The 70,570-nt window shown below is 41.7% G+C and overlaps 1 protein-coding gene across 1 annotated transcript; it reads right to left on the bottom strand.

Moving 5' to 3' along the window:
- Positions 1–10,923: 10,923 nt before the first annotated feature.
- bcl11bb (BCL11 transcription factor B b) lies at positions 10,924–40,762 on the bottom strand. The gene is made up of 3 exons (XM_057353927.1): positions 39,858–40,762; positions 31,396–31,755; positions 10,924–15,153 (listed from the first exon to the last, which is right to left on the bottom strand). Exons 1-3 carry the CDS (start codon positions 39,919–39,921, stop codon positions 13,205–13,207), a joined length of 2,373 nt encoding a protein of 790 aa, XP_057209910.1. The 5' UTR covers positions 39,922–40,762; the 3' UTR covers positions 10,924–13,204.
- Between the last annotated feature and the right edge of the window lie 29,808 nt (positions 40,763–70,570).

The following is a 70,570-nucleotide window of genomic DNA, read 5'->3' as shown; positions in this document are numbered from 1 at the left end:
GTAACGACGGATGCCTCCCTTCAGGGCTGGGGTGCTGTGTGCAACGGGCACGCAGTAGCGGGGCGGTGGACGGGCCCCCGCCTGCGATGGCACATCAACTGCCTAGAGTTGTGGGCTGTGCTACTTGCGCTGAAGAGGTTCCAACCCTTCGTGCAGGGCAGACACGTGCTGGTCCGGGTGGACAGCACAGCTGCCGTGGCGTATATCAACCACCAGGGTGGTATTCGATCACGGCAGCTAACACGACTCGCCCGACGCCTCCTCCTGTGGAGTCAGCAGGTGATCAGTTCCCTGCGAGCCATACACATCCCGGGTGTCCTGAACCAGACAGCAGACAGGCTCTCTCGTCAGTGGTCACCTCGCGGAGAGTGGCGACTCCACCCTCACGCGGTTCAGCTCATATGGGAGCAGTTCGGTCGGGCGCAGGTGGACCTGTTTGCCTCCCCGGACTCCACCCATTGTCCGCTTTGGTACTCCCTATCCGACGGTCCCCTCGGTACGGATGCCCTTGCGCACAGCTGGCCGCGGGACAAGAGGAAGTACGCCTTCCCCCCAGTGAGCCTCATTGCACAGACCCTGTGCAAGGTCAGGGAAGAGGAGCATCAAGTGCTACTAGTTGCGCCCTATTGGCCCAACCGGACTTGGTTCTCAGAGCTGGTGAGCCTGACAACAACTCCCCCCTGGCCGATTCCCTTGAGGAAGGACCTCCTTTCTCAGGGGAAGGGCACGTTTTGGCATCCCAGGCCAGACCTCTGGAGCCTCCATGTCTGGCCCCTGGACGGGACGAGGAGATCCTGAGCGACCTACCCCCGGCGGTGGTAGAGACCCTCATACAGGCTAGGGCTCCGGCCACTAGGAGACTGTATGCCTTCAAGTGGCGCATCTTCTCGTCTTGGTGCTCTTCTCACGGAGAAGACCCGCAGAGATGCTCGATCAGGTACGTACTGTCCTTTCTCCAGGAGAGACTTGAGAAGAACCTCTCCCCTTCCACACTGAAAGTGTATGTTGCCGCTATAGCCGCACATCACGACCCAGTTGCTGGTAAGTCTCTAGGGCAGCACGACCTGGTCACCAGGTTCCTGAGGGGCGCGAGACGGTTGAATCCGCCTCGCCCGCGCCCCGTACCCTCTTGGGACCTCGAAGTGGTCCTGCAGGGCCTCCAGAGGCCCCCCTTCGAGCCCCTAGGAGAGGCCGATCTTTCTCGCCTGTCGATAAAGACGGCCCTCCTGGTAGCGCTCGCCTCCTTCAAGAGGGTAGGGGACCTACAAGCATTCTCTGTGTCCTCGGGTTGCCTAGAATTCGGGCCTGGAGACTCTCACGTTATCCTGAGACCACGGCCCGGCTACGTGCCCAAGGTTCCCACCACTCCCTTCCGGGACCAGGTGGTGAACTTGCAGGCGCTCCCCACCGGGGAGGAAGACCCAACCCCTTCCGTGTTGTGTCCAGTACGCGCTCTGCGCCTCTACTTGGACCGCACGCAGGGCTTCAGAAGCTCTGAGCAGCTCTTTGTCTGTTTTGGAGGTCAGCAGAAGGGGAGAGCTGTCTCCAAACAGAGACTGGCGCACTGGATCGTGGATGCCATATCCTTGGCATACCGGTCGCAAGATCGCCCCTGCCCCTTAGGAGTTAAGGCACACTCCACTCGGGGTGTCGCCTCCTCGTGGGCACTGGCTCAGGGCGCCTCTCTGGCAGACATCTGCAGAGCTGCGGGTTGGGCTACGCCCAATACCTTCGCGAGGTTCTACAACCTCCGCGTTGAACCGGTGTCAGCCCGCGTCCTGCAGGGCAACAGGTAGGACCGGCAGCCGTTGGGCGTACGCCTGCGGAAGCCCTTCCCCCTTCGGGGGGAGCAGTGGCGATCCAGCCTCACTTCTTTCCCCTCGGGTAAAGAATAGGCATTCCATCCATCACTAAGCACCCTTCCAGGGGACAGGCTGGGCAGAGCAGCCCTGCCCCCTTAGGCCGGGGAACAGTTGAGTTATCTCCCACATAGCTCTAACCGGACCTAGTGCTCCAGACGTGGTAACCCCCCCTCCGTGGGCTGTTCCGTCTGATGTATCCTCATGAATGGTTCCCACCTTGGCAACCCATGACCTCCCCAGGTGGACTCCCACCTTGCGGTTAACTCCTGCAGTCCGCACATTCCTCCCATGAGTTCTCCCCTGATGGTGAGACCATGTGGTGTCTCCACTAATTCCTCCCTACGGTAGGTAGTGGCCTCTGCAGCGTTTTTCCCCCCCAGGGGGGAATAATGCTTACCCAGTGGCCCGTACGGTGCCGGGCGGCTTCTCGCCATTTAGAGAATCAGGCCTCCGCCCGTGACGGCCGGCGTTAGGGGGCTTCCCAACTTTTTGTGGAAAGCTCTGGGTCCCCCTTCCTCTCCACTGGAAGGTCATAATTTCGCGCTAGCGTGTTCGTCTGACTCGCCCAGGCCAGTCAACGTCGCTCCGCAGAGATTGTGACGCGGCTCAGTGCTGTGGCGTTTTCCATAGGAACCCCATTCTGTCGGTTCGAACAACGTCGAGAGACCGACAGAAAGGGAACGTCTCGGTTACGGATGTAACCTCGGTTCCCTGATGGAGGGAACGAGACGTTGTGTCCCTCATGCCACAACACTTGGCCGCCCACCCCAGCGGTCGGGGGAGGATGCTTAGGCTCCTCAGACCAAAGGTGAATGAATGAGCACGCCGGCTTCCCTCTTATACCCGGACATCCGGGGAGGAGCCCGGCATGCAAATTTCATTCGCCAATTTTCATTGGCCTTTTCAATATACTCAGAAGATGATAGGTTCTCAAGACAACCCCATTCTGTCGGTTCGACACAACGTCTCGTTCCCTCCATCAGGGAACCGAGGTTACATCCGTAACCGAGACGTTTTATGTTAGGGAAGCCTGACTGTAAAGACTTGCTAAAGACAACTGTTCTTCGGTGGCAAGCAAACGTATTTCCAATACCTGGAAATTAAAAATAAGGGAGGAAAAATTATTGCGTATAGCTTTGAAAATGTACATTTATGTAAACTTATACTGGCATACCAAAGTGACTAACAAGTTTTCTTTTGATACATCACATTCAGCAGGGTGCCATTATGTCTAAGGTTTATGAGAACATAAATTCAATATTTCAGACAAAAATAATTCAAAGTTTTTTCTTGATTTGAAGGAAAAAGAAAAATGGCTATGTTCACAGTTATACCTCCTGAAAAAAGGTGTTTTCCTAAGAATCAAATCAATATATATATCATTAGTATATATTGTGTAAATTGTGCATGTAAATTGGATATTGATTGAATTAAAAACTTAAAGTTATTCTTCTCTCTGCCTTACCATTGAAGCAACTTAAACAAGTAGAAAACAAGAAACAAAAAGGGGTAAATATTAGGTCTTTGGTCAAATATAAATGAGTTCTGTGTTGTACACTGTAAAATAATCCGTAAAAATGGAAATTTTCTGTCAGCTGGAGCTTTTCCTGTAAAATTACAGGATATAAGGATACAATAAATAGTTTGCCCTGTTTTCCTTGTTTCCTTGTTTTGCAGTCTTTAAAAAATAAACTGTAAAATAACGGGTTTTCCCTGTAAAATTACATGTGTATCCTTGTAAACGTCTTGTAAATTTGTAGTCTTTTTCTGTAATTTTACATTTTTTGACCATATTTTAAAAATACATAAAAATTGACCTTGATCTTATCGCAACACTGTTGCCACAAATCTTTGATAAATATTTTCTTGGTCCTAAGAAATCACATTTAGACAAATTGTCAAACATAACACATAAGTACAAATAAACAGCCAAATTATGAATACACTTAAATTATTGCTTGTAATATTATTTTAATCCATTCAAGATAACCACCATTCCCACACCATCACTAACATGACTGACTCGTCACATTAAAGTCCACAAACTTTAAAACAGGAGTACATTTTTCAAGCTTCACATGAATTCAAGTTGACTATTGTAGCAACGCCAGCGGAAGTCAACCAAAATCAAACGTAGTCGCTTAATTCAGTCATATAGACAAGCAAACAGATCTCTCTCCTGTTTGGCTCCTTTGTGTATAGAGTTATGCCCTTGTGAATTATATTGTTTCAAAGTAAATAAAACACGACACCGACCACAGTGAAATTGGCAAATAATTATCACCGAGCAATCTGGAGGTTATATATAATGTGAAAACCGGTTCCATGTAATTAAATAAAAACCTTTCTTCTCCTCGCACCTCATCTTCACCCTCTAGCGCCTGTCTCACTCCACAGAAAAGTCTATTTTGCCTTAACCTCTTAAAAGCCCTTTAATGAGGCAGAGTCTTTTAAGTTGCGTGACAAAGAGGACCCTCATCCGGAGAGATGTGAGCTCTTCTCCAGCCACCTGCCCAAACACAGGTGATCGCATCATAAAGAACTCTCCTTAGCGCTTACAATGGGAACACATCCCACAGACACACTCACAATGACCTCTGGGCCCTCCAGACCCTCCCATTCATTCCCACATCATGCACTTGAGACAGAGAAGGTCAAACTCCAGACAGCCTAAACTCACCACCATCTCCTGTCATAGTTCTGTTCTAACCCAGTGATCTTCTCACGTTTGGTACTCAACTCCACATGAAGTCTTCTGTCTTGCTGTCTTGAAATATGGTCAGTTTGAGGACTTTTACGGTGTGTTTAAAAGTATGTGATGGCTATATGCCATTAATTTATTAAAAAGTAGTTTTATAAAAAGGGGGTTGGTAGCTTCAGACATTCTGTGGATGATGTTAACCATTAAAATGTTTCAAAAGCTTTTTTTGGTTTCGTTTATAGCCTAAGATTAAGTGCAAACAGAAATCAGAAGGACCCTGAAATACAAATAAAGCTTTTTAAAAAAAAATATTACAAAACTCTATGTACTGTATTTATACAGTACACAACTGTTCAAAGATTTAGATTCACTTGTCTAAAATGTCTTTCACGATCTTCTGATATTAAAGCATACGGTCTGATAATTGTGGAGAAAAATATAAAACACAAATTGTATTTAAAATGTCTGACTTGATGATTTCAAAAGCATCTCTGGGTGATAAAATGTCAACAGTACATAACAAATTTTGGACAAAAGAAGGCTACATTGAAGATGGTAAATTATAACATAATCTAACAGATGCTTTTATCCAAAGCCATTTACAGTGGTACCAGTCATTTTTTATGCCCTATAAATACTAAAATCCTGTAATAAATAGTTACGGCAGCTGGCGCAACAAAAAAACGTGAGAATGTTTTTGTAAAGTAAACTTACATGTTTGTCATGTTATTTTACACCAAACTTGTAAATACACAGTTCATTTCTGTAATTTAACAATACCGCATTTCAAAAATACATGAAAACAAAACGGTAAAATTCTGTAAAATGACCATATTTTTACAGTGTCACTCCTGAAGAGGCTGAGAGACAGTATGACAATCTCTGGCTTCAGAAAGATTGACAGCTTCTGGTCCAGAAGGTTAAAGGTGAACAGAAACACAGTCCAGCTAGAAGTGCAAGCAGAGAGGTATCTGTCTTCACTTACCCATGTAACTGCTGAGCACACACTTCTCAAGATGTCTCGCCATAAAACAGACAGATATAAAAGTCACATAAATATGAGGCTCAAATTATCTGCTAGTAAAAGAGATGCACATATTTATTTGTTCAGGCATTAAAGGCTTCAACCGGTCCTGTCACATCAACTCAATTGTACAATGCAAATAATATATGACATGTCAGTAGCTCTGACTTTTTTCTTGATTCCTTTCAGTGGAGATGTTGACAGTGACGCAATGACACTGTTCTTTGATGTTTGTCATTGAATTGTGTGTTAAGGACATTTCAGACTACCCCCCTCCCCAGGTTATTTTAGTTTACTAAACAACATTTTTTGAAAACGTTTCTGTTTGAAATCAAATAAAATATTGACCTAAATTTTTGGTGGAAAACTTAAACTAAATTAAAATTTGAAATGTCGCCTCAAAAATAAACTGATATAAGTTAAAAGCACTAAAATTAATAAACAAACACTAAAATAAAATAAAAATTAATTAATCTTATATAGCAAAAAAATAATAAGCACACATCAAAATTGTTAAAACTTTAACTAAAATTAACACACAAACTAAAAATCTAAAAGTAAAAGGTAATTTAAAATATGAATAAAACTAAAATCAAAACTATAATAATGCCCCCCATGTAAAGAGATATTAAAAAACTAAATTTAACTAGGTTAAACTTAAACTAAGGTTTTGCAAATACTAATAATATGTGCAAGCTTTGAAAAAAAACATTTATTTATCATCCTTTAAATGACAAATTTATTTTACAGGCACAATTGTGTAACACAATATGAATATTTTATATGAACTTATTTCAATAAAAAAAATGTCCTATTGTGTTTCTTTTCAAATCAAGTTCAAAAGATCTTTGCATTTTTACTGGACAAAGAACTGCTGCTTTTGTGCAGCGTTAATGTAATATGAATAATATTAACATATTATGTCAGACCCACAATATCAAACTCATCCAGCGGTAAAAGTTGCACAATAGATCACACAGTGCCAAAATTCCTCTGGCAAACAGCACAATCACAGCAGAATGATACAAGCGTGAAAGTAAAACAACAGCAGAGGCTTGCGCGCTGAATGATGGTTGATCTTGTACTCTGTAATCAAGCCCATCTGCACTTGATGAAAGCAAATTCAACTGTTTCACAGCCAGTTTGCTTTTACAACATAATACAGTCCAAATCAAATCAGAAGATTTCATATTTCGCCGGGACAAGTGTGGACTCCGGTTTCAACAATTACAGTGACCCTAACCCCAAGGTAGAGGGGGGAAGTCTAAGTAGCGTAGTAATTCACCTCTGTTTGGGTGCTCCGGGGAGGTCTGGCTGCAGGAATGCAAATGACTGCAACTTGGAAAGCGTGATGGCAATTATTCCGACCATAGGTGTGGTTTTTCATTATATACAGGCTGCGCTTCACTGTTTCACCCATTCCAATGTGTCATCAAGTATCTGCAGAGCTTGTATCAGCACGACCTGTGCTCATATTTCATTTGTACAAATGGAATTGTTCTGCGGGGGAAAATTAATATCGGACTGCGCAGAATGGGTGTCAGCATGCCATTTAATACAATAGCGATGGAAACAACATAGTTTCGCACTCTCACCCTCCTCTTTTCGGGGTAAAATCTCACAAGCCCTGCCAATGGTCGCTGACCATTTTCAAACAATGCATGCATTGTGTGTTACACTGTATCTGGATTAGTTTTTACACATTTTCTGCACTGATTGTAGGGAGAAATTAGTGGTATTCTGTAGAATGCTTGAAAATGAATGTTAAATGAAGCTGAAAGTTCTAAACTTTTATTGGTGGCATAAAGAATTGACATGCTGTATTAGTCACAGTATGCAGTATTGGGGTGTATCAAACTGTTGAATTGACAGGCATATACATTTCAATTTATGATATCAAATGAATAGTTCACCTTCGGAATTAAAATATCTGTCATCATTCACTCACCCTGTTGTCATTTTAAACTTTTAAACTGTGATTATTCTTTCTTCTGCAGAACACCATAAAAGATATTTTAAAAATTTAAAAAACGTTGGTCCCCATTGACTTCTATGGACACAAAACAAATGAAAGTCAATGGGGACTGTCGGTTTTCTGTTACCGACATTTTTCAAAATATCTTCTTTTGTGTTCTGCAAAAGGTTTGAAATGACAAGGGGGCGTGTAAATAATGACAGAATGGTCATTTTGAAGGTGAACTATTCCTTTAAGATTTGTTCTTTTATTTAAGGATGAACCATAAATTAAAATGTATAATAAAGGATAAAAATATAATGCATAGTTATAAAAATTATTATACCACTATCTGTAGTATTTTGCAATGCACAGACATCTTGAAGTGGGAACACCACTCAAGCATTACTGTATACTGTAAAAATTAACCTAGAATTAAATAACTTTAGTTCAAAAGCTGACTTAATTTGTTTTATTAAATCAAGTAGGCTAACTTGCCATTAAAATGACAAATAAAATGTTGTTGCATTGGTATAACTTAAAAAATGTGTGTAAAAGTAAATTCGATTGAACTTAAAAATCGAACTAAAGTTTTTAATTTAACTAGGTGAATTATTTCACAGTGTACATGCCTTCAAATATTTATTTAAGGAGTTTTCATAACAAATATTTTAAAAATGTGCATCAAAAACTCCTGAATACCCAGAATTAATTATTAATCCAGAGTAAAGTATGAACACTGTGAGACAAAACCTGAATAAAAGAAAATATAAAAGATTTCCTATTTAAATAAGAGAAGTATTAAAAAAAGATTATACACTGTGAAAACGTTTTTTTTTTCAAGTCTTTTTCTGTAATTTGACTGTATTTCAAACATAATTGTACAGTTTTGCACAGTGTATCTACAGTATAACATGCAACAAGCAGTAGACATCACAAAACAATCTGAACACTAATTTGATTATAATAATAATTGTGAACTTTGCCATCGCACCGCCCACCAGAATGTATGGTCTAGTATGCCGATGGTCATTGTGAAAAATGCTGATGAATATCTATGCATTCTCATCAAAGGCTCAGATCTGACATATGTGGTACAGACCAGCAATGAACCAGATTAAAATAAAAACAGTCTGTGGGAAGAATCTTATTTATTTAAGTTTAAATGTGTGTGCGTGTGTGTGTGTGTGTGTGTGCGTGTGTGTGTGTGCGTGTGTGTGTGCGTGTGTGTGTGTGCGTGCGTGCGTGTGTGTGCGTGCGGTCACCTGTCCAGGGTGTCTGCTTCAGCTTGAAATAGCTGTGATAGGCTCCAATCTCAGTACACTTTTTGATCTCTTGACATAAATATAGCATAGAAGTCATTCATTTACTTTTTAGAAATTCATAAGAGTCAATAGAAGTTATCTTAAACAAGAAAAGGAAGTGTGTATGCATGGTCATCAAAGTCTTTATCCCTCTGTGGACAGATCTTCAAAACCCACAGCTGCTGAATAGCCACAGTGCGACCACACTTCATAGCAAAAATCCTCTCCATACCCTCTCATTCCGTCAACCCAGCTGGAGCAGATTTTCCCTGGTTGGCGTTTTCTGTGCCTCGCGGGCCCGTCCTGCTCAGGACGCAGTGTGATTGGGCAGTGGTCAGGGAAGCGGAGATTAGTAACTGAATATATAAAGTAAGGAACTGCTGGGAAGATTTCCTATCATCTTTTGAAGACCCAGGACAGTGCGGTCGCTCGGCACGGTCAAGGCACAAACCGCAACCCCTGCTGACACCCGTGTGTTGCGACCGCATTTCGCTCAGACCCCTTATTTTCCTGCCATGTCTCTGTGTGCGACCCATTTGGATCCTGACAAATAAGGGGCTATCTGACCACCATAGAGAGATCTGACTCTTTCCATGGCAGGCCCAATGGGACCTGCCATTATGAGTTGCTAAATGGGACTCTTTAAATGGCATGCCATATCTGAACTATGACATGGCCTCATGTGGGGGACGTGGTCGCAGTGCATTGGTGTGGCCGGTCATAATTAGAGTGTGAAAAAAAAGGGATTTCTAAGGGAAACCAGTGTCATGAATGTGTCTCTGGGAATCTGACTTCTAAAGCAGTTTAGGGATGTGCCGGGACCAGGATGTTTGCGGGCAGAAGATGTCTCCCAGATGTCCAACTCCATTGTAACCGTACTCGAGCATCTCCCTTTAAAGGGACATTCACTGCTTGTTGCTTAAACACGCAAGACAGCCAAAACAACACAGAACGAATAAATATGGAGAAAAAAATCGTTTGTTTACCAAATCTCTAGGTCAGCACGCAGGCTGCTGTTAGGCTGTGGGTCTCCACGCGAGTGGATCGTTCAAAGGAAAGAGCCCAAGCTATGACTGGCCATTTGTAAACGCTCGATGAGTTTTTTTAAGTGCTTCCCCTCCCAACATGAAACATTGTTGGAGCTACAAAAGACCCACCTGGCTCACAAAAGACAAGAGGGAAAGAGGCAAGATGGGAGAGGTCAAAAGAGGTCAGACAAGATTTTGTGCGCTCTGCACTTAGACTAAAGACCAGGAAGGGCAGGTGCAGCGCAGACCAGGGTTCTTACAAATTAGTGAAGTCTTCGGGTCAAAGGTCACGCACAGATCAGCCCTGTCTGAGCTCGGCTTGCAAGTTTAAATAGAATATAATGGAACAAACAGAGAAACACACTATAATAATAAAAATGTGTGTGCCTGTACATGTCTTTTTTTTGGTTATAATTGTTGTAAATAACAAATACAGCAAAACTGTAAATGCTAAATAAATATATATAAATAAATACATTTTTTAAAGAAAAATATTAACCTTACTATAGGAATTATGTAATTTAATTTTTTAAAATCAAAACTACAAATTTTGGTTGTTGGTGAAGAAATTATACTAGGGCACAATCAATATTTTTCTAGAAAAATCATTTCAAGCATTTAAAGGCACAGTTTGCCCAAAAATGAAAATTCTGTAATTTGTTTTAAAAAAAATTGTTTTAAACCTGTATAAATTCTGCTGTTCTGCTGAACACAAAAAAAAGATATTTGGAAAAATGTTTGTAATCAAACAGTTCTGCGTCAATATAGTATGAAAAAAAAAATCTATGGTAGTCAATGGTGTCCCAGAATTGTGTACTTTCCCACATTCTTTAAAATATCTTCCTTTGTGTTCAACAAAACAAAGACATTTATACAGGTTTGGAACAACTTGAGGGTGAGTAAATGAGTTTTCATTTTGGGGTGAACTATCCCTTTTAGCATAATATTTAGATTTAGCATTGAAAACTCCTTTGTAAACAAAAGTTTGCAAAATAAATACATCAGAACGATTGAAAATTATCTTTAAAAACTGCGACTGAAACACTGAATTGAATTGATTTCTTTGTTTTAATCATTTTTATTTCATTTTTTGACATCCTCCTGTGGATGGAATTAGCAAAATTATGAACAGATATAGTGACAAAACATTTGAATAGACTCACAATTTCATAATGGACTGCAAAATATAAGGATATTTTTTGCATCATTTCATAAAATGCCACTAAAATTACAAATACACTGAGTATTTAACAATGACCAAAACATACACGCGCATATATCCATAGAAATTTATGGAAATACCGGCACCGAAAAAGAAACCAAAGAAGAAAACCCTGCTATGATATTCAAAATTGTAGAAAAACAGAGGACAAAACATTTCGGTCTCATTTAAAACACATATACAGAAGAGCTCAGTATCGTTATACTTCAACACTGTAAACATCATTTAAAGACAGTGTCATAGTTTTTTTCCTTTACTCGCAATTCTATTGTTTCACCCGCACTGTCAATAACTGTCTTGTAGACTGAACAGGTCAGTAAAGTAATGGCTTAGTCTTTTTTCAAAAGAATCTCTGTGTTAAGACTTTTCCTTACAAACACTTTGCATTTCCCAAATCCTTTACGGCTCGATTTGATTCCTCTTAATGAAAAAAAAAATGGTACTGTTGGTAACAGTTGCTTTAGGGTTGCTTTCATCCACTATATAGCAAGAATCTAAAGGCTGAACATTAGTTTGAGGCACGTCCGTGTTGTCTAGTTCGATGTGTCTCAGAGAGCCATTGGTGGCACTTAAATCCGACACACTTTCTTGACTACAATACATTTCCTTTTTCGCTCACGTTATGGCCACTTCCTCTCATTTGCGCTAGGTTTCCACTTTGCAAAGTATCTGAGAAATAGGTGATAAAATACGACAAATCCATATTTTCAAAAATATTCTTGTGCTGTACATCTATCATTTGCTCTGCTAATTGTTTCTAAGTGGGCAACACGTGCAGCCTTGAATGTTTGAATGTTTTATTCAACGAGATTTGCTTTCAGAAAAAATAAATAAATATGAACCATAGGCTGGTATAAACAGCATGTAGGCAAAGAGTGAACTGCGGTGTGCGTGTGAGGAGCAGGCGAGGGCTGCCGTGTAAATTTGAGCTGATGGTGTATGAAAGGAGGCAGGTGGAGGCGACTCTGTGTGTAGGAACAGAGGCCGTAATGAGGAAATCATTTAATCCCAGGATCCTTTAGAGAAGAGGCAGGGCCCCCAGAGAGCCCTGACACAATTCGGTGATTGCGGTTTCAACAACGCACAGGATGGTGCAGAGAAAGTCACAAATTAATGGGATGTGTGTGTTTACTAAAATGACAAGTTCTACAGGTGAGCACCTGTGCTTAAAATACGTGTGCATGCCTGTGAATTCATCTTAAAATATAGAAAAGAATAATAATCGAATGGCAATGTCAAGAATGCATAAAAAAACATATTGTAATACCATTAGCATATGAAGGAATTTAGCCTCCTCCTAGGTCTGGAAAGCACTTGGGAATGAAAAAGAAGACGGATGAGGGTTACTGGGAGGAAATGTAAACGTTTAAAAGTCAAATCTGGGGTAAAATCAGCGTTTTGAAAAAAAATACACTTGTGCCACAACACTGTTTATACACAGGAACTTTTGTTGTTGACATTTGTACTGTGATTCTCGACAGAAAAATCATTCAAATGCAGTCAAACTGCCTGTCAGCTGCCTTAAAACATCCCTGGGTTTTTGCCCCTTAAATTTCTTTAATATTTTATTGTCAAAGTGACATTCAGTGCTTTACATCTGTCTATCGTACATCACCCATTGACAGCAACGACAACATGAAAACGTTCTCCGATTTTTAGAGGTCGACCTCTTGTTAAGAAATTACCCATTTTATCCTTTGAGGAAACAGTTAAAAACACAAAACTGACTGAATGCCGACATCTCAGTACTCGTCATCACATCATAAGACGGGGCATAGAAATATAATTTCAGGAACTGAACGCATTAGAAACCCATCGATAATGTACCTGCACATGCCATGTATCATTACAAATAATCCAATAAATACAGAAATTATTGCACAGTAGAAAGGCTCCATGAATTATTAATGGACTACTCCTCGGTTAGTTGCTAGGAATTGCAAGAAGCGTTATTAGAACCACAGATGAACGCTTCACTGTCTTCTTGCTTCTCAGGTGGCAGTTTGTTTTTCCTCAAAAACAAAACATCAGGACACTCCAAAAACAAAAAATCAAGTCAAGAAAAAGACTATCCAGCTAACCCCATAATGCAGTGCGTTGGTAGTGGTCTCAAGCTCTGTCAGCCTGCTCAAGTTTGACCTCACTGGTCAGCAAATGCTCACCATGCCACTTCTTCATGTGTTTTTCCAGGGTGCTGTACACGCTGAAGGGCATGTGGCAAATATCGCAGCGATACACCTCTTTGCCAAACTGCCCATGAGTCTTCATGTGTCGGGTGAGCTTGCTGCTCTGGGCACAAGCGTAGCTGCACAAGTCACACTTGTAAGGCCTCTCGCCCGTGTGGCTGCGCCGGTGCACGGTCAGATTGCTGCAGTTCTTGAACACCTTGCCGCAGTACTCACAGGTGTCACTCCTGCGGCTCTCTTTGGAGCTGGGTGGTCTCCCTGGCCCCGGACCCCGAAGCTGGAGGTGGGGTGTGCTGCAGCCACTTCTTCCAGACATCCCGCCACCCTCCAGAATTTCCCCTGGTGGGGTGGAAAAGCGCAGGCTGCCCGTCTCAGATGAGGAATGCTCGGAAGAAGTTCCAAACGGCGACTGCCTAGAGTCGTTAAATCCTAGGATGGGTTCCCTTATAAAGTGGCGGGACGCAGCATAGCCGGCCAGCAACTGAGAGTACACGTTTTCAGGGGAGATGATGGGCACCTGAGGCAGCTCCATGTCCTTCTCCACCTTGATTCTCTTGGCGGAGGATCCAGAAAGGTTGGGGCTGGAAATAGGCATGGGCTTTCGATGGAAAAATGCTGAGAAGGAATCCTCTGGGCCGCAGCCTCTGCCATTCACCATCGGCCGCCCATCTCTGTCGATCCGCATGGCTGACGATTCTCTGTCTCTCTCCTCATGTGCCCTGTTAGCTGGTGGAAGTCTCAAGTGATTGTCGAGGTTGTTGTATTTTCTTTCTGTCACTTTGTCGGTGGCTAGAGGTTTTTCCACAGGGGACGGTCTTTGGCCATTCTCTCTGTTCCTGCTAATCACTGAATCCACGCTCAGGTTGGACTCAGGCCTGCTCCCATTGTGTTGTTCCTCCTCTTCTTCCTCCTCCTCCTCTTCCTCCTCCTCCTCTTCCTCCTCCTCCTCCTCATTATCTAATCCCTCCCTTGTTCCATTGTTCTCATTGTTTTTTCGCCCTTCCTGTGCTCCCTGCTCAGGTGAACTCCCCATGGAGCCGGATTTGTGCATGTGCGTTTTCATGTGGCGCTTTAGCTTGCTGGCTTGCGAACACGCATGGTCGCAGAGATGACACTTGTAGGGCCTTTCGCCAGTGTGGCTCCGTCTGTGCACGATCAAGTTGCTTTGGAACTTGAAAGTCTTGCCACAGAACTCACAGGACTTGCCTTTGCCAACCTGATTTAATGGCGGTGAGGAATTGCCTCTGGACGGAACCAATGGCGGCTGTGGGGGTGTGGTGAGGAAATGTGGAGGTTTGGACCCAGGCTGGAAGAGGGTGGGGCTAAGAAGCCGATGCATGGGGGGTACACGGTTAGGTGAAAGAGGGGGGGTTGGGCCACCGTTGCTGTTGTTGCCTGCCAATTCACGAAGGCGTTGAGAGAATCCCATCGATGGCTCCATGCCCATAGGGGTCATACGCATCACCCGCTCAAAAGCACTGGGATGCTGGGACAGGATACCCATCTCGTCTGGGCCGAGGCGTTCTAGAGGATAGCGGGGCGGTGGAGGACTCAAAAAGGGTGGGGTAGTTGGCAAGCGAGCTTCCATGTATCCGGGTGGAGGGGGCTCTCGTAACAGCGGCGCAGCCATACGTAACAGTTGGAAAGGGTTGCTGCTGTCACCCAGAAAGCTGGCAAGAGGCGAACGGGGCAGGGTGTCAGCTCCCAGCGGTGGAGGAAGTGCCATGCGTGGGGTAAGAGAACAGCTAGAAGGGTGGGTGTCCAAGTAGATCCGTATCCTGTGAATGTTCTGTGCATGTTGCAGCAGGAACCATGCGCTGGTGAAGGGCTGCTTACACGTGGTGCATATGTAACTGGAGGGCTCATCTTTTCCTGAAAGACAAAAGAACGTGGACGGAATTAATATATACATATTAGCTATTAACTCAGATTTGCTGAAAGGGGTGGTCGAGATAGCACGCCTTAATAGCTTTCCATGTCATTCGCGCATCTGTTTGTTCTCTGTGATGGCTCTGAATGTAATCAAAGCCAAGAGTCCTCCACAGTGAGGTTCATGGATCATTTCTGTTTAAAAATTAAACAGGCAACATGTGAGAGACATCTCATCGTGCTGCGGCGACAGCCATTTTATGAGACTGAATGAAAATTACATCAACTTAAGAGAGAAGACAAGAGCTCGCTGATAGCCTATCAGGTTATCTACCCTGCTGCTCTAAAGCTGTGTCTGAGAGGATCTGCCCGTACGTGACTCACCCAGGAACTAAGTAACATGAGGGGTTAGCGAGAGCAGAGAAGCTCCCCGAGGGCTGAAGCCTAATGCAGATGGCAGGTATCTCCAACAGTCCACAACACATTGTGCTAATGTCAGCCACCCTTCATTACTTCCATATGGTGAAAACTCTGTGGCATTAGAGGGAAAACGAGAGGATTATGAACGAAAGAAAATGATGACAGGTCCATATTCTGACACAGTCAGGTTAGCACAGTTAGCTACTGACACAGTCACCCATATATTTCTGAGATATGACGTGTTTTGTGAAATGTGTGGAAAAAATATTGTTTCTTTGCAATATAAATGATGTCTGGAAGGAATTGTTATGAGACACCCTCAGTCTTGGGTAAATCACGTGTGGTCACTGTTTAACTTAAGATGCGCAAGTTTCATTCTGTGCAAGTTTCAGTCTGAAACACTTCTTTTTAATACCATGGCTGACCTACAGTAGTAGGTGAGTAGGTGACTGTTACCCTACAAATACAACATGCAAATAAAAAACCTCTGAATGTGCTCTGTTTGTATTACTTTGCAGTTGACTTGTGGTCAATGCCGTAAAAGAGCGATGGATATTTAAAAGGTTGTGCATGACAAGTCCACAGCTTGTGTTTAGTTTGGCTAGCCTTTAAACGGACACCTGGAAAGAGGGATTTTGGACGCTGAAAGACACTGAGATGTGGCAGAGATCAGATACTAAAACACACACAGTCTGTTCATTTTCTCTTACAGCTCACAAACAAGGTGCCTGATTCGTTATAAATAATCATAATGCACGTTCTGTTCTTTTGGTGGCAGTACACGATTCAACACAACCTGGAATGGACAAAATGGAAGTGTGGTTCACGCACGCATAAATATCTGCATATGTGCGCACAAGTGCGATCTTACCCTGGCGTAACCGCGTGTCTTAGCTATCGCAATTTGCATCCTATCACATTATACAAAAAACACCATATGTTACTAAGGGACCGTGTCAGCTAACAGACAGGCAGGCTTAATGACGACCAAAGACAAATTTCATCAACTTTCCAAACAAGCCAGAACGAGATAGAGAAGCCCACGGTGAATAAGTTAGGATATGCTAATGACCCATCAGAGATCCATGTCTTGTGACAGCAGCTTGTGCGGCATGATGGTGTGAAATTACCCATCAGGCACCTCAGGAACACAAATCTCCGCAAGATCATGGTCCATTGAGTCGTACCATGCGTGTGTGCCACGCTGCCGAGGCCTGGGAGGGCCGCGTCTCGGAGAAGGGCTCTAGCCAATAAAGGCGCTCATTACAGAATCATCGCTGTTCGCTCCGTGATTCAATTTGCAGTAATTACCGCGTGGTCCGTGTCCATGAAACTCTTCGCTGCGGGCCGCAGAGGTCAACTGCCAGTTAGCAGAGTGTCTTTTCTTCTCTCTGTGTATTCAATTGCGAGAGCTTAATAGCCTAATTTTCTTGCCTCTCGCACTTCAATAAATATTGCCGGGATTACAGGTTAAACAGCTAAATTGAGTTGCGGCTGTTATATCACAGAGCGGGCTGTTGGCATGCACGCTGCTAACAACTCTACAGTAGCACCCTCGCTGTGTTAAACTGTGCCGAGATGTCTACACGCATGTTTTTTGTGTGTGCGTGGGATATGTGATTAATGACACGCGTGCGTCTGTGCTTAGAAGGGGTCTTACGCTAAAGTTATAGATCCTCTTGGGTTTAGTAATACAAAACCTCAAGACCAATTAGTCCATCCTCAGGGACCCCCAACCTGAGTTTAGATATGTTGATTTCAACATTTTGTGGCAATTAATTTCCTTTTAAGAGCGTGAATGCGGTGACAGAGAAGTCAGGGGGAGGGGCTGGAGGGTGTTTTTTAATGATCTGCGAATAAATCCGTCAGACTTGCTGTTGCACGAGTGAAATAACATTAGCGTTGGCTGCTTGTAGTCTACCTGAGCATGGTGTCGCAATAATGCAAAGTCATTTAATAATATCAAATCACATCAAAGCAAAGACATGGATGTGTGTATGTCATCTATGATATCACTTACATGTGTGCATTTGCGAACGCGTGCAGCTCGTTTTTAGGATGTCACTTTGCTAAAATAGCAATGCCATGTATTTGCGCATTTGCAAAATTCAAGCCCGGCACCCTCGCAGCTCTGCCCCTCAAACCCGCTACGTTCCTAGCTGTCGAAAGCCACGGCGGTGAATTTGCATAGAGAACAAAGAAAAAGATGATGCCACGGGGACCTCGGCACGCCTTCGCTCTCCTCCGGACCCTCCCCCCCGACGTCCTCTCTGTGCACCTGTCACAAGCCCGGCTGACACCTCACACCGCCGTGTCGTGGGCCCTCATTAGCATGCCTGTGATCTGGGGCTCCCAGGGGCTCGTAGGGCCTCACCTCGCATCACTGATGTCTTGTTTGTGATGATCGTGGCTAATCAGGGGGCCAGGCCACTATGCTAATGAGAAACACAACATTCTGCGTAGCGAGACGCTGCTGTCTGTGCTACCGACACACACGGGGGGATTGGTGATGTGCATGCAAACGTTTGTGTGTAAGAGAGAGAGAGAGAGAGAGAGAGAGAGAGAGAGAGAGAGAAACAATGTTTACTCGTGAATATACATGTAGAATATGTTGCTTTGTCTTTTTAAAACATTTCCAAAGTAAATGCAATACACAAAACAATAGGTTGTTCTGTGATGGATTTCTCTTAGCCATCATCATTGTAGATGTATACCTAAATTGACTGAGCTGTGAGCCTTAAAGACAATCTAATTGGCAATGATTCTGACAATGATTTTGGCAGGAAGGTGACCGGACCACAAGCTTGGTGTTTGTGGAAAGACCAGTACTTTTATGCTAAATTCCAAAGCTTCATTCTCTTTGACGTGGAAAGACTTTCATTTAAAAAACGTAACTTGCTATATTAAAATAACTAGGCATTTAAAGTCATGATAAAAACGGGGGTGAAAAAGTGTGGACTGTGCAGGGCCGGGTCTAGGGCCCTCCAAAAATGTTCAGCTGACAATTAATTAAAATAATATTTTTTGTATTATCTATTAAATTATGATCTGTCAATTTAATTAGAGAAAAATGCAAACATTGTACATGGAATGAACTATGAGTATACTATATATATCTGCCCAACCAGGATACTGTATATGATTGGTCCCCCGCCCCCCGTCGAGCCAGCCTAGTACCGGTCCTGGGACTACGGTAAAATTTCATTATTATTTAAATCCAAACTATTTGTATTTCATTATAATGTAAAAAAATTCATAAAATTGTATTTTATTATAATAAAAAACAATTCATAAAATGTTATTTAATTACAATGTTTAAACTTATAATAATATTATATAAAACAATGTAGAATTTTGTAGGAACAACAAAAAACAAAATGACATTTAAAAAGTGTAATGTTAACAATATAATTTCTAATGAAAAGCCATAATTAATAAGAAACAAACCTTGCCGTCCTTCTGAAATCTTGTATGTCCAAATTCACACTTTTTCAGGAAATGGAAAACCACTGTACTTTTTAAATGATTAAATACTGTGTTGTCAAAGCTGACAAGCACTTTTTAATACTTTTTATTGGTTCAATATTTGCAAAACCCTGTGACAAACATAAAGGGTGACTAATAATGATGATTTATGACGAAAAATAGAAATCATAAAATATGGAGATACAAGGTTTCAGAAGGACATTTCACTGAGATCTCAAACATAATGGACCCCAATGTACAGTGTGTCACTTTCACAAACTGACTGTAGTAGGTTTTTAGGGTAGACTGGTTTTACCAGTTGTGATGTAAATAAATGAATGCCCACCCAGAAACCAGTCTAGATAACCACAAGCGCTTTGTGTAAAAAAGTGTCCAGTGAAATCAGCTATTATAGACTTTTATCAATTTGTGTTTTTTTACTCATCATCCATATGGTAGTGCTCTACTATCAGTTATCAGAGATTCATGGTCGTAATGACAGCAGACAACTGCGTTTGAAAAGACCGTAGCTTGCATTCTACAGTGGAAAAACTGTGTGTGTGGAGAGAAGCCGCAGTGTATAGTGTCAGTAATAGTGGTTATGGCAGGCACACACACGCATGGCTGTCTCCTGTCTAAGTGAAAGCAGGCCTGTTGCAGTAACCATTCCAATCTGTCTCCATCTACAGGAACAGAGAGGAGCAGCCGCTGTTTCAGAGCACACGCAAGCCCACTGACCGCACACAAGGCACCTCTAGGTACCCACAGTCACACCTACACTACACAGACATCTGAAACACCTTGACCCCATTATAAACTCATCCTGACCCACTAACACACAAATCCACTTAGAACTCTGGCAGAAGGCCATTTCTGGACAGGTGGGGCCTGTACCTGATCTGCCCCGAGCCTCTATACCCACATCGACTCTCTACTTCCTTCTGCCTGCTAACCGCCGGTCTCACGAAGAACCAGGACAGCCCGGAGTAGCGCGAGCGTCTAAATGAAAACACATGCCATCCTAGAGTGCTCCGACATCATCTGAAGCAGCCAGAGAGAGAGGCGTCCTACGGCGCTGACGGGAAAAGACACCGAAAACAACTGGAAAGACTTTTCTGTCGGTAAGAGCTATGACTCTTGGCCCAGTGAGATCGCAAAGAAAGTACGTTTTGTGGCATCGCAACAAGTCTGAATCACGGCTTGGAGCGCGCGTCACCTCGCTGAGATCAGTCTGGCGTGAAAAACGTGTTCAAGAAGAGCTGCAGGAAGATGATGGATGAGACCGGTGTTTGCGGCTGAAGGGGTGACAAACGCACGGGGCGGAGAGAGAAAAGTCAAGACAGGGAAGAGAGAGAAGGGGCGGCTCAAAGCGAACACATATCATCATATTCTACGTTGGATCCACTATGGTGTTAGCTAAGCTATACCAACTTTAAAAAAAAAAAAAAAAGCATAATTGCTCGACTGGCATCTGAGCCCCCGAAAGTGCACCATTTGAATGGCCGTGAATTAAAAAAGATGCTAGGCTACCTGGACCACATTAACCAAACAAACCACTTGACCACTTGGTTTCACGACATAGGAAATAACTTCCATCATGCACGTGTGTGAGCAAGAGCAAAAAAAGAATGGAAAGCTCTCCCGTATGCGAAATAATTGCCCTGGCATTTTTTCGATAACGTGTACCATAATGGTCCCCAGCTGGGCCCAGGCATCTATACCCGTTTAATACTCACTGTAAAAAATCCCCAGGCCTTCAGGACGCCTTCCAAAACAATCAGAGCCCCGTAAAACAGCTCTTTAGATGCCTCAAAGCCCTTATGAGCGCGGGCTCTGCGACACATGCCAGTCATGGGAATGGGTTCCACTGCTGGTACTCTCGACAGTGTGACTGATGCAGGATCAGACAGGATTCATAATCCTTGGCACAGACACGCATGACCACCCAGATGAACTCTCAACAGAACACTGACTATGTGTATAAATTTCAATTTCATTTCAAATGTCTGTCTCAGCTCACATTTTTTGTTGTTATTTGTAAATACGGTAAAGACCAATTCACACCAAGAGTGATACCCATTAAGATAACTACATTAGCATCCATGCTAGCAGACGATAACGTTATGTTTTTAGTTGTCATTATTCCTTAAAGTGGTCATATGGCGTGAACACGTGTTTTTCTGTGTCTTTGGTGTGTTATAAGTTGCCCATGCATGTATTAGACACGTAAAATTGCAAAAATTAAAGTGTCGTAACAAGAGATGCATTCTATCTAAAAGCGAATGCTCACCCAGACCTGCCTGAAACGCCTCGTGTAACCACACCCCCACAAATCTACGTCAGTTGGTGGTATGATTTGACTAAGACCGCCCAAATGTATACGCAAGTAAGGTGGGCGTACCTGTCAGTACAATTGAAGAGGAACCTGATGTTCCAAATATGGTAAGAGGCGTTACATTTCCGTAACACGCTTGCAGTATTCGACCAATCACTACGCACTGGTTAACTGGCCAATCATCCACGCGTTTCAGAGAGGCGGGGCAAAGAGGAGATACAAACATGCACGGTATGTGGAAAATACAGCGTTTTTGAACCTTAAATCGTGTATACACATTGCATTACATCTAAAACAAAGAATACAATAATATTCGTTTTAACTGTGTCATATGACCCCTTTAACAGAGATAAATGTAGCAACTTCCTAGATCGTAGATACAAAACCCTTCCCATGTAAGAGAAAAGAAATAAAATCGAAGCACGGTATGATGAACGTGTTTTGTATCTACAGCTTTCCACAGTGTGACAATATTCACAGTTAGCTTCTCCACCCCAGTCAGTATCTCCATAAAAAGAAATAATGACAGTTTTTTTCCACACAGTCTGTAGCCTGATCCATCGTGTGTCGTCTCGCCCTCAGCCCTCCGCAGAAGCCCTCTTCATCCTCTGCGGGAACAAACAGGGGGAGATCAACTTCTCCCAGGGCTGTTTTCACAACGATGCGTTTTCAGCTTTTGGCACGACTCCCTGCATAGCTTATGGTTTAGACGAGTCTTTCATCTAGCCAATGCCTTTAGCAAACATACCGGCAGGACCACATCTGCCGCGCGCTGCGTGTGAGAACAGGCCCTTACTGACATGAATAAAAACTGATAAGATCGAGGGTTTTTTCGTTCACTGGGCTGCAGGAGAGGATATAATGCCGAATTATCATGGCGGCTCTTAGTCTTTAGACCGTCTTGTCACTGATGACCACAGACAGCATGATGGAGAAGCCCCATCTACTGAATCCCCTAAAATAGCCTAAAATTAAAGTGTGATCTCACATAAACAGGTAACGGGCAATTTTCAGGCCCACATGGATTCAATGCAGGCAGAATTACTTCAGATTTCCAAAAAAATGCAACGCCCATCATTCGCAAAGTTCTACATGCGCTTGAATTTAGCTGTATTAGGGCAATTCCATGCAAATGTCAACCTTAAGATAAAAAAGTCTAGTTTTTACCAAAGGTTTTTACCATACTGATTGTTCAGATGTCAATAATTGGTGGTTTATATACCCATGTGAAGTCTGTCTAATAGTTTTTAAAGCATTTGTTTTTGCTTTTAAAGCATCGTTTTCCATGGTCAGGTAAGTGAATTGTCACATCCATAACCGTCCATAACTCTCATAAATGAGCACTTGAAAATTAAAATATAGTAACTATTTTATGTTCTATAAGGGGCCATCCCTTTTTATTTGTTGGGTATTATTGCACACATTTTAATTCACAGAAATCCTACAAAGTATGTCGTCTCTCAAAAACGTGCGTCCTTTTTTGTCACATAACCCATCAATTTTTTGCTCCTTTAAAACAGAAAACTAGTGCATAGTCTGATATTTTTCTGATGACTGGACTTTATCATCAGGGGTTTAGTAAAATGGTTCAATATATTGGTAATAAATACATTCTATGAGAATTTATATGTGAAATTTTGACAGAAAATGTCACATCCATACGCTGGAATTGCCCACTTTGTTTTCTTCGACCAACAAATATGTAACGCCGTCAACTTGATTTACCATTTAAATCTATCACGCTCAGTTCCACAGATTTTCCACAAAAACCCTGTGCAAAAACAAATTATCCACAGATTATATCTGGGCCTGGTCATAATCAACACTGTTGGGAATAAAACGCTTTTTAATACAGTGAAAGGCAATCTAAAAATGGACAAATCAGAGACACTTTGTGTAAAATTGAAAACTTTGTCCAGCTTTATCGTGAAATACTTCAATTTTCGAATTCACTAACCACCCAAAATCTATTTTAAAGGGATAGTTCATAATTCTGTCATTATTTACCCACCCTCTTGTCATTTCAAACCTGTATGACTTTTTTCTGCAGAACACACAAAAAAAGATATTTTAAGAACGTTGGTAAACGAACAACAGTGGTATCCATTCACTTTAACCGTAAAGACACAAAACCAATGCAAGTGAATGGGTACCGCAGTTGTTTGGTTACCAACATTCTTTAGAATATATTTTGTGTTTTGCAGAAGAAAGAAAGTCATACAGGTTTGAGATGAAAAGAGGGTAAATAAGTAGATAATGACAGACTTTTCATTTTTGCGTGAACTATCACTTTTAGGAAAATTTCACTCTCGTTATATTTCAGTGTGTAACACTGCACTATTTGTGCTATTCTGCAACACCTTACATACTGTAACCTGCCGATCAGAACTGGCCTGTACGGTTGGAAACAATCAGCAAATGTAGCATTGAGCACAAATCTTTGGGAGTGTCTGTGGCATTACCTAATTCAGATAAATACTTTTAACAAATCAGGTGCTAAAACAAAGCAGACAGTGTGAGAAAATAAACGATGCTACCAGCAGGCATGATTCCTTTTCAAAAGCGTCATGTGGCGCGAACACGTGTTTTTCTGTGTCTTTGGTGTGTTATAAGTTGCTCATGCATGTATTAGACACATCAAATTTCAAAAATGAAAGTGTGGGAACAAAAGATGCATTCTATGTAAAAGCGAATGCTCACCCAGACCTGTCTGAAACGCCTCGTGTAGCCACACCCCCACAAATCCACGTCAGTTGGTGGTATGATTTGACTAAGACCGCCCAAATGTATACTCAAGTAAGGTGGGCGTACCTGTCAGTACAATTGAAGAGGAACCTGATGTTCCAAATATGGTAAGAGGCGTTACATTTCCCTCACACGCTTGCAGTATTCCACCAATCACTACGCACTGGTTAACTGGCCAATCATAGCACACCTCGCTTTTCAGAGCCATGAGCTTTGTTCAAAATCTGTGCATTTCAGAGAGGCGGAGCAAAGAGGAGATACAAACATGCACCGTATGTGGAAAATACAGTGTTTTTGAACCTTAAATCGTGTTTCCACATTACATTACATCTAAAACAAACCATAATATTCATTTTAGCCGTATCATATGACCCCTTTAATAAAATCCCTCATTCCAATGACTTTAAAAGACTCTTTGAATTTTACAGGGCCACCCAGCAGGACTCCACACACAATGACAAAACTGACGCTAAATCTTCAGCAGCGGCAGAAAATAAAAACTGCTTCTTACCACAGTATAATTGAGTACAGTCTACAAGATCTCATCTCGTTTGCAACAATATTTTTTTGACATCATTTTAGACGGGCTTTAAAACAGAATAGGTAAAAAAGACATGATGTGTCACCTGTATACCTTAAACGCACTGGGGATAAATATGTCATAAATGCAAACAGTACAGATCGACTGCACATATCTGATAGAGTTTCCCATGATCCTTCACTGCTGTGTGAGATGCGCCGCGGTTTGGCTCCCTGATTGTGACACTATAATCAGAATTTGGCAAATAACTATCCATGCAAACACTTTCTCACTCTGCCGTGCCAGGACTGCAGTGACTGATGTCACCGATTGGAATTGTTAAAATAACGTAACGGGTTTTCTAAACACCGCCACCCCACACTACTGTGCATTTTAAGGATGATGTTACTTAAAAAAAAAAACATGTTTTTTTCCTGGAATGTAGCAGACAAGCTGGGTTTTGGAAGGCAGTACTGTGCAAATTACGCCTCAAGACGAGTCACTGTAATATCATCTAATCAACTTTATCCTAAATATTTAACTCACATTGAGTCATGGATAAGTTAACAAAGGAGCGATAGTGAAAGGACGAGAACAAAAACCCAACAAAAAGTTACACATCTGGTCAACACCATCAGCACATGTTGAAATTTAGTGGCGACGCTCGCAGTCCAAATTAGTGGCGAGTTTTATTCCGTGCTGTGGAAGGAAAAATATCAAATCTGCTGCCATATGACTACAATAAAGTGGTATGCGGAGTGTTTGATGCCTTTATGTGGGAGACTTTAAGTCTTTCCAGGCTCAGCGTGGAGCGCACGTGCAGCGCTGCTGACCTGCTCTATAACGCGTCCAACGTGGACCAGGTTGACCCCTGCCGGCAGACACCACCAATCAGTCTGCGATGGGGTGGTCTCGTTTGGACGGATCCCAAAAATAAGCCGGCCTGAAATCCCGGAGGCTCTAACCACAGGCACCCTCCAACAGAGACGCTGGCATGCTTTGGGTGTTGCAAGGGATCGTGGGTATGGTTTCTGATTAGATGCCTGGCATTTGGCTTTACGTTTTATAGCCAGAGGTCAGAGGTCAGAAAGATTGAAATTTGGTACACATGACTCTGCTCACATTGTGGAGAATGTGATGTTGAAATGTTTTACTTAACTTAAGCACCATAAAGTGACTGTATGGAGCTATCAAAGCACGTTCAAAACTGCAAAATGCACAAACCGTAATCACTCTTTTTTTAAGAATCGTATTCAAATTACGAAAGGAAAGCATATAAAGTAAGTCATAATAGCAAAAAAGAGAGCATGCTTTCTATATCTTCTGTTGTTTCCAATCTTACTTCATGACATTTTGGTTCAAATGAACAGTTTTTGTGATATGTTCTCATCATCATAAATCATAAACTACACAAGATTCGAGAAAATACACAGTGTAACATTTTTTTTATAGTTCTTGTACAATTCTGTGGTGCTAGTTGTGTGGTAATATTTATTTTCATGCAGCATCGGTTTTAGTGTATATTTCGTTCAAGTACATTTTGAGCTTATATCATTTATTACGATATATCGGTATATTACAAATAAACAAAAACTGTACAAATTTTCTCGTTTTAAAAATGATTTTCCAAATGTCACTGTCGGAAAATTATAGAAATGTAGCACAGGGAAAGTGGGATGAAGCGATGATGGGTGACTACGTCTGGAACTTGGTTCGTGAGGACAGTATTAGTCATAAAACACAAAAACGGGCAAATGTTCAGTTGTGAAGTTTTGGACGACTCATTTTTTTCGTACCTGATATGTTAAACTGTTGTTTTGAGCTCAGTGTTATGCCAGTACCTTGTAATTTCTGTGTACGAGTAATAATACCGAAATGTATAAATGTGTGACATTTTTTTGTGAGTATCGTTCATGGTAAAAACAAAACATTTGAGTTTCGTATTCAGCATGTTAAACTTCATAAAGAAACAGTAAAAATTAAAGTGAAACACAACTTCTTAAAATATTTGATTTTGAAGATTAAATGAAAATTTGTTTAAACTTTCGACGGATTGCTTTTTATCGACCGGTACCGATTATTGGCCGATATATCTGTGCATCTCTGATTGTATTAATCATTAATGGTAATAATTCATTTAAATAAATGTTTGAAACATTTTGGTACTGTTAACGCTTGTTGTCCAATGTTAAATCAGCGTCTTTTTGAGGATCTGAAAGTTTGAAATCTGAAAATGGATCTGCTAGATATGTGTTCTTTCATATGTGCTGAAAGAAATCATGACAAAGTCGCCAGTACTGTTTAAACCTCACTACGACAAAACAAAACGAAATTTTATTTTACAAGTGGTGCTCTCACATGCCTTGAAAACAGCATGAATCCGAAAAACAAAAAAAATGGATCTAAGAAAAGTGTAAAACTGACTCATCAATTTCACTATTCTGCTTCTGTGCCCAACACACACAAACACTGGGAAGGAGCCACTGTAACCTCTAATCACAACCCTGAAGGCTGGACATATCAAATGCCGCAACGTTGAAAACAGATGATCAGAGGTAATTAACGCAGTTTCATATGCAAATTTAATTATGCAAAACTACAAAGTCATTATGCAAATGCCGTCTTCTTGAGCCTCCGCGCAAATATTCATCATTTGGAACAGGAATCAGTCTCCCCATCTTTTGAAACTCTCTCGCAACATACGCGTACTGTTCTCTTAGGATCATGTATGAATAGTGTATTTATTTTAAACTTCTTCCCATTGATACCAGACTGGGGCTATCTGAGCAGACAGCTGAGAGGCAGGAAGACACGATCTGGCACAGGAATGAGACAATGAGACCGTTAGACCGGCACACTATGAATATTCATGACACTGATTACTTTCCATGATTAAAGCCTACTCTAATATTTAAATGAGCGCATGCTAGGTGATTACAAGAACGTCGGAAAGGACAAGCACGTGATATCGTACACTTTCTCCTGAGTTTATGGAATATCCATCGCTAGGTAGTTCAGGGATTGATTCGAAAAACTTACAAAAACTATTGTGCTGTCAAATCGCGATTAATCGATAAATGTTTTATCTTTAATCTTTGTGTGTGTGGCGTGTATATTTCTATGTATATATAAACACACAAACATACATGTATATGAAATATGAGTAATATACAGTATACAGTATTTATAGTTATACATCATTTAAATTAGATTTCAATCAAATGAATGTATATGTATGTAAACATTTATCTATACACATGATGTGTGTACATTTATATACGCCACACACATAAATGATATACTGTAAATACAAACATTATTTGGGAATATTTTTGGGAATAATCACGATTAATCGATTTGACAGCGCAAAAAAAGTACATTCGAGTATATTTAATAAATCCATATTTCTCAGGATTTATCTTTGAAAGTATGTTTTTGTACAGTCACATTCCTAAAATCCTAAAAAGGCTATTAAATACAAAAAATACAGTTCATTGAAGATGGCCTTCTTAAGACATGTTGTCACACTGGGGTAGGTGGCTATCCTGATTTTGTGAAGACTTGTTCACAAGAAGACTTGTTTTGTGTTTCATAATTGTTAAACGGTTTAATTTGAGCTAAAAAAATACTTAAAATAGGATGGTATATGGGGGTTTCTATATGTGACAACCTACCCCGCTCGACCTGATTTTGCCAAGTGGTTGATGTCCTCAGGGCAACATATTTTGTTGACCTAAGGACAATATTTTTATAAATAAAACCTAAACCCACACCAAACCCCAACCCTAACCATAACTTACACCTAAAATCAGAGGGAAATGATTAGCGGTAACAATGGTCTAGAAGCACCTAATCCTGGTTGTAAGATTCAATTTAAAATAAACTGTAAACTTATTTCTGAAATCTGATTGGTTGATTTAAATGTTGTCCCAGGGTCAACATGATGTTGCCCTGAGGACATCCACCACTTGTCAAAATCAGGTCGAGCGGGGTAGGTTGTCACATATAGAAACCCCCATATACCATCCTACTGTATTTGAAGTATTTTTAGCTCAAATGAAACAGTTTAACAATTATGAAACACAAAACAAGTCTTGTAAACTCCAAATTAACTCACAGTCATTCCTTGCAGTGAAAACAAACCTTCTTCCTATTAAAGTGATATTATTATAAATCCTAATATTAACTGTGCCCTATTTACAGAAGTTGATTTGTTTGGTGCAATTTCGTTTTAATCTTAGACTTAATAAATACATACCTTCTATTTGAGCAATAAACGTGCTCCAATGATTTCAGAAGGGGTTAACTCCCACCCAACAGGTTTGGTGTTTTGGCCCACAGCGTGTGTCTCCTGTCTTCAGGCAACCATAGTTCCATATTGTATTTAATTAGCCCCATTAAATATAATCTAATTTGGCCGAAACGTAAGACATTTAAGTGGCAATCAAAGTGTTGAGTGTTGCGCTTTCATGCTCTGGAAATATTTCATTCAAGCCCGAAGCACCTTCCTGTCCTGTATTTCTGTGCATAACTTTGACGCCTCCTCCGCTTATGTCTTCAAAGCAAAACTAAAGCAACAGTTGGCCGGTGGTCGCTTCAGATAATAAGAAGAAGAATAAAAAAAGTAAAAGCTTTGAAAAGAAGCATTCGAACGAATACACAAAGCTAATAACTGCTTGTAATTTAGTTTGGCAAAGGATGAAGCCTGGGTCTTGCTGACAACACTATGGCAGGAAAAGGATGTGTGTGCACACGTGTGTGTTTGATTCGTCCCTATTCGTCATATTCAGACTAGCAAATGAAGCATTTCCTTGTCCAGACTCCCTGTGTGGAGAGGAGGGTGGGCTGCGCTGCCGTGGAAGATAACACCCGGCCCCTCAAGGCCCTCGCGCTAAACTGAGTCTTTAACCCTCTGAATGAGGAATCTTCTTTATTAATCCTCACACTATGTCTCTTTGCACTTGAATTTTAATGGGCTTTCTAAACCCTTTTTTTTCTTAATACGATGATATTTCGCCCAAACACGTCGGGTGAGGGTTTTGGGAGGTTTTTTCTCTTACGGAATTGGTTTCAGCTGGTGGAGCACTCAGGGCTGTTGTGTTTCACTTAAAGATGAGAGAGAAAGAGAGATGCTGTGTCTTGCTCTAATAAAATCATGCGAGGAGCTTTAATCCCTCTCGAAGGCCCGAGTCAAAAGTAGAAGACCCTTTGAGAGAAGCCATCCAGTCAGAAGTGGTGAGATGCTGGTGTGTATGTTTGTGTACTATTAGGGTAGGTGGTATGTGTTGAAAAAACCAGCATATGCTGGTTAGGTAGGTTTTGAAGCATGGTAGCTGGTCGTGTGCTGGTTTAAGCTGATCACGTGCTGCTCCTTAGTTGGTCGTGTGCTGGTTTAAGATGGTCCTGAGCCTGTTTAAACTGGTCCTAAACCAGCTCAGGACTGGCTTAGGACCAGCTCATGACCAGCTTAAACCAGCACAAACCAGCTATCATGCTTCAAAACCTTCAACAGGGTTTACCCTCTTAAAGAAACAGTTCACCTAAAAACACACATTTCTATCATCATGAAAGGAACAGTTCGCACAAAAACGAAAATTCTGTCATTGTTTACTTACCCTCTTTCTTTCTTGTGCAGAACACAAAAGAAGATATTTTGAAGAATGTTGGTAACCGAACCACGGCGCTACCTATTCACTTCTATCGTATGGACACAAATGAAAGTCAATGGGTACCGCCGTTGTTCGCTTACCGACGTTCCCTCAAAATATTTTCTTTTGTTTTTTCTTCACAAGAAAGAAAGTCATACAGGTTTGAAATGACAAGAAGTAGAATAAACAATGACAGAAATTTCTTTTTCATTGGTGAACTATCCACTTTCATTCTTTACTCATAAACATTGCTCTAAACCTGTGTGTTCAGAGAGAATGCTCTTTTTCATCGAATAAATATTGCTATAGTTTCAAAAACAAAGAAACAAAACATATTTCATGCAACTTGGGCACTTTACTCCAAGCCTTTTGAAGTCAAACAATAACAATAATTTTAGACATCATTCACTGTTATGTTTGTTGCTATATCTTCAGAAAGCTTAGCACACGAGTGGCATATAGTCCCTCTATGGTACTATTTTTATTTTTTTGTCCTTTTTGGACCTTGACAGTATAACACACCCATCTTCTTTGTATGGAAAACAAAGGTTCGGACATTCTGTCCAAGATTCTGTCTGCTTTTGTGTTTCATAGAAGAAACAAAATAACACAGGGTTAAAACAATATGAGGGTGTGTGAAGGGTGACAATGATGATGACTTTTTTTTTTTCACTTTTATGTCATTTAAAGTCTTCTGTGGAACACAAAAGAACATATTTGAAGAAATGTCTAAGTGGTTTCATGTCCGTACAATGAAAATCATAATATTTTGTTTGTGTTCTTCAGAAGAAAGAAAGTCATGCAGGTTTGGAATCACATGAGGTTGCGTTAACAATGAAAGATTTTTTTTTTGAGTAAACTATCCCTTTCGGATGTTGTGATAAAAAAATCTAAAAAAAACGATAAAATAACAGTCTAAGTTGTGTTCTACCAAATGACACTTTCTAGTCAAGAATATATTCACATCACAAGAGTGCCCTTCAAGATTGTAACTACTGTAAGATTCAGAAAAACATTGTTTGTCTATTTGTGACTTCACAAACGTCTTCTCTCTGCCAAGTTTCAGACCATTAATCTTTCCCCTCTTCAAGTCTTCTGTGTAAAGCACGTACCTGTAGGGACGCCCCCCTGCTTAGGGCAGATTCCTCTGGCAGGAGTCAGTCGTTTCTCTTCCGCCTCTCCTGGTGTGACCTGAATCCCAACCTCCACTGGTCCAGGCCTACGGCAGGCATCCGTCCGTGAGGGTCTGGGGGACGGGGAACCCCCGCAGTCGGCGGGTTTGTCAAAACACGCGCTGGGTCCGGGGCACAGTCTTCTCTTGTGTTCAATAAACACTAGGATATCTCCCAGAGGAAAGTTAGTCTGACACTGACCGCAAGTCAGCAGGTCACTTTCTCCGGCTCCACCCACAGGGCTGGATAAGGAGACGTCCGATGGACACTGTTCCGTCCCTGCTTCGCGATTGGCTGCAGCTAAGAGGAAGAAAAACATAAAGAACAGGAAAAGAATTGTTTTATGACGTGACTACACATTAATAACAATAGTAATACGAATAATAATAATAACAATGATAATAATAATTATCATAATAATAATTTGTAATTTCAATCAATCCATTGATGCTATTGCCAAATATAAATAAGAAAATCTGTAATTCTTATACAACAATTTAATCAAAAATAAATATGTACAAATCTTTGATTTTCCAACAAAGGACCCATTGAACACCATGAATCTGTGATTTACAAAACTTATATTAAGCTGCATTACTGACTACAGGAATATGAATAACATTTATTGCTTGGCAGATGCAGGTGAACAGACCTTTTTAGTTTCCAGATGTCAGAAGCTGAGACTACAATATAGCTGTTTACTTATTGAAATATTGCTATGACGTGTTCCCGCAGACTGAACGTCATTGGTTCTGGCGTATGTCAATCTGAGTTTTATTGTAGTGAAAGATGATCTTTTCCTTATTCCTTCTGATTTTAAATCAGCAATTCACAATATTTGACTCACTTTTGCCACCTCTGGTTAACATTTAAATTGCTTGTTACTTGCTTGAGTTCATTTCTTTCTGTGGGTTGATATGTAAACGTAAATATGAGTCAAACGATGTCAAACTGACATTTCGGAACTCAAATTGTAAATCATTAAAAAAAGCTTTCTGTTCAGTTTTTAACATGGATGTTTTATGTACTCGTTCAAAAAAATCATTTTGTGGTGGGGCTGTGGCGTTGTGGTTGATGTGCATGCTCCAGACGCATATGGGCTGTTGGCTCGCGGGGACCCAGATTCGAGTCCGACCTGGGTAATGTCCTGACCCCACACCCCTACCTCTCCTCCCTGTTCTCCTGTCTACTTTCCACTGTCCAATATGAGAAAAAAAGCAAAATAAAAAAAATCCATTTTTGTTGGTGTTCTTCCAAAACCTCGTATCCCAATATTTTTTGCCATAAATGATTATTACTAGTCACTCTTTATGTTCATCACTGGGTTGTGCAAAAATCTAACCATTAAAAAGTATTCAAAATTGCTTGTCAACGTTGTGTTTCTTAAATTATTAAATACTGTGTTGTCAGTTTTTCAATTTCCTGAAAATCAGCGAAATTGGACTTACAAGGTTTCGGAAGGACAACGACAATACACACAGAACATTTTGCATAACACATAGGAACTGGAATCTTAAAAGCTAATCATACACACACATATACATATACAATATCTATATATAATATTGCAGTTCCCATGTGTTATATAAAATGTGCTGTATAAATAAACTTGCCTTGCCGGGTTTGAACCCAAGCTGGTTGTATTAGGTAATTAGCGCACCTGTCAGATTTTTGTTCTGCAGTTATTGTGAGCTGCAAATCTGTTTTTCAGTGTGCCTATCAAACTGGTCCAGACATGATTTACTCGCTCGCTGGGATTTTTCATACAAGCGGCAGACAACAAATAAGTTTTTTTCAATTACTTCAAGGCCTCAACATTTCCACACACTTTTGCAGCTACTGCTGAGCACATCGTAAACTGGCTCGACTCTCAGTGTATGTCAAAAATATCTGAAGCTATCAGCTCAAGTCACAGGTGAATCTCACACACTTGCCACGTAAAGTCCTGGGATTTCAAAATGAGTCTTAAGCCTGCGTATCTGGAGCGATACATCTCAACCGCAAAAACTCACACTGTGATGCCACATACATGCCAGCATAACTGCATGCTTGATATTTTTTTCCTCACAACCTAAATTTTACACCTCACATTGTAGACAAACACCTGTGACTTGCACTGTTATTTTTGTGCATGTGTGTTAGCATCAGTCTTAATCTTGCAGTGGTATCTGTGTTTCCGGTCTACTTCTCTGCATGCTGGACGGATGTTGGAGAGGTGCACATGCACCGTACAGGTACATCGCAGCAGACGAACGAGCGCTTGCTAAAGCCGCAAGACAGCCTCAAAATAGGTTATCAGGCACGGGTTGCCTCGTGCGTAGAAGCATCACAGGTGCACGTTGGGAAGAGTGGTTAAGGAGCCTTAAAGCAGCACACATCTAGACTCACAAAATTCCTTGCATCATTATTGCCTCGGCTACAACGAAGCCGTCAAAACGCAGTCTTCGACGTGAAATGGATATGACCCAACGCACAAAACCACACTGAGATACAAAACAGATTTGCTGAGAGCATAAATACGGGGGAAAGACAGCAGTACGTATAAGATCCGATAGTAAATCAATTCCAGTCTCTGCCCGGGGGACAAACACGCTCTTGAGTAGACACTATGTAGGAATAGGAATGCCGGGAAAAACTCCTTTAACGTATAGTATTTGATTGTTTTTTTCCCATAATCCTCTTGGGCATTTTAAGCAACATGAAATATTGATTTTGGAAAAACGTTTTTCTTGTTTTGAATTAAACAGGAGCCTGATATTTAAACACAGACATCGCGTACATGTCAGACAGGTCTGGAGGAAGCCTACGGGAGCGGCACCAGGCCGTTGCTACAGGAGAGCCATCAGAACGGTGGACGAATGCCAAGGAGAACACAAGCATCATGGATTTGGCTTGGACCCAGTGCCACAGGAATGTGCGTTTAGGGGATGCTGGGAGGCAGCCGGGCCCTCTCAAACGGGCTAAATGTGAGCAGACGACACAATTAAAGCTGTTGTGACAGTCACAGGTATATTAGATCAGGGGTTTTCACACCGGGGTCCCCGGACCCCTTCAGAAGGGGTGCCAAGATTTTTCGCTACATGCATACCTCCCAGAATTGTTTCGATTTGTAAGTTTTTCTCACCGCAGTTGATTTTTCACACCCAAAGAGAAAGTGGCTACAGTACAAATACATTTGAATTGAAAATGTGTTTCTCTTCAGGGTTCATCCAACAAGTGTAGCCAACAATTTAAGTTCGGAAACAATTTGTCGTCTTTATAAATTATCAACAAAGTTTTATTGGATCTTTATACATATATATGTATTTTATAAAGGGGGTCCCTCGCATGAGGTTCATCTTATTTGGGGTTCCTTGGCCTCATAACGTTTGAATGCCCCTGCATTACATGATGATTCAATCAGGAGGGTGGGAAAAATAAATTCCCCGTGATTCAACAAAATAAAGTATGTGTGTGCTTATGCAGTGATTCTCAATGTTTTCGGAGATTTGCGGAATGTTATTACGTAAAGTATTAATAAATATTAAAAATGTAAAGATTCCGTACTTTGTCTGTTGCTATCCATTGAGTTAGCGAGCTAATTTGTGACACATGTTCACTTTTCTGTACAAACTTCCACTGAAGCACGCAAGATGCTTTTCGAAGGATTCTGAAATTATGCTGAGATATCATAGACGTGTGTGACGTCTGTGTGGATTTAAGTGCATTTAAAAAGCAAAAGAGATACGAATTGTATCAAAGTATAATACATTCTTGCAATTCTATAGGCAAGAGGAAGTCGATTTTCTCTTGATTTTCAATCACGTTTTTTTTATTCTGACGGTCTCCTTTACTGTATATGAAACATTTAGGAAAAAAGTGGTCTTAGACCTTTGCGTCTCACTTCATTTCCAAAAAAAGAAAAGACGTATTCAAGGAGACAATCAATATGAAATAATAAAACAACAAAATATGAATAATTTGACAAAGAAACAAACACATTTAGAAATGAAAGATCAATGCTATTCTGAAAATAATCATCAACGGCTGAGAATTAAAGCAATAATTACAGAAACACACAGTAGACCACAGACTGCATCTTCAGCGCAAAGATTGCGAGCGATATATATCCGCAGCCCTGTTAACATCTGCAGCATGTGCGAAGAGGTCTTGTGATCTCAAATGTGATTTCTGAGCTCACCAGGTGCATTCATAGAAAATAATCGTCTGCATATGTGCAAGCCGTGCTTGATCAACTAAAAGCTGTCGCTTTCAACTGCTTCCGAGCGTGTGCCAAACACACGTGTGAAATGTCTTAATGCACATATTCGCCAACGTCTGGAACTCACATCCAGCCGGGTATCAAAAGCAGAAGGACATTGTTTAAGAAAGTTTGTTGGAACCGAGGACGTGAAATGTTCAGGAGCAATGAGCATCTAGTGGGCACAGCGTCTAGATTACTGCTCCCCGGGGTGAAATCTACACCCCAATAAATTGAATTAATTACCTTTAGCGTAAGATAAGAGATTTATACTGAGCCTGGTGTGGGAATGATACACTTGGGAGGCGAGATAGCAATTCAGGGTATTAACCATTATAAATACAGTTATCATGTTTCCTGAAGGCAGTAATCAGATTCTGAAAACATACACCCTCTTGATCACTTTCTCTCTCGTGAGGACTTACAGCACCCCCTATCAGCTTCAACCGCACGTACTCGTGGTACTTTGAAGCTGTGCAAACCGGCACATACGACACCCGTAAAATAAACTGAAATACTGTGCAGCGGAACAGAGACTCGCTTCGATATTTGCCAAGTCAGGTCAGACGAGTCCGATCAGAAGGAAAAACCACACATCAATCAAACAGCGTCTCCGTTCTTCCTCGCTGAAATGAGGAGGCTAAGTTCCCTGGGTTCGCATTTTTACGTCCAAAATAGTTTTGACATTTTTCAACCGTTTACACAGTTTACTGATTGAAAGCATGATTGAGAGCACCATTCGTCAAACACTATCGCCAGGCAACCAGTAGCGTAATGTTACGGTATATATGATATTATAACATACTATTTATATCTCAATGCTTATTGAAACCAAGTCTACAAGTCACTAGTACTTTTCAACAACCTTTCTATACAATAAAACAAGTTTAACACGGTTAACATGAACTAGCAAGAAAAATACCTCTACAGCATTTATTAATCTTAGCAAATGTTGATTTCAACATTTACTAATGCATACTTAAAGGGATGGTTCACCCAAAAATGAAAATTCTGTCATGAAGTACTAACCCTCTAGTTGTTCCAAACCTGTATAAGTTTAATATTAGAAAGTTGTTATTAACTGACATTTCTGGGACATCATTTAGTAGGAAAAATTAAAATGGAAGTCAAAGGTGCCCTTTCCTAGATTACTCAAAATATCTTCTTTGGTGTTAATCAGAACAAAACAAAAAAAACAATAATTTTTCCTACTATGGTAGTCAACGATGCCCCAGAAATGTCAGTTGCTGACATTTTTCCGAATATCTTTCTTTGAGTTCATCAGAACAAAGTCATTTATACAGGTTTGGAACAACTTGAGAGTGAGTAAATGATGACAGAATTTTCATTTTTGGGTGGACTGTCCCTTTAAAATCAAAAGTTGCATCTGTCAACATTAGAATAAACAAACAGGACCAATGAACACATTTGCGTTAACTAAGATGCTTAAAGATGAATAAATGATGAAAGTATATTGTACAGTTTTTCTCAGTGATGTTTTAACTAATGTAACAAAGACAACCTTATGGCTGGTGTTGTCTGTCAGTATTGTACTGTAATACAGTGTTCATATCCGCATTTTTAAGGAAACACTACCTCCCTAACATACCTCCGTGACCAACGTTTCTAAAGAAGGTGGACGTCAACATAAATCACAAGACTAAAAGGCTGAGGTGAACCTTTTCGCTCTTTCTGCAAAACGGAGCAGTGGTCGGACCCTCATGCCCTGCGTTTTATTAGCACGACGTGACGCAGGCCAAAGTGACCACCACACACTCAAAGATCTTGGAAAATCTCATGTGACACTTAGCCATTAAAACCCACTGCGAGACTTTTTTTAAGAGCCACAGCCAGTGAAAAGGCCCTAATGGACGGCCCCCACCCACAGTTTGCAACAACCCATCACGAATTACCATTCACGCAATGAATCATACATGTTGACGCAAGTTACTTGCTGCAAAGTCATGGAGAAATACATATCTGCTTCTTTGATACTGAGGCTACTGTGAAACCAAGCTCGTCCAAAGGAGCATGACCATTTTCAGGTCGCAGTCGTTTTCTTTAATGCGCACACCTGCACGCGATAACATGTGGGCGTAGAGTGCGCCCCACGTTTATTTCAAGACGTGAAGTATGTCGATATTCCAGTTCCTTGGTTTTCTCTTTGAGTGTGATGTATAGATCCTGTCGCTCTGGGCAGAATCTCACTGTTGTGCAACCTTTAGCTAACTGACATGTTTTGTGCCAAGAGCATTGACATAGCCAAATGAGGGCACTTCGGTTTTCCCCTGTAGATACACCCCCCCCCCCAAATAAGAGGCTGGGAAGTGGGCCGGTGAGCGGGTCCACTTAAAAAAGTGTACACATTCGAGAGAGCATATAGAGAGCTACACACTTCTCAATGTAAACTATACGTTTGCCTAAACGAAACTATACTAACACACGCACACACACACGCACACACACACACACACACACACGCGCACACACACACTAATTATGTTTGAACTAAACACGTAGTCACAGTATAATTATTCCGCTCAAACACAAGTGTGCACACATGAAGGTTAGACAGGTTTTGCTGTACAAACATGCATGTTTAAGTAAGCACTGACTAAAAAAGATATTTTTATATTTATAGGAATCACGTAAAGCTGTAAAAAAACTAAATGGAAGAAACTCCGAATGGAAGCAAAACTACCAGCTGAATAACCCACTTCAGGTGACACAAACTGTTAAGATTGACAGTGAATTAAAAGGCCATGGCTCTCCGTAAGGCCACCCACTGCTTTCACACCTCATCTTCATCACCGGCAACATCAGCATCATTAACGGTGCGAAATTTGATGCGTAAAGACCAGCTAATGATTCAGATATGCTCATGAAGACACTCACATTGTAACCACAGTGACAGCGAAACCAGAAATAACTAAATGAATAACAGATCAGAAAATCAAAGGTCACGGAGGTCTAAAAACTGAAAAAAGTTCAAAAATTACAAATATAATTGGTCAAATATTTGATGAGCTACAGCTTATCAAAGACGTGTCAGATATTTGAAAAAGAATATTGATTCAAGCTTGAGAGTAAATCCATAAATAATTCTGGACAGATCATAACAGTGATATGCTAATAGTAATGTAGCGTCATGTTCATATTATTATTAATTATTAAGACAAAAGTTTTTGCTCTGTTATAAACGCTTGATTGTAGAGTTCATTGAGTTTTAAATCAGACAGATATGAATCTATGAATTTAATACATCCTCGAAGGTGCTGTTGGGTTGAATCCCAATCGTTTACATTTGAACTCATTTGCATTTCATTTGAATTAAAATGCCAAGTTAAAATGCTTTTATTAAAATAAAGGGCTTTTTGAGCAAAAGAAAACTTGAATGACATCTTAAATCAGTTTGCTCTTTTTGATGACATGGTATTGTTCGTCAAAAAATGATCCAAAACATTTCAGATAAATGGACACATTACAATGATGAGCCCTGATATTGTTATTATTACGTCGGAATAAAGCCAATTAACAAAATAAAAATGTAAATCACAAATTATGATAGGTTTTATAGACTACATGTAAATGAACGAATGTCTATCTAGTTTGGCCCATTTAAAGGAGCTTTTAAAAAGTAGCTATGATAGGCCACTTCGTGAGTATGTGTGTGTGTGTGTGTGTGTGTTGAGGGGGACAGAGCCATAGTGTAGCTATGTAAACGGTATGTCATGCACACTTTTAAGTTTATTATCTCCGGGTTATTAAACTATTTATTCACATTAAGGAGGTATATTGTTTAAAAGGCCTAAATTTGTGGTTAGGCCTATACATTATAAAAAAAATTAATCGATAACACCCTTAACATCTATAGATTTACTGTTGATTCTGTCAAATTATTTTTGTTCATTTAGATGAAAACTCCGAGGACTCAGAATTCCTAAGAACGCATGATGTATTCATATAATTATACAAAACAGAAAGAAAGAAAGAAAGAAAGAAAGAAAGAAAGAAAGAAAGAAAGAAAGAAAGAAAGAAAGAAAGAAAGAAAGAAAGAAAGAAAGAAAGAAAGAAAGAAAGAAAGAAAGAAAGAAAGAAAGAAAGAAAGAAAGAAAGAAAGAATTTTGAAGTTCAAGATTTGTGATGAGGGTCTTGTACTTACTCGGTGTGTCCTCCCTCAGGGTGAGGGACAGATGCTGTGGGTTGCCTTGCTTGCGTCGGGACATTGCCCCAGCATTTACAGCAGCATCTCACGGCCACTCGGACTGATGTGCGCGCAAATCCCGCTGCTCTCCAAACTTTCCTCCACAGTCCGCGTACTGCTCCACTGCGCTCTCGGGTTATTTACTCGTTAAACACCAACACGTGTCCTCTCTGAACAGACTCAATTTGTCCTTAACTAGGTGATGACCTGAGATAGCTATGCGTAAAAATCTCCGGTTCGCAGCAAACGATTTAGTCTCACTTGGGTTCCAAAGCACTCTATAAATTAAACTACGTTGTCTTTAAAAAGCCCTCAAACAATACATTTCGCAATTTAAAGCTGTTGTCCTGCCGTTATGGGAATCCAAAGTCCGTGAACGACGGCTCGCCAGGTGAGAAGAGTCTTTGGCACAGTCCTCCACGTGCGCTTGGCATCAGAGCGCGGAATGGCTCAACTCTCCTGCGGTCCCTGTGAAGACAACACCTCCTTTCCAGATCAATCAGGACCCGTGCTATTACGTCTCGCCTTCACGTCCGACAAGCCCCTCTCAGGGAGGACCCTGTGTGCGTGTGTGTGTGTGTGTGTGTGTGTCTGTGTGTGGCAGGGGTTGCCTCTAAAGAATAGAATGGCATTCAAGTTCAAGTACGGACGTGACGTGAGGTCCACGATGTGCAGCAGAACCGGAGCGCTGGGGGCGACTAGTGGTGGCATTTTGGGAACAGAGGGGTCTCCGTGCGCACCGATGGGGTCGGTGTGGGACATTGTTTTAGTGACGAGCTGTGGCCGATTCTTTCCTTCTTAAAACTGTTTTGCGATGTATTCTTGCTCACCCCTTACACATTTAGCCTACCGTGATACGTAGCCTAATTCCACATGTCATCCTTGTTATCAAAAGAAAAAAGTTTACGCTGCCCAAGGAGATCCCATATTTGTTTAACGATATTTTAAATGACTACTAATAAATGTATGATCTATGATGTTTTGGCGGGAAGTAGACTTGTGGTAGCCTACACTCAATTTGAAATGTGTGGCGGTAGCCTTTTTTCCTTCATAAAAAGTTGAACACGATTGAAATATGTTAAACGTTTACACACATTTCCATCATGTAGGTTGGCTTTTGTCCAGCATTAAAAACGATCATTTACGAACCACTTTTTAGTTTTATTTTAGGTTTTAGTGACGCGCTCGGATTCGTGGGCCGACTTCACAAGCTGGGATCAAGCTTATATCGCCACCTACTGGCTAAAGAGTTTTCAACGGGTTAAGAATTGGACCGGATCCAGACCAGCTTCACTTGAACACAACTACTGTTGCATTCAGAGGGCAATTTTCATACAAGGGAAAAATCTTAAAAACAACTTGTGCGTCACAATAAAACATTTGCATTTTGTATTCAAACACAGTTTAAAATTGTCACAAATTGGAATGTCTGAATTCTAAACTTAAATTTCAGTATGATATAGGCTATATTAAATTATCTGATGGGTAAACAAGTGTGCAGGTTGATAAGGTTGTTCTCAAGGATATAATATCAGGTTGGGGCAGACTGTGTTGTATTTTATATGTAATATTGGCATAAACATTAATTTATTTTTACCTTTTATCTTATACCTTTTTTTATTATTTTTTGCAATTTAATAAATTGTGACCTTTAAATTTTACTCAAAGATATTAAACAGCTGAAAATGTAGCTTTTCAGACATCGTTTTAATTTAGGATATCATTCAATGTTCCAGAAAGTGTTTTTCTATGTCTAAAATCAGTGTTTATAAACAGCAGATTCTCATTGGGATAATCTGATGACAACAGATGCGCATTAATACACATTAATCTTTACCAATTATAAGTGTAAATGAACTATGGCTTTTTTATCAATAACACTGTATATGTTGAGATGTTTTCACAGAACAACTTTAAGAGACGTTTTCTAGATTAATAAACTTCTGCTCTATTTAGCCTTATTATCAACCTGTCACAATATTATTTCAGCATATTTTCATTTCTAATTAAGTAGATTGTTAACAACAGACCTTCGATAAATAACACCATATTGACACTTAACACTGTAACCTGTATCCCCCCCCAAACATTTTTAGCATCCTAAAAGACTACAGTCTGTGTTCACTTGGATGTTCAGTAAGTCAATCTGAGGATTGTTATGGCTTTCTCAAGAAAAAGTTTCTTTAAATATATTAAATAATATATTAAATAAAAAACATAGGCTATCCAATAGAGACCAAAAGATGTTACAATAAATCAATAGATAAAGAAATTAGAGAGGCTGACTTCTGTTTCCATTTTAAGAAAATGAACGTTCCTCATTTCCTATAAAGGATAACACATAAATCATTATCAAATCCATTGAATTTAACGGTCTTACTGTACATTTTCTTGCTTATCGGCTATAACTAAATATCTGAGTTTTTTGTTTATCTAACGCTTCATCAACAACAAAGTTCAATGATATTATTTATTTTTACCAATATATTATTAATGATTATTTACTGATGTTTACTATTATAGAAATACTGATTCTTTCCTGATGATTTGTAGTGCCATGTCCTCAGTGAAGTACTGTATGATTAGCGAAAGTATGAAAGAAATAACAGCCAATTGCGCCATCTAGTGGATTCATTTACAAAGCTCCATCTTCACCATTTACAGCCCAGAAGCTTTTGACACACAAGAATGTTCACATCCAATTCATGAAGAAGCACAAACATTCGTTTGTACAAAAGTGCTTAAAGTATTTTGTTTATTATTTTACCTTTTTATTCATTCATTCACTCATTGATAGATTGATAGTAGTTTGTGTCGAGAGCTTAAGCGTTATGTCCGGCTCCATCCACAGGCTACTATTTTATATGTACGGGCTGAAGCTTTTAGGTGGGTAGATGAGGGATCTCATCCAGAGATGCGGGAGAGAATTAATTCCTTTATTTGCCACTCAGTATAGGGTCCAAGTACAGGGTGCACCTCCCAGCAGCCGAGAGGGTCAGTTAGATCTGGCTGAATTGAAGGAGATGCTGAGGACTCAAGCAACTTAATCGGCTCACACAAGGCCTACAGCAATTGCAGTCTCAACAGGCGTTTGATCAGTCTAGACGAGTTATGCCCATTATCTGCCGGCGTTGTAATCAACCAGGCCATATTGCCCGGAATTGTGTTTTGGATAGGCGTAGACCCATGGAACCACAGACACCCTCGTTACTACGTGGCAATCCTTTGAGCTCTTGGAGGCCGATGGAAACTTCATCCCCCTGAATTGTTGAGCCACAATTCAGGAGGGGTAGCGGTTGGCTCCCGATCTATTGGGTTGAAGGGGATTCACGTTTCTAAATTAGTAGGTAATTGTCCTTCAGCCACTATTATGATGGGTGGTGTAGAGGTTCCTTTTCTGTTGGACACTGGGTCCATGGTGACCACAATTTCAGAGAGTTTTTTTTCGCAATATTTCCAGCCTTGGGGTAACGAGAAGTTGCATAGCTGCGGATGGTTACAGCTGCGTGCAGCTAATGGGTTAAAGATACCTTATTTGGGGTATTTAGAACTAGATTTCGTTGTTCTGGGAAAAAAATCCTAAACAAAGGCGTACTGGTGGTGAAGGATACCTCCTGTTTTCCCCTCCCAGGGGCCCGTTTCAGAAAGCAGGGTAAGTGCAAACTCAGAGTAAGTTAACCCCGGAAAACGGGATACTCAAGGTTTTCCGTTTCAGAACACAAGGTATGTCAAACCGCGACCACGGGTAACTCAAGCCTGTTTCAGAAATCGAGGTATCTTATACTCAGAGTGAGTAACCATAGTAACCTACTCTGTGAACCTAACCTGGTCGGGAGCAGGTTTCATTCCACAAACCCAGGGTTTGTTACAATCTCCGCCTCCTTTTCGAAGCGCGAGTGGTGTTGAAATTGCCTACGCCGTTTGTATATTCATTCATTTTCCTTAATCGCGCACAATTTCGTCACACAGACATTAAAATGGCATGTCCGTTTATTCAGGAACCCGTAGATGAGGAAGCTGCATTAATTCGTAGAGAGTTACATTTACGTCGGGAGAGAATTGTGAGGCCCCGTTTGGATGTTTTATCATATCCGGAGGATTTTTTATTTGAGCGATACCGTTTTTCTTTAGAATCCATTACATATATCCACACTCTGCTTCATCCTTACATCACAAACCTCACTCGTCGGGGCCGTGCTCTAACATCTGAGCAAATTCTTTGTATGGCCTTACGTTTCTTTGCTAATGGTAGCTTTCTATATAACACCGGGTATGCAGAGCCGTAAGAAAAGTGTGCCTTGCTCTCAAGCACTTTTTGCAAGTTTTTGTTAAGTTTCCTGGCCATAAACCTGTGTGAGCCGTCAAAGGATTGCAAGTGAATGGTGTACATCTTTCTAATTTAGGCTGATCAAATAAATGTTGTTCTGCTAAGAACGTCTTGCTGCCACCTCTGGAAGTAAGCTAATAATTAAAATGCCCTTTAGGATTTCCCAATGTGATTGGGTGCATTGATGGCACCCATATTCCCATCATCGCTCCTTCACAAAATGAGGCCGATTATGTCAATCGGAAGTCCATCCAAAGCATTAATGTGCAGGTACACTGACATGGCCTAATGTTTCCAAGTACAGTAACTCTAATGTCTTTGTTTGTCACTGTAAAGATCATATGTGATGCTGCACACATAATTACAAATGTGGAGGCTAAGTGGCCCGGCTCGGTTCATGACTCACGGATATATCGTGAGTCATCTCTGAGCAACAGAATGGGCCAAGGTAAGTAAATGTATGCACTGAACACATGGTAATGTCTGTCTGTCTCTCTGTCTGTGGAAAAGCACTAAAACCAATGTGACCTTACAGGAGAGATCGATGGCCTTCTGCTGGGTGATAGGGGTTACCCGTGCCAACCTACACTCATAACCCCTTACCCAGAAACTGAGCCAGGCCCCCAGCAGCACTTCAATGTGGCACAACAGGACAAGATCCCGGGTGGAGATGACCATAGGTCTGTTGAAATCACGTTTCCAGTGCCTACGCCACCTCAGTGTGACCCCTGAAAGGGCTTGTGACATTATTGTGGCATGTGTTCTTCATAATATTGCCATTATTAGAGGGGAGCAACACCCTGCCCTACAAATTCAAGACCCTGAAGAAGACCTCATACACCCTGGGGATTTCCAGGATGGAAAGGTGGTCAGAGACCTCATATGCCGCAATGTCTTTGGACACTAATGAACCACACCAACACAGGACTGTTAAATAAACTCAATTTAATGTCATTTGGTCTTCTTTCTGTCCTACAATTACAAAAGCAACAGTTATGTTTCCTATAAGGTTGTAAGACTGTTCCATTACTTTGTACACCCACCTCTAGTTTGTGCCTAAGGAGCTCAATTTCCAAATCTGTTTTTAGGATCTGACGGTCCAAGTACACAAGTTCTTTATCTGTCTTTTGTAATTGTTTTATGAGATGAAGTTTATATAGCTCCTTAACTGGCAACTGAAAAACACAAGACTGAGGTTATATGTTGGAGTTCAAAAAAAGTCTGCAGATTCGAACAATGGCATTTACTGAACATTACTGAACTGAGTTTATCTGTGTGTCAGAATTTGATGGACCCTCCTCCTGTTCTGCCATGCTCCGTTCGGTCTGACCAATGCCCCGGCTGTATTCCAAGCGCTCATCAATGATGTACTTAGAGAGATGTTGAACATCTTTGTGTTTGATTACCTGGATGATATTCTCATTTTTTCGAGGTCCCTCCAGGAACACACGACACATGTCAGACAAGTACTCAAACGCCTCCTGGACAGTCATTTGTACGCGAAACCAGAGAAATGCGAATTCCATGCTTCCCGAGTGCAGTTCCTAGGATTCGTGGTGGAACCCGGTCGCATCCAAATGGATCCCAGGAAGGTTCAGGCGGTTGCGGATTGGCCGATCCCTAAGAACCTTAAAGAAGTCCAACGATTCTTGGGCTTTACGAACTTTTACCGAAAGTTTATCAAGAACTTCAGTTCGATCGCGGCCCCTCTCTCGGCCTTAACCAAGGGTGGCAAGACAGGTTTTCTATGGGGTACAGACACAGAGAAGGCCTTCCAAGAGCTCAAGCAACGCATTCTCTCTGCTTCCATTCTGACACTACATACGGCGGATGAACCTTTTGTGGTGGAGGTAGATGCCTCGGAAGTTGGTGTTGGAGCTACGCTACACTACGATGTGGGGGATCGTGAACTCCTAGCGGTGAAGATGCATTAGAGGAGTGGAGACACTGGCTTGAAGGAGCTTCTCAGCCATTTTAAGTACTCATGGACCACAAAAATCTGGAGTACATTCAGCAGGCGAAACGGTTGAACTCCAGAGAAGCTCGGTGGTCTCTTTTCTTTAACCGATTTCAGTTCATCCTTACCTACCGACCCGGGTCGAAGAACCTCAAGCCGGATGCGTTATCCCGAGTCTACGCTCCGGTCGCTCGAGAAGATACAGACATGCCCGTCCTTCCCAGCACTAAGATCATGGCCCCTATCTCGTGGCAACTTGAGGACACCGTTAGACGAGCCCAAGCCACCGAACAGGGTCCAAGAGGGGGTCCTGCCAATCGACTGTTTGTTCCCAAGGCGGTGCGGCCTAAGGTCCTTCTGTGGGCACACTCCTCTCGTCTTACCTGTCACCTGGGCACTGGTCTCACCTTAGAGTTTGTTCAGTGGAAGTTCTGGTGGCCAACCATAAAGGAAGATGTTACCACCTTTGTCAAGGCCTGTCCTGTGTGCTGCCAAGGAAAACCTTCTCACCAACGCCTTCAAGGACTTCTTCACCCTTTATTCATTCCCCACCGGCCTTGGTCCCATATCTCCCTGGATTTCATAACTGGTCTTCCCCCGTCCCAGGGTAATACAGCCATCCTGGTCATTATCGACAGATTTTCCAAGGCAGCCAGGTTCGTTCCTTTGCCCAAATTACCTTCCGCTAAGGAAACAGTGGAACTGGTGATTAATCACGTGTTCCGAGTCTTCGGCCTCCCCCAGGATATGGGGGTCCCCAGTTCTCCTCGAGGTTTTGGAAGGCTTTCTGTCAGCTTTCTTTCTGTCAGCTCCAAACTGAAAGGATGAATCAGGAGTTAGAGAACACCCTCAGATGTATGGTCTCCAACAATCCCTCCACGTGGTCGTCCTTTATTGTCTGGGATGAGTAAGCGCACAACACCTTGCGCTCTTCCTCCATGGGTATGTCCCCTTTCGAGAGTCAGTTTGGCTATGCACCTCCATTGTTTCCTGACCAGGAGGCAGAAGTCAGAGTTCCCTCGGCCGTGAAATTCGTGAAACGTTGTCGACTTACCTGGAAGAAGACCCGGCTTAAACTTCTGCAGTCCTCTCAGCGATACCAACGGCAGGCCAACAGACATCGTTGCCCCGGCCCTACCTTGTGTCCTGGTCAGAAGGTCTGGCTGTCCACTAGGAACTTGCCACTACGGGTGGAGTCTCGCAAGCTGTCTCAGAGGTTCATTGGCCCCTTCAAAGTTGCCAAGAGAGTTAACCCCGTCACCTATCGTCTACACTTGCCAAGATCTCTCAAAATTAACCCCACTTTTCATGTGTCTTTGTTAAAACCCGTTGTTTTTTCTCCTCTCGTCCCGGCAGGCAGATCTCCCCCTCTGACCCGTGTCATCGGGGGGCAAATGGCTTATACCGTCCGCCGGATACTCGACTCCCGCCGGGTGCAGCGGTCCTGGCAGTATCTGGTGGACTGGGAAGGTTACGGTCCCGAGGAGCGCTCCTGGGTTCCTGCCATGGACATTCTGGACCCTGACCTCATTCGTCAATTCAGGGTTCCTCCATCCCGAGAAAACTGGCGGGAACGTCAGGAGCCCTTCCTAGAGGGTGGATTCTGTCAGCATTTGACTGGAGTTGTTCCGGTTTTTGGACATTAGGGGTCACTATTGCTATCTTTGTCTATCCTTCGTTTTAGTCATTGTTTTCACCTGTGCCTCATTTGCCCTGTGTGTATTTAAACTCCTAGTTTCCTTTAGTTCTTTGCTCTGTGTTTGAAGGTTAGTACCCTATCTTGGATAGTTGTCATACTTTTTGTGGTTACACTGAGATTTATCTTTTGACGCCTTTTTGTTTACCCATTGGAGCGATTGGGATTACCTTTTGAGTCTTTTTGTTTGCATCCAGTCTTTCCTTGTGTCTTTACCCTTTTTTGACTTTGTGGACTTACCTTTTTGCTGTGTGGCATTATCTTCATTTCTTGGGATTATTTTGTCATTGTGGATTATATTTTTGCCTGGGTATTTTCGCCTTTCTATATTAAAATTAATCTCCGGTATCACTGTGTCTGCCTCATCTTCTGGGTTCTACCAACCTCTTGTGGCTCATTCTATTGAGCAACGGTTTACCACACCGGAGACCCGAATTCGTGACCGGGTCCTCACAACTTTGTGTAAGGTTGGTTTGGGGTGAATGTATTTGGGTTGGAATTCTTTCTTTATTTTTGGTTTTCCTATGGTTGTGTTTTGTTTTGTTTTCTCTTCCAACATTATATATTCTGCGGAACCCTGAAATTGATGGCCCGTGATATGTTGGTCGACTCTAGTGGGTCATCGTATGGTATGTGTGGAGTAGTGTTTGCTTAATTATCATGTGTATGTTATAGAGCTGTGCGAAATGTTGTTGATCCCTAATAGTGAACAGCTATAGGGTATACTGAAGGTTCAGAAATAAAGTGGAATACAAACACCTCTGTTTGTTTTCTTCCATTAACTTGGAGGGCCTGTCGGTGAGAAATTTTGTGGTAGCTCCTCGTGAGTGAGGTTCTACGAGGGCTTGAAGAAATAGTGTTTCCTCTGCGCCGGTCACACTTAACGTCCGGCCACAACAGAAGAGTCGTGTCGCACCTCAATCACAGACACGATTCATAATAGAAGTGCCTAATAGGAGTGTGTACTTCAGTTCCGAATTCATCCAGCGATGTGTCCGTCACACCTCCTCTGCCATCTGAAGAGAAGAACATCTGTAAGTGAATACATCTGTCCAGTTCACATTCTTTCATTCACAATAGTTTTGTTTTTATTTCATGACATTATTTTTGTTTATCAGGTTTAGTCCAGTTGGAGAAAGCGTTACCTCTGCAGGTAAAAAAAAGACAAAAGTTCATCTCAAGTCCAGCCCGCACCTGCACAGACTCTCTGCAAAAATTCAGATACGCTGACATCCCTGTTCTGTCGGGAAAAGGAGAAGTGTTGCATCGCTCCTGTGATCATCTCAGACAAATTCTCCCAGATGGACGACATACCGCGAGAGTCACCTGTGCCAAGCACGCTAGTTATTGGTGACTCTATTTTAAGACACGTGAAGGTGGAGAAACAAGCCACCGTAGTTAATTGTTTACCGGGGGCCAGAGTGTCTCACATAGTGCCAAACTGAAAGCGCTGGCTGATGCTTAACGCACGTTTAAGAGGATTGTCATACACGTCGGCACTAATGACGTTAATTCACGTGAGTCAGCGTTTGCTTAAGATAATATTGTAGAATTATGTGCATATGCCAAAACGCTGTCAGATGCTGTAGTGTTCTCTGGCCCCCTCCCTGGCTATCGAAGTCAAGAGAAATATCAACGATTAATGTCTTTACATGACTGGATGTCTGACTGGTGACCACGTCATTGTGTGGGTTTCATTAATAACTGGAAATGTTTTTGGAGAAGACGTGAGCTGATTGGCAGAGATCAGGGGAGGAGCCACCGTCTTCTCCAAAAATCTGACCAATAATCTGCCTGGAGTTTAAGTTACCGATACTCAGGTCAGAAATCAGAAGACCGGTTTAACCCACTGATAACTTAAGATAGTCTGGATGTATACATGTAAATATTAACTGTTATGTAAATATGTAAAATTAACTAGCAAAAATATGACATATTATTTTTATTACTTGCATAGATATGAAGTATTAATTCTAAATAATTCATTATTTTGAATACTCTATTACAATACAATAAAGCGATAATATATAATATCATTATGTGGTGTTGTCATGTTCATTGTCAGTTGGTTCAGATTTATTCAGAGTACTCATTTGGTTTGGTGTATTCACATATTATCTCTGAGCTCTGTTTCCTTTTACATTTAAATTTACATTTAGTCATTTAGCAGACGCTTTTATCCAAAGCGACTTACAAATGAGGTAAACAATAGAAGCAATTGGAACAACACAAGGACAACAAAAAGCATAAGTGCAGCAAAAACTCATATAGCCTACCACAGTATACAAAGCAAAGGATTTTGTTAAGGATATAAAAGAGTAGAAAAGCGTCAGAACTAATGGGCCAGGTGCAGACGGAGGAGATGTGTTTTCAGCCGATTCTTAAAGATGGCTACAGAATCTGCTGATCTTGTCGCAGCGGGCAGATCATTCCACAAATGTGGAACAGATCCAGAGAGGTACTTGAGTGATTTTTTTTCCCTTTTTGGGATGGCACTACAAGACGTTGTTCGTTAAATTTAGAGCATTAAACACACACACGGTATTTTTTGAATAAATGAATTGTACAGATTTTACCACGGAGCATGATTATAGAATCAATGGGGAAAGAATGAAAGCCTTTTGGTTTGTTGAGATATAAACAGCAATGCAATATCACTGATATACCACTTTTGTATTTTAAAAATACATTTCCCCATAGGCCTACAGTGTTATATGTCCAGAGGTAAGGATGCCCAAACTGGCATTCCAGAAGGTTCTGGCACCATCTAGTGGCAGCGGCCAATGGGAAACCTTAAGTGTTGATTTTAAATCCATACACTTTGGACATGGAGATATTCTAAAAAAATCTAAACATTACTAGGTACATCATCTTTCAAAGAAAACTGGAAAAAGGTTCAAATTGAGCACAAACTGATCTGAGAAATCACTGACTGGTTTCACCGTTTCTCCTCACCCAGCAAACTGATCAAATAAAAGGTTGAATAAAACTAGTAAAGGGTGTCAGCAGCACCCATGCTGTTTTAATGAAATAACAACAAACTTCAAACACTTCCTGAATGAACATGACATACACACGCAAAAAAACACGTTTTTATTAAATGTTTATATCACTGTGATGTGCCATTGTTTCATTGGCCGATATTTTGCTATACAGAATATCCAAATTTAAATGTAAACTTTTTTGCCAATAACTATATGGGAATATTAGTTATAAGGTATTTTTTGAGTACCTGTAGCTCAATTGGTAGAGCATTTGCAGATTCCACCCAGGGAACACGAATTGGGACAAAACTGATAAAAGACATGCGTAGACTAAATGCACTGTTAGTCACTTTGGATAAAAGGATCTGCTGTGTGTAAATGTATTTCTAAATATTGTCCGGCGTGAAAGAACTATGGAGGACTGGGAGTGCTGCTTAGAAATAAAATGAAGAATCAATTTAACAATTAAATGTAAACAAATAAATCACTTTTTAAATTGAGAAATTAGGCTAATATACTCATTCAAAACGGCTTATTTTATTTGTTTTAAAATGTAGTTTAATTGAACAATAATACAATCAATTTTAAAAATCTTTAATTTAACATTTTTAAATGTAGCTTTAATAAATAAATAGATACATTTAAAACAGTTTAATTCAAGTTTTAAAATGTAGAAAAAAAACAATAAAAGGTTAATTAAAAAATCATTTTAAATGCACATTTGAAATCGCTTTAAAAAAAAACATTTGCCTAATGTTGTGAAAGAGGCAGCAGAGAGGAGACAGACAAACAAATCGAAAAATGCCACGTTCATCACTAGTGCTGCGTCCCAATTCGCCTACTTATACTATGCACTAAAAGTATGTACTGTTGTTGTTATGCACACACTGGGACTGTCATGGTTCTGCCTCTTCTTGTCATGTACTTCTTGGTCTTGTGGCAGAACCATGGCAGAGCCTCTTGTTTTGTGTGGAGAGAAACATATTATTGTCGGTCACGACATAATGTGCATTCTCTCCGGCCCTCTCGTTTCCTTGTTTAGCTTCCCGTTAGTGTTTCATTCCCCACACCTGTCCCTTGTTAATTATCCTTTGTTAGTCTCCCTATATCATCCCCTTGTGTCATCCATTGAACATCCATGGGTACAATAAACAATATACATCCACGGGAGTCAGAGGTAAGTATCTCGGTAACATAGAAACAACTAGACCTGACGATGATGAATGGGGGAGTGCTGGTTATATGTGGTGTGGATGATTGCGTGCAGGTGTGACTGTAATCAATGATGGTGAGTGAGTGCATGCAGTTCTGGGAAGTGGAGTCCATAAATAAAAGTCCGGTGAGAGAGTGCGGGGAAGTGTTTGAAGAAGCACTGGTGCACGGGGCGTGGTCGGAGCTGGTACTGCGGGTGTTACAACTAACAGGAAACAGAAGTGGCTGTTGTTGCCTAGACAACATTGTGGCCATTAAAGGGGACATTTCATGAAAATCTGACTTTTTCAAAGGTTAAGTGCTATAATCGGGTGTCTGGTGCATCTACCAACTCAGAAAACATGAAAAATGACAATCCAGTAACTTTGTTTACGTGAGCCTATCTCTGCAAGCCTGTGAGAAAACGAGCCGTTCAGATTTCGCTCGCTTTCTGACGTAGGTAGTCGTTCTTACTATAATATTACCGCCCCCTTTTCTGAACGTGTCCACCATGGCACTGCCGCCATTTTTGTTTTCGCAAGCGACATATGTGAATTAGTTCCGACACCATGGTAAAAGTAAGCAAAGCATGCTAAGTGTTCTGTTGTTGGCTGCACAGAGCAGCACAGAACACTGTTCCCAGCCTGACAGGAGAGCAATGGATTTATTTTGTTTTCAATGGAAATCCACCAGACTGAACGAGGCAAAGCTGAAAATAAAGACATTGTAAGTACCGTTATTTTTTAAGTAAGACCTCAGAGCAACTTAAAACTAGGTAAAACGTCATTGTGAAATGTTTGTCCGTTCACGCAAAGAAAGCAATGTGTAAGGCTTGTAAACACGCAACGGGATTGTCCTGTGTAACATTACTTTCACTTAGAGAAAACGCGATACGTTTGTCTTGAGTATCTTCACTTATAGAAAGCAGTGTGTATGGTCTGTAAACACTCGATGTGTTTGTCTTGAGTATCTTCACTTATAGAAAGCAGTGTGTATGGTCTGTAAACACGCGATGGGTCTGCCATGGGTACTTTCACTTATAGAAAGCAGTGTTACGGTTTGTAAATACGCGACCGGTTTGTCATGTGTAATTTCGCATGTAGAAAACATGACGCATTTGTTAAGAGTCTGTTCGCTTATAGAAAACAACGTGTTTGGTGTTTAAAGACGGAAACAGCGTTTCTCATTCGCTTTATGTGACCCTTCTATTGTCGATGGAAGCACAGGCTCACAGCCTGCCCCTGACTGCATTATCTGTTGAAAAGGGGGTGGAGACTAGCAGCTCACTTGCACTTAAAGAGACACACACCAAAACAGCGCGTTTATCTGGGCAATTAGGGCATGGTATAATAAAAGATCTGCAGTGTATTTTGAGGTGAAACTTCACAGACACATTCTGTGGACCCCTAAGATGTATATTACATTGGTGTAAAAGTAGAAATAAACCGCTCCTTTAACTGTCACACACATCAAAATACAGCTCTTCTTTCCATTTTAAGTATTTATTCATTCATTGTTTCATATGTAATGTTAACTGTGCTTATATTTATTAATTTAGTGATGCATCAGTTATTTAATTTTATTAATGCAGTGGAGCGTCACTTAACTCCGCTTACTCGCGGTGAGTTGTGGGTAATAGATAATTAGCTGTTAGAGTGTGCATCATTCTGCACTTCGAATTTCTACCGGAAGTAGTAGACCATCCAGGAATCTTTGGAATACTTTTTTCAACATACTACGATTTGGGACATACTAATTCTATTTTCGAATACTATTTAGGACGGATAGTACGCGAATTGGGACTCAGCATAGAACTTACGACACGCCTGCCACATTTGCAGATTTGCAGAACAACAACCCTCTCGTTTACGCGCAGCCGAGGGATAACGGAAGTTAAACATTATCGTCTTGTGGTGCCATCCCAAAAAGGTAAAAAATCTCTCTCACGTACCTTCTCGGGATCGGTTCCACATTTATGGAATGATCTGCCAGCTGCTACAAGATCAGCAGATTGTGTAGCCATCTTTAAGAACCGTCTGAAAACACATTTCTTTCGTCAAAACCTGACTGATCAGTTCTGACTTCTATCTCTTTTCTACTCTTTCAAAAAATAATTATAATTCCCTTAGCTCTGTATACTGTGATAGGCTATATGAGACCAATTTTCTTTTATTGCATTTATGCTTTTTGTTGTCCTTATGTTGTTCCAATTGCTTCCATTGTTTCCCTCATCTCTTAATTCGCTTTGGATAAAAACGTCTGCTAAATGACTAAATGTTAATAACATTGTCAATATGGATATTTCTCTTAAACAAAGGCATCGATTCACTTCAGAAGTCTTTTGTTAAGACTATGGAGCCGTGTCGAGCAGTTCTTTGATCGATGGATGCACTTTTTGCAACCTGGTCTCATACAACCTTTGCAACCTCTGTACACTTTTTGCAGCACCAAAAAATATCTACCACCAGGTACATATTGCTACATTTTTGAGACACCAAAGTCCATTGGGGGCGCTAATGGTCCCCTAGAGAATGTGTGTCAGTGTCACGATTTGCCTTTGAAACTATTTTATGAATACTATATTTATACTATATATACTATATTACTGTATATTTACAGCACCTAGTCCCACTCCTACCCTAAACCTAAAACTACCCACTTCCCAACCACATAAACCAGCAACAAGGAAAGAGAAGTCAGATACGGGTATTTATTGCAAACACTGACCAAAAACAGTATAAAAGCATTACAAACAGGTCGCATTGCATTTCGACTCTTCTAAAGCCATTCGGTATCGTTGTGTGAGCACAACAGGTTTTAATTGCTGACGATCACGCTCCAGGAATGCACCCAGTCGGGTTTTATGAAGCGTACACTCAAGGGTGGCGAGTGACAGCCAATGGCATTTCATAACGTAGCTAACACAAATAGTAACAAGACACACGAGAGCCAATGCCATTTCACTGTCGAAGCTGATGTTCCGTCGGCAACTTTTTAAATTCTGTCAGTGCGTGCAGCTGGTGTCATGAAAACTTCGGTCCCCGTATGAACTGTGTCCGCTAAGGACCCAATTTAGTAGGTAGTTGTAATGCCTGATCACAAAGTTGTTATCTCGACATGTTGTAGTATGGCTTACCGAAGCTGCGTTAGCTTCTAGTGAGCTAAATACGCTGGGTAAAATAAAAGCATTAAAATGACATGTTGAAATTTAAGTTTATGAAAAACATATGAGCATATAAGCTTGATGTAACATACATATTATCGTCTATTTTAACACAGTGTAAATGTGTATACACGATTTAAGGTTCAAAAACGCTGTATTTTCCACATACCGGGCATGTTTGTATCTCGTCTTTGCCCTGCCTCTCTGAAACGCACAGATTTTTTACAAAGCTCATCGCTCTGAAAAGCGAGGTGTGCTATGATTGGCCAGTTAACCAGTGCGTAGTGATTGGTCGAATACTGCAAGCGTGTGACGGAAATGTAACGCCTCTTACCATATTTGGAACATCAGGTTCCAAAGCAATTGCACTGACAGGTACGCCCACCTTACTTGCGTATACATTTGGGCGGTCTTAGTCAAATCATACCACGAACTGACATAGATTTGTGGGGGTGTGGTTACACAAGGCGTTTCAGGCAGGTCTGTGTGAGCATTCGCTTTTAGATAGATCTTTTGTTCCGACACTTTAATTTTTGCAATTTTACGTGTCTAATACATGCATGGGCAACTTATAACACACCAAAGACACGGAAAAACACCTATTCGCGCCATATGACCCCTTTAAAGTAATGAGATCCTTTAAAACTTTAAAAAAGAAAAAAAAAGGAACAGGCACACAGAAACAGCTATTCAATAAAGGAATCGACTGCCTGTCCATTAATGTTCAACATGTTTCACACCAAACGATAACTTCGTTGGGAACGATATGTAGATTTTACTACTATGCAGGGTTTAATTTGTGCCCAGCTATGTGAGACGTGGGGGGGGGGTTAGCTAGACAATGCCACTCCCCATGACGCAGCACTACAGGCATTTGCATGGAAGCCAATCATGCCATCCCACCTGCTGTTTCATCCAGGACTGCTGCTGTGCATCTCCGTGGAGACAGGAAACACCCGAACCAACCTGTTGCAAGAACCAGCAAACAGGTGCAGGGCTGCTCTCCCTTGATGTTCAAGCAGGATGGAAAAGATGAAAAGGTACCCAAATTGAGATAATGCCTGACCACTGGGGAACATTCTCTGCCTGTATGTCGAGATGCTGGGTACCAATAGGCACCACCAGTCATCCCGCCATCATGATCCAACTGTCCATCGTCAGCTGAATTTTACACTCGAACTTCAGCTCCCGAAAAGGGGGAATATGTAGAGAATTTAGCATAAGCCAAATGGTCGGAGTCATTGAAAGAAGAGCCATCAACCCCCTCCAACCCCCTGTCTCCTGGTTTCTTGATATCAACCTTAAAAGACCAGAGTCAAAACCAAGCTCCAGAGGTCTGGACTTGAGTTGGTGCTCTCACCGAAAGAGCCATCAACCCCCTTTTGTTTCTCTGTGGGATATTTTACGACCCCTAAGCTTCAAAGCAGAGGGGAGAAGTCTCTCTGTCTCATGTGAAACTTAACATCTGAGGCTAATCAGAGAAACTTCTCTGACAAATATGAACTTGTGTGATTCAACTGTCCTTTTCTATAAATATATCTAAATATCTAGGTTATATGTTGTCGCTCTTGCCATTTTTAAATAATCTGTAATTGTTAAATAGGCAAGTTAATTCAGGCTTTGTTTGTATTCGTGCCGCCGAATGAATCATGTCTTGATGCACTTCAAACCTTAGCATATTTGATATATAAATGTTTGTCTTTACAATTCCTTCTTGTTTATATACATTGCGTGACTATAGAACATTCTCTTTTCATCATGTAATAATTTGGAATGGTATTTTGTAAAGTTTCCAGGAGGCCATAAAGATGCAAATTAGTTGTTGAGTGGACAAAGAACCTCTTCCCTGCTCAACTCTGATTGGTCGATTCAAGCTCAGGTGGGCATGCCCTCTCATGAAGTTAAATATCGAGCCTGCTCTGAAAAGACTCTCTTCCTTTCTTCTCTTCTGATATACTTGCCTCCAAAACTTGGTTTGTGGCGTCTCTTTGGAGACTGCCCTTTTCCCCCCACTGCGGGAAAAGAAGGAACAATGGACTTCTGCTGCCACGTGGTTAAGCCATGCGGCCGATCACGAGGCCCGCAACTTTCTGCAGGCCTGCCTTCTGAAACCTTTTCAACAATTCCATGTCTACACGCGAATACGGATATCGGTCCAGCACAGAGCTTGCAAGTATCCGTTTCTATTTATAGAATAGCTGCGTTAAGTCTGTGCCTCTTTGTTAAACATGATTTTTATTGGTGTTCAGAAATCGCTGCCATGCCCTCTCTCTCTCTCTCTTTCTCTCTCCGCGCTTCCTAGCACATTTGTGTTTCATGTATTTGTTTGTTTTATGCGATTGTCATTGTTTTTTTATCATGAGGGGTAGAGATTAATAAACAACATTATGCAGTATATTCATTTGTGATGGGTTTTCTGTATTCACGCTCACAAGCTTGGTCCCTTCTACTGTGTTTCGATCCGCTACCTTTGCTCTAAATCCTGTTTGGTAAAGTCACGTTACTTATGGCCATGAGATAATGTAAAGTATATAATATCATTGAGGCATTCGCTGGACGAAGTATTGTTATGCTTTATATTACTAATCAGAGACCGTAAAATATGTATATTTGATCACGATTATTATACGTATTTTCCTTTGAGCTAAACTAATTCCTTGACTGAAATTGATGTTTTAAATAACTCATTTCATGGATGTGATCTTGAAAGATCTGGTGGAGAACCATATTTGGTGAGCTTTGCTCATCAATATAATAACGTTAGCTAAAACAGCTACACACCTGTCATATTTCATGTTTGTCTCTTCTCCTGTTTATATACACTGAGCAAAATTATAAACGCAACACTTTTGTTTTTACCCCTATTTTTCATGAGCTGAACCCAAAGATCTAAGACCTTTTCTATGTACACAAAAGGCCTATTTCTCTCAAATCTGTTTAAATCTGTGTTAGTGAGCACTTCTCCTTTGCAGAGATAATCCATCCACTTCACAGGTGTGGCATATCAAGATGCTGATTAGACAGCATGATTATTGCACAGGTGTGCCTTAGGCTGGCCACAATAAAAGGCCACTCTAAAATGTGCAGTTTTACTGTGTTGGGGGGGTCCGGGGGGTTCTGAAAACCAGTCAGTATCTGGTGTGACCACCATTTACCTCACGGAGTGCAACACATCTCTTTCGCATAGAGTTGATCAGGTTGTTGATTGTGGCCTGTGGAATGTTGGTCCACTCCTCTTCAATGGCTGTGCGAAATTGCTAGATATTGGCAGGAACTGGAACACGCTGTCGTATATGCCAATCCAGAGCATCCCAAACATGCTCAATGGGTGACATGTCCGGTGAGTATGCTGGCCATGCAAGAACTGGGATGTTTTCAGCTTCCAGGAATTGTGTACAGATCCTTGCAACATGGGGCCGTGCATTATCACGCTGCAACATGAGGTGATGGTCGTGGATGAATGGCACAACAATGGGCCTTAGGATCTCTTCACGGTATCTCTGTGCATTCAATATGCCATCAATAAAATGAACTTGTGTTTGTTGTCCATAACATACGCCTGCCCATACCATAACCCCACCGCCACCATGGGCCACTCGATCCACATTGTTGACATCAGCAAACCGTTCACCCACACGACGCCATACACGCTGTCTGCCATCTGCCCTGTACAGTGAAAACTGGGATTCATCCTTGAAGAGAACACCTCTCCAAAGTGCCAGACGCCATCGAATGTGAACATTTACCCACTCAAGTCGAACTGCAGTCAGGTCGAGACCCCGATGAGCATGCAGATGAGCTTCCCTGAGACGGTTTCTGGCAGTTTTTGCAGAAATTCTTTGGTTATGCAAAACGATTGTGCAGGGTGGCTGGTCTCAGACAATCTTGGAGGTGAAGATGCTGGATGTGGAGGTCCTGGGCTGGTGTGGTTACATGTGGTCTGCGGTTGTGAGGCCGGTTGGATGTACTGCCAAATTCTCTGAAACGCCTTTGGAGACAGCTTATCAGAGCCGTTACTTGCTATATGCGGACAATGCGGCTGCATAGGGCCCCGCAGCCACCAGAGAGCCCCCAAACTGCAAGTTCAGCCTCATATTTTATTATATTTTGGAGAATTAAAAGTACCTGTCTTTATTTGCATGTATTGCATGCATTCATTTGCAAAGCATGTAAGTGTTCATGGGGTAATCAGGTCAAAATCACCTTTGGGCTGGGCTGTCACGTGGTAAGTGTCGTCTGCCGACAGGTCTGACGGGATGATTGACAGCCGCCCACCTTCCACTGAAGTGATGACGCTAATTACAATGTCATCGAAACGTACTTATGTGTCTGGTGCAGAGAAACGCAAAAAGAATAAAATTGATTAAGAAAAACGATCACAGGATAAAGGTAAGGCATTTGATGTGGGTGGAGGGGGACACATAATGCCAACTTTTGAACAAGTTAGTTTGCTACTTTTGTCATGCTGGCTAGCTCAGCTAGCCTCAGATAAATGTTAGCTACCTCAGCTAACGGGCTATGATTGTTTGTTTGTATGTAAATAAAGTCAGCTTTATTCAGAGTTTGCTTTATAAAAAGGCTCAAATAAATGTGTCTCAAGCATAGACCTGTGCTACTATTTTATAAATAAAACCAATTATTATCAGACTGATTATTGTTACTTTTAGTAGTAGTAGTAGTAGTAGTAGTAGCAGTATAGCATTGGATTATTCATATAGCATTATGAATTTTAAATGATCACTGTGCTATGAAATATTATCCAATTCTTTGCTCTATTGTATTTATGTTTTATTGATTGTGCAATAACATGGATGCTGGTCCATTATATACTTTATTTAAGTAAGTTTAGTTATTTATTTTGTACTGTTTTGGAATGGTGGGTTAAAGCTTTTTTATGTTATGCCACCTCAAAGTTTACATTAAACATTTTTCAAGAACACACTGTATCTGTTGCATTTATTAATGTACTCTAGCCTGCTTTCCTCTTAAAATGTAACAGACTGCTGCATCGTCACAGAATATATGAAAAAGTTAGGAATCTCTACCTCAGAGTTTGAAAAAATAGGGGCCCCCAAATAGTATCTTGCATAGGGCCCCCAAACAGCTAGAAACGGCCCTGCGGCTTATGGTAGAGAAATGAACATGCAAGTCACAGGCAACAGCTCTGATGGACATTCCTGCAGTCAGCATGCCAATTGACCGTTCCCTCAAAACTTGCAACATCTGTGGCATTGTGCTGTGTGATAAAACTGCACATTTTAGAGTGGCCTTTTATTGTGGCCAGCACAAGGCACACCTGTGCAATAATCATGTTGTCTAATCAGCATCTTAACATGCCACACCTGTGAGGTGGATGGATTATCACGGCAAAGGAGAAGTGCTCACTAACACAGATTTAGACAGATTTGTGAACANGAAAAAGGCTCAAATAAATGTGTCTCAAGCATAGACCTGTGCTACTATTTTATAAATAAAACCAATTATTATCAGACTGATTATTGTTACTTTTAGTAGTAGTAGTAGTAGTAGTAGTAGCAGTATAGCATTGGATTATTCATATAGCATTATGAATTTTAAATGATCACTGTGCTATGAAATATTATCCAATTCTTTGCTCTATTGTATTTATGTTTTATTGATTGTGCAATAACATGGATGCTGGTCCATTATATACTTTATTTAAGTAAGTTTAGTTATTTATTTTGTACTGTTTTGGAATGGTGGGTTAAAGCTTTTTTATGTTATGCCACCTCAAAGTTTACATTAAACATTTTTCAAGAACACACTGTATCTGTTGCATTTATTAATGTACTCTAGCCTGCTTTCCTCTTAAAATGTAACAGACTGCTGCATCGTCACAGAATATATGAAAAAGTTAGGAATCTCTACCTCAGAGTTTGAAAAAATAGGGGCCCCCAAATAGTATCTTGCATAGGGCCCCCAAACAGCTAGAAACGGCCCTGCGGCTTATGGTAGAGAAATGAACATGCAATTCACAGGCAACAGCTCTGATGGACATTCCTGCAGTCAGCATGCCAATTGACCGTTCCCTCAAAACTTGCAACATCTGTGGCATTGTGCTGTGTGATAAAACTGCACATTTTAGAGTGGCCTTTTATTGTGGCCAGCACAAGGCACACCTGTGCAATAATCATGTTGTCTAATCAGCATCTTAACATGCCACACCTGTGAGGTGGATGGATTATCACGGCAAAGGAGAAGTGCTCACTAACACAGATTTAGACAGATTTGTGAACAATATTTGAGAGAAATAGGCCTTTTGTGTACATAGAAAAAGTCTTAGATCTTTGAGTTCAGCTCATGAAAATTGGGGGCAAAAACAAAAGTGTTGCGTTTATTATTTTGGTCAGTGTATATTGCCCCTTTTGTCACCTTGCCGTGTTCCTTGTTCAATTGTGGATTTTACTCACTTTGTGGATTTATTGAAATAACTTTACTGCACATGGATCTGCTCTCCTGTTTTCCCTGCTGAAAACGTGACAGAACGATCAACCTACTATGGATCCAGCAGTCAGACTCATCTCCATGCGGCAGGGTAAGCGCTCTCTCGAGGACCACATTCAGGATTTTTTGGACATTGCTCATTTCTCACATCTCCCGGATTTTGCACTTATTTACTTTTTTTTGTTATGGATTAAATCAACCACTCAAAGACAAACTTACCCATGATGGTCCTCAAGGATCGCTAGCTACATTTTTGGATTTTGCTCGGTTGTCTTCTGGGACCGCTTTCACCATGGGTGAGGTGGAGAAGGTCGCCCCTAAATTTTGGGGGGCCAGTAAGCCGCCTGAGCCCGCGTTGAGGGTGTCCACCCCAGTCATTATGGCTGCCTTGCCAGATCCCGCTCGCATGATGGCCGCCAGTCCAGAGCCCGCTCGCAAGATGGCCGCCAGTCTAGAGCCCGCTCGCAAGATGGCAGGTTCAAGGTGTCTTGTTTCAAGCCTGGCAGATGCCCATCTGATGTCTGTTTGGAGGGCCAGTGTCCCCAGGGTCCAGAATCCGGTGGCGCCGGAGGTAGCTGGTCCGGAAACTCTTCCTTTTGAGTCTGCTCTGCTGGTGGTGGCTACTGCTCTGGTGTGTGTCTGGTCTGTGGACTGCTCTTCTGCTGTAGAGGCTTTGGGCAAAATAACTGCCACATCCAGGCTTCCAGCTCTACCTGCGCCTCCATGTCTTCCAGCCCTGCCTGCCGCGCCCTGGCCTCCAGACAGCCATTGCGGCGCTGGTCCGCCTCTGCACCATGGCCCAGGTCTGCCTCTGCACCACGGCCCAGGTCCGCCTCTGCACCACGGCCCTAGCCCTGTGCCCCTTCACGGGCCTGGCCCTCCGTCCCTCCCCCTGTTCCACCTCTGCTCCTCCACCCTCCTGGACTGTCATATAAGGGCATCTGGAATCCTCCCTTAGAGGGGGGGCTATGTCATGTTCTCTTGCTGGCGCCTCTGTTCGCCACCTGAGGGCGCCACAGTGCTCTGTGTTTCTGCTTGTGTTTTGTAGGACTCCATTTCCCATTATGCCTTGTGTCTCATTATTGTAACTGTACTGGAAATACCCTGTAATGTCCATGCTAATACAATTTAGGGGACAAAAGCATAGAGTAGAGGTGGCAGTTAATCCGCACCTCCAACATCCGCTGATGTTGGGAACTAATTGGCCGGCTTTTCCTGAATTACTGGGGTATCTATGTGCTGATGTTTCTTGGGGTAAGAAAAAGTGGGGAAGGGGGGCGCTCGTACAGGTCAGAGAGACTGAACTGGGATCTCCGAGCTCTGTACCAGAGGAACAGAGCGAAGGCGAGAGGCTAATCCTCTCGGAGTGCGATGACTTTCCCCTGGAACAGACTCGGGATGAGTCGTTAAAAAACGTGTTCGAACAGGTCCGTGACTGTATATCGATGGTCAGACTCTCCAACCCGCCCAGCTACTTTCCTATCCTTATTTTGCGATTCTAAAAGACCGGTTGTATCGAGTGACCCAAGATGCTCAGACAAAGGAGGATACAACCCAGCTAATAGTTCCAAAGAACCGTCGGGAAATGCTTTTTCAGGCGGCTCATTGTAATTCTATGGCGGGACATTTAGGTCAAACGACAACACTAAATCGTCTCATGACCCGATTCTTTTGGCCGGGCATTCACGAGAATGTCCGCAGGTGATGTGCGTCTTGTCAGGAATGTCAGTTGGTAAATCCGCGGGTCTCCCCAAAAGCGCCATTGCGCCCTCTTCCCTTAATGCAGGTCCCCTTCGAGAGAATTGGGATGGACCTCATCGAGCCATTAGAACGATCAGCAAGAGGACATCGCTTTGCATTAGTTCTGGTGGACTATACAAGACGATATCCAGAGGCGGTGCCACTCCGCAGCATCTCCGCCAAGAGTGTTGCGGATGTGCTATTTCACCTAATTTCCCATGTGGGGATCCCCCGGGAGATCCTCACGGATCAAGGTACGGTGTTCATGTCACATATGCTATACGAACTATACGAGTTGTTGGGCATTAAGTCGATTCGCACCAGCGTTTTTCACCCACAAACGGACGGTCTGGTGGAACGATTTAATCGCAAGTTGAAAACCATGATTCGTAAGTTCGTTCACGAGGACACCAAAAATTGGGATAAATGGTTGGAACCTCTTATTCTTTGTGCGGGAGGTCCGGCAAGCCTCCACGGGGTTTTCCCCCTTCGAGCTTCTTTATGGACTGCAGCCCCGAGGGGTTTTAGACGTTCTGAAAGAAACTTGGGAGGACGGACCTTCTCAAAGTAAAAACGAAATTCAGTATGTACTGGACCTGAGAACAAAACTCCACACATTGGGGCGGCTGTCTATGGAGAATTTCTTACAGGCCCAGGACAAACAAAGTCGGCTATATATCAGGGGAACAAATTTGCGAAAATTAAGTGCTTGTATTGCTCCCTACTTTGAGTTCCAAATTACTTGCGAAGTGGCAAGGACCGTTTGAGGTCACACAGAAAGTCAGAGATCTCGATTATGAGGTCATGCGAACAGATATGGGGGGGCACATCAAATTTACCACCACAACCTCCTAAAAAAATGGAGCGAGTCGGAGTCAGTGATGCTGGGACGGTAGTGAGTGGAGAGGAAGATCTTGGGCCAGAAGTGAACACTAAAACATGATCTCTCGCTCTGGCCCTGGGGGGAGGTCATCTCTCACCCTCCCAGCTCACTGATGTGGCCAAGTTGCAGGCTGAATTTGCGGAGGTGTTCTCCCCTCTACCCGGTCGAACTAATCTCATTCAGCACCATATTGAGACTGAGCCAGGCATCGTTGTGCGCAGCCGGCCCTATCGTTTACCTGAGCACAATAAAAAAGTGGTTTAGATGGAATTAGACGCGATGCTCAAAATGGGAGTAATAGAAAAATCCAACAGTGACTGGGCGAGCCCGATAGTTTTGGTTCCTAAAACGGACGGCTCGGTCAGGTTCTGTGTGGATTACAGCAAAGTAAATGCCGTGTCGAAGTTCGACGCGTATCCAATGCCGAGAGTTGACGAATTGCTTGATCGGCTGGGCACAGCTCGTTTTTACTCCGACACTGGATTTAACAAAAGGATATTGGCAGATCCCCTTGTCACCTGTATCTAAATAAAATACAGCCTTCACCACGCCGTTCGGATTACACCAATTCGTGACACTTCCGTTCGGGTTGTTCGGGGCACCGGCCAGGTTTCAGCGTCTCATGGACCATATCCTCTGACCCCATGCTATATATGCCGCTTCATACCTGGATGACATCATCATCTATAGCCACGACTGGCAGCGGCATATGGAGCATTTGAGGGCTGTCCTGGGAGCGCTTAGGGCGGCCAGCCTCACAGCCAACCCCAAGAAGTGTGCGATTGGGCATGTGGAGGTCAGGTATCTGGGCTTCCACTTGGGTCACGGACAGGTGGGTCCCCAAATAAGACCATGCAGCTGTTGCAACGTGTCCGAGACCTAAGACCAAAAAGGAGGTGAGACAGTTCCTGGGGCTGGCAGGATACTATAGAAGGTTTGTACCTATTCAGACCTCACCAGCTCGCTGACTGATCTCTCTAAAAAGGAAGCGCCAGACCCGGTCCAGTGGACAGAGCAGTGTCAGCAGGCTTTCACCAAGGTAAAGGCTGCCCTGTGTGGCGGGCCGCTCTTACACTCTAACTCTCTAACTTTTCTCTTCCTTTCTTGTTGCAGACTGACGCATCGGACAGAGGGCTGGGTGCAGTCCTGTCCCAGGAGATAGATGGAGAGGAACGGCCGGTGCTGTACATTAGTCGTAAGCTCTCAAAGAGAGAGACTAAGTACAGCACCATAGAAAAGGAGTGTTTGGCCATTAGGTGGGCCGTCCTCACTCTCCGATATTATCTCCGGATGGCTCCCTGGCCTGAGTCGGGCGGTGGGGTTATGTGGCAAGGGGGGCGTGGTTCAAAAGATTAACAAAACGAAAGGCAAAAATGGTGACAATATGCTGCTAAATTTGGTTCAGTTTGTGAGGTGCAGCGCTCCACAAATAAGTTCAAGGAAAGGAGATGACAGAGCGCATCCTGTAAGTTTTCGTTATTTGGCAAAAAAACTATGTTCTGTTTCTAGTGCAATTGTGTACACGACTAGCTAAAAGTAACCAACTTTTCAGTATTTAATGACATACTCATAGTCATATCTGTTTGACCATAAATAATCAGAGAGTTTTTAAATTGTTTCTGCCATTATAAGAAACAGCTCAAGCGATTTCGCTGGCGCCTTACTCACACACAATATTCCAACATTTCAAACTTGACAGCCTTTTATCAAAACGTTTTCCATTAGCACTTGAGGAGTGAGATCTGCCAAATGAGGTGCTGGTGTTCTTACAATATGTGCTACCTAGGGATGAGTCACGAATTTCAAATATTCGATTAGTTCGATTCGATTTAATTATAGAATTTCGAATAGTGTGTGCGATCTTAAAAAAATCGCTGTGTTTTCACACGTAATGCATTCATGTAACCAAAGGGTGGCGCTGCCAATAACGACGCACCTAAAACCTAAAGGCTGTCAATCAAGAGACAATAAAGGAAAATATTTTCTCACAACAATTGCTAACGTACAGTAGTTACGCACACTGTAGACCCGCGTGGCATAATGGATACGGTAAATTGACTTTTTCATGACAACGCAGGGGAGCTGCGCAGTCAGTTAGCGAGTGTTGAAAAAATGGCACTGACCACAGATTCATGGACAGCGCTTACAACCGAATCTTACTTCACGGCCACCTGTCATTATATACTTAACTGGGAAATGTGCAGTGCTGTTCTGCAGACTAAAGCTATGCCAGAGCGGCATACTGCTGAAAATTTGGCAAATGTGCTTTCCACTGCTACGGACCACTGGGGACTAAGCGGAAAAATCACTGCATGTGTGCATGACAATGTGAGAAACATGGTGTTTGCCAACACTGAAGTGTTAGAGTGGGACTCTCAGCCTTGTTTTGCACACACACTCCAGCTCGCAACAACCGACGGATTCAAGCTTCAACACATAAAACATGTCGTCGCAACTGCCAGTCGTCTTGTTTCTCATTTCCACTACAGCACTACTGCAACACAAGTACTGAAACAAAAGCAGCAACTACAGAACGTCCCCGAGCACAAATTAGTGCAGTACTGCTGAACTAGGTGGAATTCTATTCATGACATGTTCGGGCGCTTACTGGAACAAATTTGGGCAAACAATTTCTGCTGTCTTATCAGACAGAACTTTCACTAAACTATCTGATGCACGAACCCTCGAACTCTCGAACTGACTGACGATAGTTGGGGAGTTATGGAGGAACTCTTACCAGTGCTGCACTCACTTAAATGTGCGACCACTGCATTGTGGGGAGAATCCGCAGTATCAATCTCCATGGTTTACCCGGTGATAGCAACTCTTTTGTCAAAACACCTCAAAGAAATCCCAGCAGAGTCTCCCAAAGTCTCTCAGTTCAAGCAAGCGGTGTATACTTCACTGGAGCGGCGACTTGCACCTGCAGATGTCAGCAGTGCTTGCAAGGTTGCATACATCGCATCCTTCCTGGACCCTAGACACAAACACCTGAGGTTCGCAACTGAGGACGTTAAACATGCTGTGCAGGCCAAGGTGTGTGATCTAATCTCGAACAGCCCAGAGAGCGATGAAGATATAGCCCTAACAGAAAAATCTGATGAAACACAACCGTTGGCCAAAAAGCCATGAAATGATTTTTTATCTGCATCTGCAATCGCAGTACTGTTTGGTGACGACTATAACGTAGAAATCTCTGACACAACCGAACTAAATCTGTGCTGCCAGGACATGTGCCCACCCATCCACATCGACCCCATGAGCTGGTGGAAAACTAATGACCACAAATACCCCCAACTGGCAAAATTGGCTAAGGCTTACTTGTGTGTGCCCGTGACTTCCGTGCCATCAGAGAGGGTGTTCTCTGTGGCCGGGCTAATTGTGAACAGATTGTGTTCCTGTCTTCATCCTGAATACATGGACATACTCATTTTTTTGAATAAAAATATGAAATAAGTTATTGTTAGGTAGAGTGCACTCCTTTTCTGCATACAGTGAGGGAAATAAGTATTTGATCCCCTGCTGATTTTGTAAGTTTGCCTGCTTACAAAGAAATGAAGGGTCTATAATTTTTATGGTGGGTTTATTTTAACTGATAGACACAGAATATTAAAAAAAATCAGGGGAAAAAAATGTTATATAAAGGTTATAAATTGATTTGCATTTCAGTCAGTGAAATAAGTATTTGATCCCCAAGCAAAACATAACTTTGTACTTTGTGGAGAAACCCTTGTTGGCAAGCACAGAGGTCAGACATTTCTGATAGTTGGTCACCAGGTTTGCACATGTGTCCGGATACATTTAGTCCACTCCTCTGTCAATCTTTAAGGTTTCTTGGCTGTCGCTCAGCAAATTGGAGTTTTAGCCTCCTTCACAGAGGTTCTATAGGACTAGGGTCTAGAGACTGGCTAGGACATTTAATGTGCTTCTCCTTAAGCCACTATTTGGTTGTCTTGGCAATATGTTTTGCGTCTTTGTCATGTTAAAGGCTCATCCATGACCCATCTTCAGTGACCTAGTTAAGGGGAGGAGGTTCTCGTCCAAGATTTTACGGTACATGGGCCCGTCCCTCAGCCCCTCAATGCGGTGAAGTCATCCTGTATACCTGTAGCAGAGAAAAAGCCCTAAAGCAGAATGTTTCCAACACTGTGCTTCTCTGTAGACATGATGTTCTTGGGCTCATAGTCAGCATTTCTCTCCCTCCAAACACAGGAGTCCATTTTGGTCTCACAGCAGTGCCAGCACTTTCGCCAAAGCCTTTTCTGAATCATTTTGATGTTCATTGTCAAACTTAAGACGAGCCAGGCGGGCCTTCTTGGGCAGGAGGACCTTGCGGGTGCTTCAGGATTTCAGTCTACTGTGGCATAGCGTGTTACCAATGTGTTACCAATGTTTTGCTTGCTAACTGTGTTCCCAACTGTCTTGAAATCATTAACAGGCTTCTTCCGTGTAGTTCTGGGCTGATCTTTAACATTTCTCATGATCATCTTTACCCCATTGGGGAAATATTGCAGGGAGCTCCAGAACAAGGGCATTTGATAGTTATTTTGTATATCTTCTATTTCCAAATAATCACACCAACAGTTGTCTCCTTCTCACCAAGCTTCTGTCTGTAGCCTATTCAAGGTTTGTGCAGGTCTCCAATCTTGTCGCTGACATCCTTTAAAACCTATTTGGTCTGGACCATGGTGTTGGAGAGGTTGAACTGGAAGATACAGATTCTGTTGGCAGGCATCTTTTATATACATAACAAGCTGATTTAGGAGTACTTTCTTAAAGTGACAGGACTAATCTGTGGTCCATATAGGCACATAACCAATCTGTGGAGCCAGAATTCTTGCTAGTTGGTAGGGGATCAAATACTTATTTCACTGACTGAAATGCAAATCAATTTATAACCTTTATATAACATTTTTTTCCCCTGATTTTTTTTAATATTCTGTGTCTATCAGTTAAAATAAACCCACCATAAAAATTATAGACCCTTCATTTGTTTGTAAGTAGGCAAACTTACAAAATCAGCAGGGGATCAAATACATATTTCCCTCACTTGTACTGGCATTAGCATTAGCCGTTATGCGGTTTTGGTTAAAGGTTGTTGCAGGCTTTCCTTCTAAAGAGGCTTTGCTTTATATATAGCAAGAGGAGCCATTTCACTTGTTTCCTTCCCTCACTTTCCATACTTCCATGCTTTGCCAGCATCATAAGAGACGTGAAAAAATGGAAATAAAAGACCTTCATTTATTTGTGGTTTTATGATGCCATTATTCTTAAGTCCATGTAAAATCAAAACTGACTCTTTTATTACTATTTTCTGGTGAACAAATCATTTGTCAACCCACAAATAAAAAAGATGCACAAATTTTTATTGAAAATCTAAAAACACTCCTGGCAGTCTGCCTCAAACTCTATATCTGAATTAAACCTAAGCGATATATTTTATTTCAAATTTGCATATAAAAAATAATATATTTTAAATATGAAAACGTAAATGTTTAAGACTACATCTGTGACATAGTGACGCAATTGTTATTTGGCCACCAGAGTGCGCCGTTTCCCTGCTTTTCTTAAGCCATTCAACAGGAGGAAAAGTTAGAAGATGAAGCTTGTAAAAATACTTTCGTTTTACCGAACATTATACATGTTTACCGGGACGTCGTGGAGAACATTTGAAGAGTGTACCGGGGTAATTACAAGCTAATTGGAGGCCCCTATAGCCTACAGTGCTCGGAGAGCTTTCTATTAGAATTATTTTAAAATCTGGTTGAAGAGCCCTATAGAAAAGTGTCTTCCATCCATGGGTAAGATTCGCCTCTTTGCAAGCTTTTTAACTACTTCAACTTTTCTGTTGTCATAGTTACTACGTTTAATATTTTATTACGATTGTTGAGTGTTTAGAGCATGTCCACGTACAAACCCAGTATTGGACATTACGTACAACACAGCTGCATTTCAAAGAGACCCATGCTTTAGAAACGATGTTTGTTTTAAGGAGCCAGTCCAATTTCCAGGGAAATTTGTGGAGATAATTTTAATCTGTCGCATAAATTTTGAAAATTGTGTTCCATCTACTTTCTCCCAGACCTCCTGAGAGACAAGTTATGGACATCGTAACTTTCAAACAATGCATCTCTATTAAATATCTTTTAGCATTAATTGAGAAACCCACACATCATTATTGAATCCGTCCGGTGAATGATAGTCACAAATCAGCAGCTATTTTTGTTACATTTTTCGAATTTCTGTAGCCTACAACTTTCTCAAA

This window comes from Triplophysa rosa, linkage group LG15 (genome assembly GCF_024868665.1).
Source record: "Triplophysa rosa linkage group LG15, Trosa_1v2, whole genome shotgun sequence".
Lineage (NCBI taxonomy): Eukaryota > Metazoa > Chordata > Actinopteri > Cypriniformes > Nemacheilidae > Triplophysa > Triplophysa rosa.
Note: the sequence above shows the minus strand (reverse complement) of the source record. Positions and strands in the feature narration are given on the sequence as shown.

Coding starts and splice junctions, on each gene's coding strand:
- bcl11bb (XM_057353927.1), bottom strand. CDS start 39,921: ATGTCCCGACGCAAGCAAGGCAACCCACAGCATCTGTCCCTCACCCTG. Junction 31,756..39,857: donor CCTGAGGGAGGACACACCGA/GTAAGTACAAGA, acceptor TCTTCCTCTTAG/CTGCAGCCAATCGCGAAGCA. Junction 15,154..31,395: donor GCAGGGGGGCGTCCCTACAG/GTACGTGCTTTA, acceptor TTTGTCTTTCAG/GAAAAGATGAGCCCTCCAGT.